Source organism: Haliotis cracherodii, unplaced genomic scaffold (genome assembly GCF_022045235.1).
Source record: "Haliotis cracherodii isolate W230 unplaced genomic scaffold, xgHalCrac1.p SCAF_33, whole genome shotgun sequence".
NCBI lineage: Eukaryota > Metazoa > Mollusca > Gastropoda > Lepetellida > Haliotidae > Haliotis > Haliotis cracherodii.
The window spans coordinates 3,118,321-3,180,678 of NW_027266290.1; the positions used below are offsets into that span (position 1 = coordinate 3,118,321).

General features: G+C 39.8%; 3 protein-coding genes across 3 annotated transcripts; all 3 read left to right on the top strand.

The window, feature by feature from the left end:
- The first annotated feature begins 1,788 nt into the window (after positions 1–1,788).
- Positions 1,789–5,782, top strand: LOC139477307 (uncharacterized). The gene is made up of 5 exons (XM_071259862.1): positions 1,789–1,860; positions 2,631–2,837; positions 3,389–3,604; positions 5,225–5,356; positions 5,511–5,782. The coding sequence occupies exons 1-5, from the start codon at positions 1,800–1,802 to the stop codon at positions 5,780–5,782; spliced, it is 888 nt and encodes a 295-aa protein (XP_071115963.1). The 5' UTR covers positions 1,789–1,799.
- Positions 5,783–12,868: 7,086 nt separating this feature from the next.
- LOC139477353 (uncharacterized) lies at positions 12,869–30,771 on the top strand. The gene is made up of 23 exons (XM_071259905.1): positions 12,869–13,029; positions 14,047–14,123; positions 14,921–15,036; positions 16,690–16,779; positions 16,951–17,091; positions 17,353–17,465; positions 18,101–18,201; positions 19,405–19,493; positions 19,739–19,854; positions 20,230–20,354; positions 20,949–21,041; positions 21,219–21,391; positions 21,863–21,958; positions 23,296–23,424; positions 24,367–24,516; positions 26,515–26,599; positions 26,890–27,002; positions 27,417–27,573; positions 27,811–27,948; positions 28,135–28,320; positions 28,751–28,963; positions 30,152–30,265; positions 30,617–30,771. Exons 1-23 carry the CDS (start codon positions 12,923–12,925, stop codon positions 30,766–30,768), a joined length of 2,874 nt encoding a protein of 957 aa, XP_071116006.1. The 5' UTR covers positions 12,869–12,922; the 3' UTR covers positions 30,769–30,771.
- A 9,240-nt stretch (positions 30,772–40,011) lies between these two features.
- Positions 40,012–44,455, top strand: LOC139477347 (uncharacterized). The gene is made up of 5 exons (XM_071259900.1): positions 40,012–40,072; positions 41,190–41,396; positions 42,380–42,595; positions 43,910–44,041; positions 44,184–44,455. Exons 1-5 carry the CDS (start codon positions 40,012–40,014, stop codon positions 44,453–44,455), a joined length of 888 nt encoding a protein of 295 aa, XP_071116001.1.
- Positions 44,456–62,358: the final 17,903 nt, after the last annotated feature.

Consider the following 62,358-nt stretch of genomic DNA (forward strand, 5'->3'; position numbering starts at 1 on the left):
AGTGTTTGGCGTTTAGGTTTATGGTAAAAATTATTAGCACAAGGTATCGATGGGAAACTTATTCGTATTATTGTTAATGCGTACGATAGCATTAAATCATATGTGTGTACAAAAGGTGAATATTCAGAACAATTCCCTTGTCTAGTTGGTATCCATCAAAGAGAAATTGTGTCTCCAATGTTGTTTTCATTGATGCTAAATGATCTGGAACCATTTCTATATTCTCAAAACTACCCTTGTGTTTTTATTTAATCTAAGTCACCTAATGGTATTTTAGATCTCACCGTTGTTTTGTTAGCATTACTTTATGCAGATGATACTGTTTGTAATCATCCAAATTCATACAAAACATGATTGATATATTTTCACTGTAAAAATGGAGGTTGTATATCGTCACTAGTAAAACAAATATTTTATACTCAACAACATAAGTTCCCGTGACACTAATATTTTAGTGTATTTTTCAAACAAGTTAGGTTTGGTTTTCAATATTGTAGCACATGTATGGAATCAAGTAAAAAACGCAACTGCAACCTAAAAGCATGCATTCCATGCAAAGGTTTTATGCAAACCCCATGCATTTCACTCCCCAAGAATGGGTATGAAAACATGTGCGTTAACGTGATTACATATGCATTGTTTGGCAACGTGCTGACAACAACCACTCCGAAAAATAACAAAATTACGCAATCATTCAACATTACGAAATGCCACGCCTGTCCGAAAATGAGCGTCTGAGTGGGGTATTCATGTTAAACTGCGGCATGGTATCTTAGTGAGCTAGCACTATAAATCGGCATCAGTCCGGACTAGTTCAAGCACGCGCGCACGCACGCACGCACGCACGCACGCACACGTGCATGCACGTTGCTATATAAAATGAATAATCTTGGACGCGACGTTAAACCCAATTGCACCTCACCTCACCTTTCATTTATTGGACTTTTTTGCCCAATACATTGGTGTGTATTTTCTTTTAGTATTGGGCATAGTTGTCTAACGTTATGCGTGTTAATCATATCTTGTTCAGTGTCTGCATATTACATTGTTTATGGCTTTGATGATTGGCGTACCATTCAACAACAAGGCGTCCCTGGGCTGTTTCAGTTCACGTGGTGATCAATTATAATTATTCAATGTTGCTTTTAGAAATGTATGTAATCAGTTTTAGTATAAAGAGTTTGCCCAAGAGCAATAATTATAAACGATAATATGCACTTGTCACGATGTGACCCTCGCCAGCACTATTGTGCCAGGTATAATGATATAGCTATCAATATATATCGTAGTCCTTAAGAGCATGTTGTTCAAATCATCAATTTGAGTCATCAGAAACATCTCGCCTCTGATCAATATGACATTATCTCTTACTGGTTACCAAGCCTTGTTGGCATGGCACTTAAACCAGTTTTAACCTCATACATTGCTTATGTATCCATAAGATTATGTTGTGTTAATATTTGATCTTAAGAATCAATCTTTTCGTGTCGAAAAAGCTTTGAATACATTATCTTGATAGAAGTAAAACGATACGGGACTTTGCAATAATATTCTGCTTATACTGTTACCTGACCAAGCCATCAATAGGTATGTATACAGTGACTATTTATGTCCTTCTTTATAGACCAGGTCGTGATCAACAGCGAGAGGACAAGGCCGGCGTCTCTCCAACACGTTCGTTGGCATAGGGAACTTCTGACAACTGTTCAAAACTGAAATATAGCTCATTCCTTTTTCAGTACATTAAAGCACAGATCCGACAATAATATACGTCAAATACTGGTTGACTACTGACAGGAATGATGTTAAATGAAGTCATCACAATTATGTCTTGGATTGTTTATCGGGAGTTTGCAGAAGGTGAGTTGAATAACAGGAACGACATTCAGTCATACCACCGCTGTGAAGTAGTTTACACAAGTCTATATATTGATTAAGCCCCGTAGCTACACTCGCCTGCAACGGTATGTTGCACACAAACCATGGTTGATAAATGGGACGAATAAGGATCCACGGACCATGTCATGTATAAGGGACATAACCTATGGTTGTTAGTTTCACTAAAAGGATAAGAGCCTACCACCTGTTTTATCCTTTTTCCACACATCAGCTGTCACGCGATGACATAACTTAAATGACGTTCAAAACATCTTTGAACACAACTTACTTAATCAGTTTGCCACCTTGGCCACCTGTTCCTTTTAGTGAAAACAAAGAGGTGCGAAGGCAAAAGTATACAAATGGTGCATATGCGTAGAAACGACCGGGATGGGCAGTGTATTCGTAATAAGCTTAGCTTTAACGGTAGGAAAGTATATAAAGATTATTACTATAACAACATCGGAAATACCATGGCCCATCAGAGAAGATGTTCAAATAGATTTGTGAGATTACTGTTCAGTTATATACGGACTGGAGGAAGGATGCCGTATTGATATAAAATACACCTTGCATCGAAGGAAACGATGGAGAATATGTAAAAAGCTTAATAACACTGAATGTCAAAAAGTATTTATATCACGTATGACCATGTGTCTCTTTCTACAAGAAGAATGCTCACTACGATGCCAACAACAGAAAAGTAACATGTACATAACCATTTATGTTTTCGTGTTACCTTTTCTGTTCAGGATATATAGTTGGATCGACAGGAAAGCAAGCTCGTGCCAGCACCTTCTATCCTGACAAGAGGCCAGAGATGGCTGTTGATGGGAACACCAACGCCGTCTGGCCAAACCTGTTTCACGCATTTGAAAATGATTCGTCTCCCTGGTGGCAGGTTGACTTGGCTGAGGAGGTATTCTCACCTGAAGTGACGGTCTACTTTCGCTCAGACTGTGAGTGACAAAAAGTCATGAATATTATATTTATTCTGTATTTTCCCATTCGTATCAAACCTGAAAGCGGTAGTGTCTTTCAGGCAGACTGAAAGTAGCTCTGACAGAGAGTGCTTTTTCTCTCGACGAAGTTTACATGTTGTTCACTCGGGTGTGACATCAATTGTATTTTCATATAAACAGTATCAAACAGTTCAATTCTGTTCAAAGCGGCGTTAAATCAGACTCACTCACTGAATATGTTGAATTATGTGAACTAAACGCAGACATGCAGCAAACCTAGATATGTACATACTAGTATTCAATAAGCAGTATTACATTGCTGATTTAGATGCAGTCGCTGAGTGGTGACTCTCGTAAGCACTTTTGTACATTCATCGTTTTATTATAAACTGGATTTGTATTGATTTTGAGCGTAGAAATTCAGAAATCGCATTCTTTAATTAATTTCAATGTCCATTGGATGTTATGCTGCATTCCACCCATTATGCATATTATTTTGGGTCATGGTACACATCTTCCTGGGTCTTATGTCTCCTTGAATCCGACAGATACTCTTCGCCGTAATGGAGTGAAGATATCACTTTCACCATCTAATTCGACAAGCGCTGCTGTATGCCACACTGTAACGGGGCAGGCTGATGGATCTGACATCCCAACTGTCTACACCATCCGCTGTTACGACAGGGGGCGCTACTTGACTTTGTCAACCCACACTGATAATGGAGATGGTATAGTCCTCGACTTTGGCGAGGTCGAGGTTCATGGTAGGATATAATAACAATATAATCTTGTTTTCATTGGCTGATATGTTGACATGGTTACAACGTCAATCTACTACATAATCTCAGCTAGGCGGCCATACAGATACGTCAATCAATAGTAAATTTAAAGGTGTTGCTATTCCTCTTAATCCTACAAATTGGGCATATAGAGATTCTGATCAAGATAAGTTCGGTTTTCTTCACTCAGCAATTATCAGGTTATTGCTGGGTTTGCCTTGTATTAGTCAATACATCTCTGACGAGATTTACTGATTTACACAAACTACTTATCCAACCATATCGAAATCCTTATTCACACACAGTTCTTTAACCTTGAAGCCCAATAATGTTTTCCTATTTGCTAACCCATATTGAACTAAATACATATAGTTCGAAATAACATTCTCGTCTTCACTAATTAACCACTGCCAATACTTAATCATTCGAACATATTGGGTTACGTTTGATATGAATATATCTAATTCACTTCTTGCTGCAATGTTGTGAACATTTCTTGACAAGGGTATGTCTATATAAAACCTTGAGTGTTAATAATAACACATGATATATGAAAATTCCAAATATCAGTGACATATATCAAAATAGTTCACACCTTGACATCAAATATATGCATTATTATTACATTGATGGACAGATTGTTAAAACTAAATATCTGTGCTTTAATTATATTTATATACTTTCAATGCTTGAAGTGATTTTGTATTTTATTTTCCACAAAAATTCAATTTCCATTATATTCTGAATATGTTGATTTTACTTTTTTGAGTTGCCATTTAGCACAGTATTCCTCATGTGTATACCTTAGAAGTGGAGTCAAATAGAATAATGGCATACATATTATATGTATAAACATATTCAAAAAAGTTAATTTGAATTCAACGCTGACATCTGCACTAATATCTAATAACACAGATACAAAATAAAAAAAAGGAAGGGAGACAACTGACAGCCCTGTCTAACTCCAAACATATATTCGAAGAAAGGGGTACATCCACCTGACAGTGCTATGCAATATAATACCTGTTTTTACATACTATTAATTATCTTTACATTACATGTCCAAAGTTTATAACCGTTCTCAATAATGACTCAAATGCTGCTTCATGGTCAATGAAGGCACAGAACCAACGACCTTCATGTAAAGATAAATATTTAGTATCAATACATGATTCCTGCCAGGAGTCGATCAATTCCTTGATTCCAGGTAGCAGTTGGTCAAGTCCGTGATTCATGGCAGATGTTGATAAGTTATGATTCCTGGCAGGAGTTGAACATTCTCTTCGTGCCTGTTGATGAGTCAGAAGTTGATGACAATGCAGGTGTAGCATGGTGAAGTCTCCTCAAAACGATGAAAAGTGGCGTTTAATTATGAACCCCCAACTTCCGAAGATTACTTATAGTGGCAATGCGATTGGGTTGGATCTGTGGCCTTTTATCAAAGTACTTTCTCCTTTTAATACATAACAAAACGAGCGACATTTGGTTGGTTTCTCATAAACATTTACCAGGTTCAAATACAATATGCCATGTAAAGGTTTTTATGTGAAAGAATTCAGGTCGGAAAAAATGTTTGCTTTTGAGTGTATGTTTCTATGTACCTAGGATGTTCTGCTATGACGTACGGGTCTGGATGCAACATTGACTGTCACTGTAATGGCACAACTTGTGGTCCTGTAACGGGTGCGTGTCCTTCAGGATGCCAGGCGGGGTGGACAACAGAGTCGTGTGGACAACGTAAGTTATTGCATCCTTGCGAATTGCTTTACCAGTCTGGTTTTTAATAAAGTGAAGTTCCCTCCCTGATGATGATTTAGAAATGGCTAACACGGTATTTTAATATAAGCCAGTTGAACTGTATAATAAACTATCTGTTATATTGTCATTGCAGTGGAGAAGGCAAAAGACGTCAGCGTCTACACAAAGAACATTTCCTCATGTCCAATCAAGACAACTTTTCACAAAACCACCGTTGCTATGGCGACCTTGAGGGAAATGGAAGTGGTGCGCCTCTTATCGAGAATTGACTGCATGCATGCCTGTTATGCGCTGACTCTGTGCACACATTTTGGTTATGACTTTGGCAACTGTTCGCTGTGGAGGTTGGGGTCCGCTGTTGGTGTTGATGTGGAAATTCGAGAACTGTTGAAGAAGGAGAACTGAAAGTTCATGTGAGAACACACAGAATGAAACTTTTACCTTGTCTTTTAGGACTCCGAATATAACCGATTTCTTGTTACCAGAACGCTACTAACATTGTTGGTTTAAAGCACAGCTAATACTACATTTAATTTTGACATTGAACATTATACAGTTTGTGTACCTTTCAAGATGGTGTAGTTTGATAATCCTTTAAATCTTCTTATTCTATAATCATAGAGACGAGACCTGTGTATTTATTGCCTCTCTTTTCAATTTCTCTCTCAACCACATGTTCTGGTGAACTTGTTAAGCAGTTAATATACCAATGATGAACGGATATATATTTTAATCTTATGTTCTTGGAACTTTATTGTAACCAGTGTGAAATATTTGCCACAAACAGAGTTGGCCGTCTCCAGCCTGTTCTTATTGTTGTGATATCAGTGATAAGGTACGTTGTGAGTGTGTGAATGAGGTTTAATCCGTATGCATTGGACAATGGAATCACGTTAAACCGTTAAAGGCCATGAGCCAGATGTTGAAATTTCGCATTTTGGCACCATTTGGAGGGACCAAGTGATATATTGATATTAGTTGCTATACGTATATGCATTTAAAAAAGTGATGAACTTGTCGGAGTGGTAGCTTAGTCTTAGAACGATGCTCAATCCAAGATCTGTACCAAAAATCTATACAGTTAACAACGTTTATAACAATTACGCTTATAACGAACTGACGGATATAACAAACCTATTTTTGCTTCCAGTCATTTGCTTTATATATGCTGCATATATGCTTGTGTCGAACTACGGATATATCGAACTAAAATCGGTGGTCCCTTGGAGTTCGTTATAACCATTGTTCACTGTATTCTTACAAAATAATTATAATGCTGTATATGTCATGTTGTTCAATGCATGGGTTTTCTTGAAGTAAAGTTCTTCACAATCTCTGTGAATTGTGGTCATCATCAGAAATCATCGTCACTCTCTTCCATTTTGGAGTCCTCGTATAAATAGTCTGCAGGTAACACGTGTACATGCATTCTATTCCATTGGCAACGCACTGACAACTGGTCAACGTGCAGTGTCTAGGGCAAGAGGCTCAGTCATCCATTTTCTTCACACCACCTATGACCATCAGTTGGACTCGGGATCCTTTCTTTGCAACGAACAGCAGGAACCGCAGCCTTCACAAATTGTTGACTGAAGTGGGCGTGTGAAGGTTTGAATAATGTCTCTTAAAGTTGAAGATACGGACCACTCCTCCCTCATTTAATTTCATGTTCTAAATTGAGGCTTTTGTTAATCCTGCGCAAGATATTTCACGTGATTGCTTTCTGGGGAAGGTCCTGATCTCACCATGAGTTTTCTCTTCAAGACTCATTCCGTCAATGGATGGCTGAGTAATTGTCTCTCCCGAGGAAACAGTTTTTCTTGAGATGCCTTGCCAATACACATTGTACCATGAAATTGCCAAGTGACCAGGGCCAAGGGCCAAGGGGCAGAGCCAATACCTTTCGCATGGCCAACTTCTTGCTTTGTGCAATGAGCAAAATGTGACCAAGCAGCTTTCAGTACTGTCGCTATATTTGATCTTTTTCTGCTTATTTCTACGGGTGAACGTCTCCAAGTCATGTTTTTGAAGAGGTAAGCTGGAATTGTATCGAACTTCTTTGTCCGTTTTTCAATCCTGTCCACTCAAAGGTGTTGCTGTTTGGCTTGAAGAAGAGGAGCAACAAAAGCTGTGGAAATGCTGATACATTCGGATGGGTTTCTAATAAATGGATTGATCCACTCGTTTGCCATCACTTTTGTAATAGAATTAACATTTGTGTCATCCTATTGAATGCGAGTTGGCTCAAGATCATGGTGGAAGATTCCAAGTGATTGAGTCCTATGAGGTGTTGCAGACACACGCTTCTATATTCTGCAGATATTACTCCAAGTCATACATGTACATACCACGTGTAACACACACAAAACGTTTATATACCGTGTCTCTATGGCATATTTCAACGTTCAAAACATATACTTTTCATTGGGCCTGGTCCCTACGCAACAGATATATGTGGTCTGTGGACAAGTTGTCTAAACCATACACACCAGGCCACGTCCTCCGAATAAGTAGTGCCTATGGACCAATACTGTACCTCGTACATCTCCTTTACATACCACGTGTACCTACTGTCCTTGATATGAATACATATCACGTGCATCACCTGACCTTGGAAGGCACAATTAACATCCCCTGTCCTTGGAGTGAGTGTGAATACATGTAAATAATAATTAATAATAACTAAAAAGATAATTAGCAAAGGTTTTGTTTCAGGTATGTATACGCAACAATGAGAAGTTATGGAATTGATATCTTGTAATAACATTTAATATATATTTAAAAGCAATCTGACGCCTTCATATAACTGGAATAATGCTGAGTGCGGCATTTTACAACAAACAAACACACCAAGGGATGCTTACAATCAATGCAATCACATGATGGGTTTGAATGACTGAAATTTATTGATGTAAGCAGACTTAGTTTAATACGGCGTTGTTGAAGGGAAGTGTCCTCATATTCCATGCAGACCATCAACAAGTTCGTGGCCTTTGGCCTTATTGATGTATTCAGTGTATTTATCCACGCTGCTCTTGAAAGCTCCAGTTTTGTGGCTAATAGTTATCTGCACAGGCAAATAAGGCACAAAAGCACGGGAACATACATGTATAGTACGAGTCAAAATAGTGAATAGCATCAAACATCATGTTTGTGATTAACGCATCAAATTTGGAAATGTCCTTTTTTTAAAGCTTTACAAACGCCTTGAATGAAACCAGTGATTAATTATCATTTATTTATCTTACGACCGGCATTGGTAGCTCAGTATGTATGTGTGTGTGTGTGCGTGTCTGTTGGTAGGTGTGTGTGCACGCGTATGCATGTCTTGTGTGTGCGACGTGTGCTTTCGTGGTGCATGCGTCTGTGTGTATGTGTTGGTGTATATGTGAGTGTGTGTTGGTGTGTGTGTGCGTTGCTCCGTATGTGAGAGTATGCGCGTGTATGTTGGTGCGTGAGTGTGTGTGTATGCGTGTGTATGTGTAACCTGATAAGGATTATGATGATCAGACAGGGTTGAACCAACGCGAACGTGCAATTGGATTTATAAAACTTTGATATAAATTGAGAGAAAAATAGAATCCAAAGTTATGGAAATCATGTAAACGACCATGTTTCCATGTAGTGTCATATGAATTGTCGAGCCCCTTGGCTTCCGTAAAGTTTCTTCTTGATAATGAATGAACATCGGTAGGAGTTTTCAGAATTATTTAAAAATGGTCCCTTTCAGTGGTCTCTTTCGTCATGTTCATTCAGCAGATCTGGGTCTGCAAGAGAGCAGTCGACCGTGTACATGTACAAAATGTGAATATATGTTTCAATTATTGTTGAATATACATCAATAATTGTTAAAAGAGCTTCCTGTCACTGCTTGCATGTGTTCTAAAGTACTGTCAGAAATGTTCACAATCTGCCGTCGTGCTGAACTATACCCGTCGGGATATTATCTTGCGTTAAGTGGCAGACAGTGAATTCATCCAATATCACTGCCATCACGGGATATCCCTAATGAACTCGAGTGATTTGTAGCATATATTACCTGTCAATTCCCAAATTGAAACAATATGTAAACACAGAGATCTGTACGTAAAAGAACTTAGTTTCAAACTAACAAATGTATTACAAGATTCACTGAAGTACTGTCGGAAATGCGAGAAAACTGCTTCTTGCCTGTTAAAAAAGGAGATAATTTTTTCACAGACTGTTGTTATTGAAATATCGTGTAACTACCGATCGTCCTACCAGTGGTTTGAAGTATTTCAGTCACAAGGAGTCATATCGACAAGTTTACAGGAGACAAATTCGAACAAAAACTGGAAGTTTACATTTATTCTAAGTCCAATGATGGCAGTCTGAAAAGACTATAGAAATATGCGCACGTGGCTCCGTTATAATGATAATAATGTAGTCTTCATAAAACATCTAATCCACACACAAAAATCATTTTGAGAAAATTCTAGATACGCATCTTCTAAAATGACAAAATGACGCTGCGTTTGTTTTGTTAACATTGCTACCATGATGCATGTTACATTACACTTGCATAGCCATAACCATGATACACGATATGGAATCTGTATTGGGAAATGTATACAAGTTCTATACACTTAAGAGAGATAGAGGGAAAACATTTATTAATTTAGATAGGTTGAATTACCGAACTGCCCAGGCTGTATGGTTTTCAATTCATACCATCAAGTCTACAGTATGATAAATAAAACAAAACAGGTATAGGGGTGGTCTCAAAAACAAAACTGGGACGTAAAAGGATATTAGACAGCTTTGATACAGGGTGATTAGGCGTATAGTGTACAAGCTTACTGAGCAGAAGGTAACCCTGACATGTAGTAGAGTTTGGGGGGAATTAAAGATACAATTAATGTTAACTGCACTAACTATTGCCCTCCAAGAGATGGGATTTCGATACACTGCTTGTGGCAATGACCGAGCAATTTTCAGAGGAAAATATTCCATCCTGTCTATGAGGTCACATTATCTCCGATCCATTCATAACTATCACAGTCAGGGCGTCCAGATAATTTACCTTGATGAATCATTCTACTGACTACATGTGGCTATCGGCAAAAATCACCCATGGTACCATCAGGTAAAGGTGATCGTGTCATTGTTGTGCAAGCTGCAACCCATGATATGGGGCTTATTGGTGGATGTGTGCTAGTTTTCTAGGCGAAAAAGAAAACTGGGGATTTTCATAAGGAAATTATAGGAGGTGCCATTGTCATAGATAACGCCAGCTTATATAACGTCAGGGAATCAGATACTCTCGCCCAAACCATGAGTAGTCTGAAGGCGACATATAGGAATATATGACATCGTCGACTTCAGACCATATATATGAAACGAACGTTCAACTCACGGAGAAAATTCGGCTGAATAAGAACCCTGTAAAGTACAGGATATATGTGCTGGCGGCACAACACGGTCACGTTGTCTTACGTACGCCAGTCAAACATTGTGAGCTCAACCATGTTGTTCCCATCTTGGCTAAGTGTAAATGTTTCGTGGCAAGACATAACACAACATTTAAAAGTAAAGATTCATATACGTCATCAGCAGAGATAAATACTACCTCTAGAAATCATCTGAGAACAACGAATACTTTTGGATTCCATAACCGCAACCTTCCAATACTTATCCCGTTTCATAGCTCTTAACTATTCTGTCATGTTTCCAAGCAAATATAATGCAGTACATATCCTTTATTTCTACGCCATCAATGCACATGTCAATTAAGTAAAATAACAGCAATATTTTGAGACTCCCCCCAACTCGGTGACATTTGAATCTGTGAGAATGCACTGGGTTGTGTGAGGTCATCACCCCGGCACAGGTGTTAGGTAATTACCTCAGGTTACAGCCAGTTCCATACATGCATGACAACAAAGGAAAATTTTCTAAGTTGATCATCATTTTACCTGTAAAAGTACATTTTAAGGGTAACCACAGTGTCAGTTAGGACAGGATAGATTAGGGCACTTTGCGCTATTTTGATATATGCTCTTTTTATAGTCCTATGACTCGTATCTATAAAATGAAGCCAGAAAAGCAGTTTTCTAGCATTTCCGACAGTACTTTAGTGGATTATGCCTAACGAATCGTCCATTGACACACGACTTGACGAACTGGTATTTCTGGTAACCGAATTACCTTTGCACGTGCTACCACAGTGACATTCTCAGTGTTTGTTTTGTTTGTTTGTTGTTTAACGCCGCACTCAGCAGTATTCCAGTTATATGACGGCGGTATGTAAATAATCGAATCTGGATTAGACAATCTCGTGATTGACCTCATGAGCATCGATTCGAGCAATTGGGATACGATGGCATGCATCAAACAAGTCAGCGAGCCTTGCCAGTCGATCCCGTTAGTCGCCTCTTACGATAAGCATAGTCGCTTTATACGACAAGAATGGGTTGCTGAAGGGTTTAGGGAATTGAACTCGAATCCTCAACGTCTGTCAACTTTATCAACTGCGCTAAACAAATACCATCATTATTAATCAAACAATGTACATGTTACAGATTGAGCAATACACAAAACAATATACAATATTCTTATCTCCTCCTTCAACACGACTCTGGTTCAAATCCCTTTCTCAACAATATTCATTTTTAAATAATGTGTTTTTTAAAGAAAGAAAGGTATGGGTTTGGTTTTAAATATATAATTGTAATGCTTAACAAAAAACCCGTGCGTAATATACCTGACTAAATCAAATCATAATGTTAATGCAGAATATGCATTTATGTATTTATATAACAACATTCTGCGATGGTAAGAATCAATTGTATTTGTATATTTGTTAACATTGCTTCAATCGCCCCAGGTTTAAGGGATTCATTCTGAAATGAAATGTCCTATTCTTCGAGAGGAAATTGCATAGATACCAGCATTGCATCCACCTACTAACTTTACACATGTTCAGTGTTTAGCATATGTCACAATGTACCGAGAACCGAACTGTTTTAAGGGAACACATGCTTCCGAGAGATCGGCACATTCATGTGCAATTCACGAGTCAGAAACACCTCCACCCCCATCAAAGAAAGCCTATCATATCATAACTAAAATAAGAAATGTCAGACTGTTTCGGCTAAGGACATATTAATAATCACTATTTCAACAGATTGCCCAAGGTAGCATCGCCTTCAGAGAGACTTTTAAGTATTATAGGCAAATTATATAATACTCAACAGAAATTCAAAAACACTCTATTCTTTCACATTACCGTAGTTAATCTGTCATGCCATGTTAATCTTATCGGCAAGCGTTTATGTGTTATAAATAACCTATTCGAGTCACAATAAGACTGAAATACTGCTGACGTGACTTTAAGTTTTTCATTACTTATTTATTAATGTAAAATTATGTATGATAGCTTATCATGAATATAGACCTTTTGACTGGAGATAACAGTACAACATATATACATGTACATTAACATCTGTCAATCTCCCGTCTAGACTATGAGCTGGCAACACATGACCTTATTCTGTTCAGTCTGGTATTAACTGACCTAGGACCATGTTTGGGTTCGTAGTGTTCATCATCGCTTTGACGTTTCTGACATCATCGTTGGGGAAGACGGTGGAATTGTATGTATCCCCCAACGGCTCCGACTCCAATACTGGGTACGTATGTTTCTACAACATGCTTACAAGACCGATATCCTCCGACAGAAACATGGAATCCTATTGAACGTACATGTAACATGTATTGCAGCCACGGTAATCTAAACGAGTCTTCATCCATTCTTACGAGCAGGTATCACAGGAATTCAAATATTACCTCTAGTGACTTTAGGAATCTTGTAATAGGCCATGAAATCTTCTGCCTCACCCAGTGGGAATTCTATGATGGAAAAGGGACTAGGGGCAAGCCCAGTGGTTAAAGCGTTCGCTCGTCACGCCGAAGACACAGGTTTGATTCCCAACATGGGTACAATGTGTGAAGCCCATTTCTGGTGTCGTTACTGGAATATTGCTTAAATTGGTGTAGAGCCATACTCACTCACTCCATGATGGAATACGTCCCCGGGAACCTCTGCCGGTCGTAAGAGGCGACTGAATGGACCGATTGTTCAGGTTTGGTGACTTGTTTGATTGTATATCATCTTACCTGCCGGCGTGGGACCGGATTGTCTTTCTCGATTATTTCCAGTCCGCCGTCATAAAGCTGGAATACTGCAGAGTGCAGCGTTACACAACAATCAAACACATTGGACGGTCTCTTCAGTGTATTATAAAGCAAGACTAGGTCATACCTACTTTGTCAGTCAAGGTATAAGGTCATATTGCTACAATGTCTATTGGTCACAGTCAGTGTACTCATGAATATTTCTCAATGACCAACCTCCTATTTGTATTTCTGGGGAATTTGACTCAATCCCAATGTGCTCGAATATGTGAACCACAAACTTATAAAGAAGTAAATGTTTGACCTTTTACCCATTGAAGACGTCATTTTATTTTACAATATCTTGCAGAATTTGTTCTGTATGAGAAATTGTGAAAATTTGTATAAATTGTATTCGTTTAATGTTCATGTAGTTCATTCATTTTGGCTAATTCCTCTAGATATTTTTCACCATGACTTAGATATTGCCGATGCGATCACTCACACTCAATCATTAACATACATGTACGCAGGCTTGATGTACACCATCCAGTCAAGACTCTCCATAGAGTGCTTCAACTGTTGGAAACACCCAACATAAAGGGAAACAGTAAGCAGTTATGTCTTTATTATGCTTCTAAGTAAGATTGACCAATCACAGAGCAGAACTACTGACCCAATATGAGCCCGTATACCGTCAGTATAAAACCAACATAGCTGTTACTGACCTAATGTGAGACCGCATACCGTCAGTAACAGACTTGGATTTTCCAATACCCCACATCACATATTTCACATGCAAATTCTGGTACAGAAATTCGTTATTCGACACTATTTCGTGTTGTAAATTATTAATCGGGATGTGCAAAGACATTAATCTTTATAAATCACGTTCGTGTCTTTATTAATTAAAATTTTAGAGTAGCCTATGAAGGAGGACAGTTGAACAGTTGGTTACTGCAAATGATAATGCACTGAAAAATAACGTTACCGTTATTATAGCTAACATGGATAGAATGTGTAGCTAATCCCGTGTTTAGTTGCCGTGTACGATGTCATATTAGGTCAGCAGAAAACTATTTTGACATCGTACACGGCAACTTAAGACACAATGACTAATAATATATCTATATAGCTGTAATAGTCAGCAGTATATGTCTATATCTCTATGTAGTTGTAACAGTACGCAGTATATGGTTATATCGCATAGTTGAAACAGTAAATAGTGTATTTCTCTATATCTATATTAGTTGTACCAGTAAGCAGTTCGTGGCTATAGTCGGCACAGTAAAATGTACCTCTGACGTGCAGGAGCTCTCCACTGTGTATGTAGCCACTTGACCATCCTCTGTTTGTAACCATAAGACATCCGCTATCACAAGCCATGTTTCATACCCACTTTGACAGCCATTAACGTGGAGCTGATGACGGGGTACTTTGACCTCCCGGCAACTCTTCACTTTACACGCGCCTACCAGTATCCAGTCACCTTCAGAGCCTACCAAGGACAGGAGGTGCACGTGGTATGTATGCCTACCAAAGTCACGAGATATACGTGGTATGTAAACAACAGAGAAATGTTTCAGACCGATGATCTGGACACATACATGTGTATATACCTTGGTACATCGTCCACAGGCTGACTATATGTGGAGGGTGTTATATGTCTGTCCAAGACACATGGTCCCTTGACCACGGGGCACATGATAAGAGGAATATATGTGTTGCATGTGTTATACCGTGGTAACATCGTCCAAATGCCCAGCATATGCGGGACTGTATGTTTTTGTCGGCTATGTTCTATATAAGCAAAAGGGGTCTGATTTGAAGGCCGACAGTATGGATCACGACGAAAATATACAATAGACACATTTTCAACAGACCGTCTGCATAAAGGGCACACACTTTTGGTTCAATGGATGACACTTGATGTCAATTTGTATCATTCAAGGGAGTGCCTGTGTTGTTTCATATTTCTTGTCTTTTAATATCCCTATCCATAAGCATAAGAAATCTCTGCTGAAGCGGTCCACTGTACAATTCCGACTAGAACATGAATACCTGTTTATGAATCGAAAAGGCGTCACAACCCTGTTCATGTACCTTGCCCGACGGGTAGCACCCGCCACAAACACAGGCAAAGTCAAGTCAGTTGTTCACCTGGAAATATACGGGGGCATATATATATATAGTATGTCAAAACATAATTTGTGTCACTAATGCTTCAAATTTCCACATGTTTACCATAAAGGTTTTTGAAAGCATTACATAGGCCTGGAAGGTTGTAACCCTGATCAAACAACTTTTCAGCAAGAATCGTATGACGCTCTTTGAAATCTTTGAAGAAAAATATACTTACACTGCTAGAGAATAATCAGTCTCGATATTATCTGCCGAAACATACCATAAAACATAAAAGGCAAACTAGCGGTGAATAATTATATAAATGGATCAGTGAAACACCGTGTTCGCAAAATAGTAAGCATGTCCGGATCATGCCTCACCTGTGGTATGATCGATTGTACCTCACATGTTGTGAAAGGAAGACACCAAAGGCTGGAGCAGCTGAAATACTGCTGGACATGGAGGCCTCTTGTCATACGGTCATACGGAGTGTTTCGTCACTCTGAATATTTTTGTATAGATCTAAATATATAACAGATGAGGCGATTTCATTGGTCTCTTTTATTTCTAGTTGAGGTGGGTAAATCAGTGGGAGAGAATTGGCTGTTTGACAATTATTGAACGGTATCAGATCATCGAAGCTTAAGTTAAACTTTATGTCAAAACTCCCTTGTTTTGATATCGCCAATCCGAGCAGAAATTCTGACATAAAGAATTGTCTCATAAAGTCTGGAAATGCATGCGTAAAGATCGGCAACGAGAGAGCACAATTGCCAACGTCTTGCCTAATTGTCCTATCCCCAAAACGTCAAATAGATGTTTACACTGAGGAAGTCCAGCATCTCACGTGTTGTTTTCTCAGAAATGTTCAGACGAGATATGCTTTCAATTAAGGGATGTAACTATATGTATAGTCATCACGTTCAGTGGCAAGTGCCCCATGAATTAATGAATCAAGGAATTGAGTTTTTCAAGGAGTTAAGTTGAAAAGACCTTGTTCAGCTCTTCCTTTACTGATTGATGATAGTATCAAACTGATTTTGTTGATTTAGACAGGAGGACGTCGCCTACCCGTCAATCATTTTAAGGGCGTCACAGACCCAGCGCGTTTACGTTTGTGGGGCAAAGAAGCTCAGAGACACGTGAGTAGGTAGCAGTTTGAGAACAGCTTGAACCCTGCCAAAAATGATTAAATAATCACTATAGTTATTTTTTCTAACTTTGAAATAGTTAATTAAAGTGTTGTTAAGGAGTCAAATAGTGGCATGAATGATGCCAACCTCTTCGTTATGACATATAAATATTCCACTCAGATCAAGCAGATTCACCTGCCCTCTGTGGGAATCTCGGACTTCGGCAATTTGTCCTCATATGGTTGGTACGTCTACAGACAGGCCCCCTTGGAGCTGTTTATCAATGGGCAACCCCTCACCCTGGCCAAGTGGCCGAATCACGTAAGACATGTACACCAGTCGCTCTATCTAAACACAATCAATCAGAGGTAAAATTCAGTGACCCCTTTGTACGTGTCAACGGCAATATTGCAATTACTGCGCGTGTCACAAAAGCAAACGCGGTCATTTAATTGGGTTGCAATGTATAATCACATCCACACATTATGAAAATGAAATGCTAGGTAAAACAAAGTCAAAGGTATGTTTAAATTACGCAATATAATGCACTATAATAATTGTATTTTGATTCATGTGCTGCAGGATTTTATAGATATCACGGCTGTGCAAAGTCAGTATGGATACCAGTTCTCGTACAATACGAATCGTGATTCGAGGTGGGCAAATGAAAAAGAACCATGGGCATATGGATTCTGGTAAGTCCTTCCCACATTGCCATGTAAAGTGACTATTTAATGTTTCCGCTGCTTTTGTAGGTTTATTCACTCACGGAAATGAGCGGCTATCACAATGGAAACCCTTAAAAAGGATATTAGATATATGTATGTAATGCGTCGTGTCCAAGCGGCTTTCAGAACAGCCATTCCTTGGGGAAAGCTGTATATATGTGGTATAGCATTAGTAATAGCAACCTATGTCGGTCGTGAGAGGCGAGTGAATGGACTGACTGGCCAGGCTCGGTGACTCGGTTGTTTGTGTGTCCTCATGGCCCAGCGGCTTTGGACGTTGCACATAATGTCACTCACTGGACTGTGTGGTCCCGACTCGACTATTTACAGAAGGCCCTCATCTAGCTGGAATGTTGAGTGCGGCGTTAAATATCAAATAAACAAGTGCGAAATAATATATTTCATGCATATAATTCATATTATAGCTGATCCAACTTCGTATGTGCATAAACGTTTTTAGAATAACCTCGCACTATAAGTCATGCTATTCTGGATGTGAACATGTTCGGGGACTGACAATTGTTTCCTAACACCAGTACGACATACGTTTGTGAGTATCAATGCATGTGTCAAACATACATTGCAAATGGCTCTATCATCAGGTACTGGAGCTGGGCTGACCTTTCGTTGAAGATACGTAAAATAGATACTGTGAACCACACCATCACTCTGGCTGCTAAAGACCGCCATGGCATACGAGCAGGTTAGTTTCAACGACAGAGATAACACAACCATTGTTAGTATAACTACTGTCAGTCGTGATGGATAAACAAAGTATGAAATGTCCTGCTGATTATTCAGCTGCTGCGCTTTGAGCAAACGTGAAACTGTTCTGATGGGTGTCTGGCCTCAATGTGCAATGATTGTATAAAGATTGATAGAGTGTAGATCTTCGCTGTTGCATCATGTTTGGCTCTAAATCGATTACGGTTAAACTGATGTGAAATACTGCTAACGTTCGATTTCAAAACCATAGACAACCCAGTCGAAACCGTCCTCACCAAGGTATAACCCAAGCTAACCTTGGTTAACCATGCTAACTGATGTACGTCACACTTCGGTTGACCTAAGTTCCTCCTACCTAATGCTTCCCTGAGGTGCGGTACTCTGGTTAGCAGCCTACAAGGGACGTCATCGTCAAAGCTAATTAGTTTCATTTATTTGCATAATTACCTAGGTATTGATAGCCTTTATGTGTTCTGATATATGTCAGGGAAACTATCGATTTTTGTATATAGATACTTTAAAATCAGTAATGCAACTTCGATGATGTTTCTTCGTGTTGTTTTTAAGTTTTTACAGGCATAAAATAATAAATGTACAATGGCAATTTTGTCTTAGTAACTTCTCATACATGTGTCTTATAGTAATAAACATGGCTGCTGTGTTTCTCCTTTTCGTGGCAGCTATTTTGTGCGTCACATTTCGGGTTCTGCTGAGTCATCCTTTGTTTACACTGGTTACGTCAAGTGGAATCCAGCTCGTCAACCCTCCTTGCTAGAGAGGGCAAAGGTGGCCAATTCGGCTGAAGCGCCGTAATTCACTATGCAAAGTTTCGTCCCTAGGGCACGCCAGAAGCCTTTGATCATGGCTCCGAATCCCGGTTCACCCCGATTATGTTTCCACGTTTGTCAGCACCATCCATACCCGTGCTCCTGTTTTCCACCAAAGTGGTAAACGTCTAAGACTTAGATCGCTTCAGGCTTTCCTCCCACAAAAGGCTGACGAGCTATGGGGTAACTGGAATATGTTGTTCAAAGCGGCATTATACTCCATTCACTCACCACTTGCCAGAAATATGGAAATATTAATAATCAAAGGCACGCACTGACTATGGAGTAAACATCCATTCATCAGTACTTTTTCTATGAGTGTATGCAGAATAATGTTAATACAATCCTGGCAGGTGTCTACAACCACGGCAACTTGACGGGAATTACCAATCAAGGCGGCTACTTCAGGGTGATGAACATGCTCTCGGAACTTGACGAGCCCGTGAGTGTCACACTGGACATTGTACTTAAATATGGAATATTCTTTGTGTCCATTTCTAGTCCAGGACCGACCTGCACACACTGATCTTAGACTATTGTAACTCCTATACTTTAACATAGATTCACACTAGTTCTAGAACTACGATGGCTTTGTGCGTGCGGGCCCATGAGCAAACATAAAAGAGATTAAAATGACAGAATTAAGGGACAGATGATCTGACGTCATCAGATGTTGTGTACTTGCAGGGGGAGTACTACATAGACAGAAGTACGGGGATATTGTACGTGTGGCCCAATACACCGACTGGTGCACTGACGTCATCAGATGTTGTGTATGCGTCAATGGTAGATGACTGCATCAAGTAGGTCTGACTATGACATAATTATATCCCTATGTATTCATGTCATGCACTTTTCTCCAACCTTGAAGTTTATTCACTCAATCTGGACTTTACTCCACTGCAACGAACACGCATAAGATATGTCGTAAATGCACGTTTTGTTCTGTCTCACCTTTAGTATGAATACATGACAGTTTTTAATAGAAAGCCACTTCTTTTATTCTTTCGTTTTAGAGATACTTGCAGCTCCTTCAATATTTTTACCTGAGGAAGAAGTAGCTCTGAAACGTCGCGACAAAGAATAAAAGAAGTTGCTATCCATAAATAGTGTCATGTGTGTATGGTCTTCTAACTTCTAAATCCCTATCAAAGACCTTACCTGAAATATCCTCCCAGATTAGACCCCGGCGTGTCCAACCTAAGATTTGAGGACTTTACCCTGGAAGCATGTCGAAAGTTCGGCATCAACGCCCAAAACGTGTCCAATCTAGAACTGCGGCAACTTGAGCTGAAGAATACAGGTAACACATTGCCAATCAGTTCAGTCCTGGACAACAGACTTTGAATGACTGAGCATGATATTTTCGCCTGCGTGTCGTTTGCCAGCTGTATCAAGGTGGGATTACAAACACCAATAATTGGTTTCAAACACTATCAACAATGTGTGGAATCGGAACGTATTCAACCATAATGCTACCTCACAACCACACCTGCAGCTGTCTTTAAATATTTTAGGTCTGACTGTTGTTGTTGACATATTTGTATGTAGGTGAAAAGTGCAAAAAGACAAAATCTAAAATCAATTCCAAAGGGAAGGCACACCTTAGATTGCACTATGACGTCATACTAAATATATATATATCCATTTCGTTTTGGGACATTTCATACGTGAAGGTGTGGGCTTCTTTTGGAATTGAGTATATATTTAATCGAACATATTCAGTTATAAAGTTTATGTAGTCTTCGCGACATTATCTTCAAAACTGAGGATGAGGCCTTCCTGCCTTTACTTCTTCATCACAACTTAACTTGTTCCTACAAGTACGCCATGGTCCCTTCAGTTCGTTCCCCCTTGACACTTTTTTCTCTCCTCAACTCAATTTGTCATTTACCAGGTTCCTACGTATTCCACTGTGGAGGAGACTGTCGGTCCGTCACCGTGTCGAGGTGTGAAATACACGATGGAGATGGAGGCATAGATCTATTTGGTAAGGATTGTACCAATTCAAGTATTTTCTCACCTACATGCATATTTATCGGGAGTTGGAGGTGTATTATCTATTGATTTGAAATATAAATCATAAAAGCACATATTTAATTTGAATCATGCAATGTGATTTCCCGCACAAAAACCATATACTGTCAACAGTAATATACGTATGCAGGTGGCGACCGCGTCAACCTCATCGCCTCCGGTAACGTGGTTGAAGACAACCATATCTGGAGGTACAGTCGAGAGGGGGCAGTTGGACAGAACGCAATACACAGTGTTGGTGTCAACAACCTCATACGGTACAACCACATCCACGACGGACAGTATGCTGCCATCAAGTTCGATGTATGTACTTCGTGAGGTTCTGTTCCTGGGAGAAAAAGATTTGTGAAAGATTTGTGAAAGATGTAGTGAAAGATGTCAACACCATATCTGATATGAATATCGGGCGAATTAATTTAGTCTCGCCGAGCAATTCAATACACATTTTACACTGAATTGCTAACCACGTCTATTATTCCATTGGTTAATTGTGAACCTACTTCGTCGAAAAGAAGTAACGATTACGTCATCTACTGTTCATAAAGTCACTGACGACTTTTGTGGCGTTGTTCAATAAATATAATGACTGAGCTGATGACAATGAGATGAACAAGCCCATACTTCTAAAGTTTCTTAGAAAATGTAATTTATAGAAAAAAACACAATTCAGAATTATCTATCTCTTATGAAAGACACAATGTTGAAAGTAATATATGTGAATGCCGTAATTCCTACTTATTTTTTAACCAAATCCGATTTTGTCTTTCTCTCCAGGGTAACGACCACGTGATGGAGTATAATCACGTCCACCATAACTGCGTTAATGCCAGTGACTGTGGTGCTTTCCATGCAACAAGGAGTTGGTCTTTTGTAAGTTCTCACCCTCAGTATTATCACTGTTATGTTTTCTTAGTCCCGATACAATTACACAATAGTGAGTTTAGGTTTAACGCTGGATTACTTTGGGTGCGGAGTGTTAACTAAATGTAAGATGAAAGCCCAACGAATCGTAAGGCGTAGCGATCTACTACTAACCGAAACACGCGCACGGGAATGATGATGAAAGATGAAAGATCACAATTGTCACGAATCTGCAATTCAAACCAACGATCATCATGCCTAGTATGGTAGAGGGAAACTCTTCACACCGAACTGCGACGCCTTAGAGCCTCACAATAGTGTTAGTAAATGTTCTGTATCAGTACAGAGTAAAGGTGATTGTCAGTAGCAATAAATTACTGAAGCGCAGGTAAAATGTCGAGCGCATATGGCACAATCGGTGGCCATATGTCAAGTCGCAATCTGTGGCAGCGAGTGAGGGGAATTTAGAGTTACCTGCTTTAGCTGTTGATGATTGTTCGATCGCGAGAAAGTTCGGGATGTGGCAGTTTTTAAATGTCCGGCTGTACCTGTATGAAAGCCACTCAAGGCCTTTTTTACATGACTTGATCTTATATACTCGCCAAGTGCGGATTGGATATGTCGTTGTAAACAGTGAATTCCTGCCAGCTTCTGACACCATTCCGGATTCAAGAACAGGGACAGGCATATTTCAAGTCATACAAGTGATAACTATAAGAAATAATACAATAAGACATGTCTACTGAAGAGAGAATCCACTGTACGATTCCCACAATATCATGATCATGTGTTACGAATCGCTTTCAAACTGTGATGTAACCAGGTGTTCGCGAAGGTTAGCGTATCCTGCCCCACTGATGACATTCGAGAGGGACAAAATACTGGACTCTCGTGCAGTAACATATTATAGGGCCTATGACTTATTGACTTGTTTGATCCATCTCATTGCCTGTTTTGATTGTGAATCTATAGCTCTGTGTTTCAATAATATTTATTGATTATTCAATCGTGGGTGTTTTTTTTCTCTTTTCACAATTTAGTTCTGTACCTAACCGATTTCTTAATTAACCTTTGCGTTTCAATTTGGAAATCACCACAAATTATACAAATATTGGCAGTTCCATTGGTTGAATCAAAGAGTAAAAGACACAGTGTCTATATACACCCAATGGAATCTGTTCGGCCGACATTCGAGAGAGAGAGAGATTTTTCTCTGGCGTCGACGATTTAAAGTTACTCCCATGCATCTTGTTTCAGATTTGTATGTGCCCCTAAATGTTTTCTTCTGACTAGGAAATAATAATTATGTAAAGGACATTTTCATACCTCATGTGTACTACTGGTAGAGAGGCAACAAGGTCCGCTACAACCATATCCACGATACAATCAGGCTGATGCCAGGATCAGGTGTCAGGGGCGTCATGCTTGACGACCAGTACTCCAGCGTCACCATTGAACACAACGTCTTCTACCGGGTGAGTCTTTCGTACTTTAATAATATCTACACAGTCAGCGTCTAAGCATAGTAAAATACAACGTAAATTGCAAGACCCAGGCCTGCTCGTATGTCGATCAGATAAAAATAACATTGCGAACAAAATCGAAGCAGCAAAGGACAAAAGTTGTGGCACACGGGACCTACAGGTCAAAAGGCTAGAAATTGCTATCATTTCAACATATGCTTGCATTTGACCAGTAACAACTCTTAATGTATGGGGAAATAATTGTGTAAAACAAGGTGAAGTCAGACGTTTTTAGGAAGTGTTTCCGAGTATTTGTAGTTGAATGTCCAAAGTCCAAAAATGGCAAGTGTATGTAAGAAAACGACTTGACATAAGCCATTTGAACATATCTGAAGAGTACAATACACTGTGCAAATATTTGAAAGTGATCCGTGAATTGTCAAGTGTGCCCCTTTCACGCACCTCGTCCGTTATAAAGGACTCAAAAGTCATAATGAAATGATGACCCGATTCGGAGGAGGGGACCGTGTGTTCGTTAGTGACCTGCACTACTGCTACCGCTTGTGTGAAGGTCACAGTTGGTCATGCAAATAGTTTTCGATCTACCAAGTACAGAATATTTGGGAATCAGATGTGGCAAGGCATAAGGTTTAATTTCCAGGTTTATCATTGGGCCATGGAGAAACACGAAATATTACTTAAAGACAAGCGGTACCTCGTACATGAACACAGTGCAACCATCACCACACACACCATCCAACCTCCATCCCATCCCATCACTTTCTACCTTATGAAGTACTGATGACATTGCATCCAACGATATTTCAGGGTAGAGTATTCAAACTCCAAAAGGCTCAATGGTATTTCACCAACAGAATATCCTTGCTTCATTCAAAGTAATCTGATCTTTCATTGGCATGTTTATCTTATGTAATTTAGATTTTTCTCTTGTAGAATGACATTCATGCAAACATTGGTGGCGGCCGTGACAACATCATCCGCTACAACGTCATGTACGACAGTGACTCGGAGAGTATACAAGTAGACGCCAGAGGGTCATCGCCACATTTTGACGTCCATAGAACACTTGACCAAGATCTCGCTGTAAGAAATGAGCTGCCTCTATTGTATTGTTTTCAGATCGACGTGACTACAACCAGACCTTGCCGTGAAACATCTACGTGTAAATTGTGTTATAACGATTGTTATGTCTCGGTGTTTGACCGAGGTGTTTTAAGGGGTGTACAATGCACGCATCCACTTTAGGTCGTTCCGACTGTAGTGACATTATCTGTTTTGTAACGTTTTCATTTTACGAGATAGAATGATGATTCATGTATGAGTACACCTGGATAAGAGATAAGTGCCTCCTCAAATTTTCGGCCATGATATCTGAAAATTGCACTTGTCTCAAATCTAAACATTTGCTATATCCAGAAAGAGTAATTCTCTGGACAACAATCATGATATAATAATGGTATTCTTAATATTGGTGTACATTTAATTGACTGTATAATAAGCAAACTTGGAACGTGGTTCAATGTAGGTGTTGCAGGGTGCCCTGGGCAGTTGTACCGTGCTAAAACTGACCATCATGGCCCATACACAGTTTCCTGTGACAAGACTATCTACAGTGCGTAAAGTTTACGTACCCAGATAAGCGCTTCAAACCTCATCCTCACTCCTCAAAAGTGAAGCCTCATGCACTCCTGAGGTAGATTTGGCATGTTTCGATGCCATGATTGTTCAAGCTTCTATAGATTTGCGACCAGTGGGTCCACCTGTTGTATCTGACACCTGGACCGCCAAGGAATAGTAGTTATTGTGTTTTGCTGGAGTAACTCTGAGACTTGTTGTGAACGGTGTGGTCTCGCGTTGTCGTCCATTTTGACTTGTCTGGTAGCCAGGGGGTGGTTACCAAAATATGGTATAACGATGGGATCCAGGATCTTAGGCCTGTGCCAGTCACTCGCGAGATTCCCCTGCACTTAGCCCATGGCATGGCAAAGGAAGCGAGAAATGGTGCTGAGTAGTTTTGACACCAGAACCGAATACGCCCGTCTGCAAAAATAATGTGCTCTCATAAGACCTGTGGATCTTCTTTCATGCCTCTGGTTCCACCCACGTATCGCCAAACACCATGACAAACTATCCCTGCGATGGCGATCTGACAGCATTGGATTCTGATCAACCTCCTGGACCTCCAAACCAGCCGATTTGAGTCGATTTCTAAATGTACGTGATAACAGTTGTTTCTGGGGCATCGCCTTCAGACAGGTGCTTGCAGGAAACGTTTGTTGTGTGACCAAGTGGAGCAAGTCGCGATCTTCCCGTGATGGCGTTAAACCTTGGACGTTCCTTTACCTATATACATGTTTCTGTGACTGTCTGCTTATAACTGATTGGTGGTAACCAAGCTGACCATTTGTAGGACATTCCTTCATTAATCATGCATATTATTCACCACCTTTCGATGTCAGATAATCTCTTAGGAGCCACGTTGGGATAAGAATAAAGACTACAGAATATTTTCAAATCGTGCTTTGATTATGGGGTGACTGTGGGTCGAGTGGATTCCTTTACATGTCAGAACCGCTAGCAAACATGCACATTTTACAAACGTATAACTGTTTGCATTATTACTGTTATGATTTTACGAATAACATTAACCTTACAGTGATTAACCTATTTAAGAGGCGATTTCCTTTTCCCCAGGTGTATATTATTATTCATCTATACCACATGCACACTTTCCGATAACTTTTGAATGCCAGTTCAGTCCTTATAAGCTCATCTTTGTCATGATAGGCCACTAAATTAGGAGTCGGATTGTCAGGCTGAAAGGGTGCCATCGTACTCAATGCCGTGAAACATTGCTGATGCTTTCCGTCCGTTACTGGCCTCTGACTCATTTACGGGCCGTATTATTAGCTGGAATATGACAGTAGCTCACTCACTCATGCACAAAAGGAAACCCACAACTGGATTGTAAATGTACTGATACTGGCATCATGCTGGAAGATAAATATGTTTTATTTAAACATGTATTAGTAACTGGACATTTAAAGTATGAAAATATAATAACATTCGGTTCTATTTCAGTCTGTTCCATACCAAAATGATCTGTGGAGGTCAAAATACCCTGAAATGAGTACGTTACAGACTGGAACGCGGCTCTACCCTGAAGGTAACCCGTGTAATATATGTACAGTTAGTACAGTTAGGAAGCTATTTCTCCCAATGTGTGTGTAGTGGAGGGAATTCGTGTATCTCTCCCGAGGCCAGCAAATTCGTCCTTCTTTCCCTATGTTATGCAGGTATCCCTGCATGCCTTTCCATAGGTATGTGCGTCGATCGCACCTCGCATATGGGTGCAGGTAGATATTTAATCCGGCAGATTTGTCTTTCTCAACCTACTTGTTTGCAGTTAGACACGAACCGACCAATGACTGCATAACTCCCCACTCGTATCCACAGGTAACCAGATCTACAAGAACATCTTCTGGAACAAAGGAAATCAAAAGGGGATCATTTACTTTCAGCCAAATTTTGCCTACAAGAGGTATTTCGATGTCAGTGATAACCATATGGTGAGCAATCATTTATACACATGTAAATACGGACCGACCATTTGATACTCTGGGTCAGAGGGGGGCTTGAGCTGGAATTATTGGAAAAATAGATTGTCCCAGATAATGCTTGAAAATAATAATTTTGCTATATACTGTATATAATAACTTGCACAGCAGAAGATATACACTGTTACACTGACGGGTGTTTTTTAATATGATTTAGGCCCCCTCCCCATGAAGATGCACAAATGAAATCATTGTCCGTGTAACATTTTCTCTTTAAAATGTGCCTCGCACATAAATTAACATAATAACATATACAAATGAGTGTATTATGTGTTAAACGGGTTTCCTTTTTCAAAAAGTTATCTGTATGATTACTTGGTAACATGTATTCACGATACGCGTCTGACGCACATCTCTGGTTTCTAGGAACTTCAAAAATCGAATTTTTACGCCCCAGATGATAGCGATTTCCGACTTCGTTGTGGTGCCAAACAATGGGCGAATGGTGTAAACTTTGAAGAACCAATATCTCTGAAAGATGTTGGCCCGCGTCAAAGTACAGGTCCAACGTATATGAAGACAGGTTAGGTTAACCACGTCATTTCCGCTCACCATAGTGTTAAAATATATTTGTTTGTCTTGAATCGAAATAACACGTTTTAGTTATTAAATCGACCATGGTCACAATTATTTAACTCAACTTTTAACTTTGCATATTTCTTCCTTCAATAAGTTGTGTTGCAGAACACAAAATAACGGTATCTGAACTATTTCATTAACAAAATATAACGACTAATTGCCGTTATATATCCTATCACAGCGTTGCCGATAATCCGACCACTTCCGACTCCACAGCCATGTGATCAGTCTACTGTTGCCCCGGAAACAAAGATACCTGCAACTCCATATATATCTGACGGATCTGGACCGAATGCTTTATACCCAAACATTACAGATGGTTAGCTAAAAAACTGGCTCCTCTATTTGTACATTTTGTAAACAGTGATGGGGAAATATTTAATCATCCTGGGGATTCAACATCACTGCGCACAACTTACACCACTAAACTACCCAACCCCACTCCTTAATAGAGCACCCACTCCTCATCCCATTGCCATGTAAATGTTGGATTGGTCACTTTCAGGGTGCTGGTTCATCACTGACCAGTGTCCGAGACATCCTCGATCCCTGATGTTCAGGGATACAGGGGAACAGAAGAACGCCCCCATGTGGACGAGGGAGGCAAGGTGTCTCAGTCGGGCTGTTGACGAGTGGAAATACTGTGGCTCCAGTAGCTCTCATCACGTCACTGCTGTGTTCGGGCCAACAGGTAGGTACCATGCAGGAAGGTGTGTGGGATCGGTCGAAGCAGGATATGGGCTAAACTAAATCTGATGTCAATAAAACGCTGATGCAGCCGTGTCCATTGAGACTCCTGAGAAAGATCTTCTTGAGTCGCTCAAGTCAAAACAAACTGTCCTCAAAGGCAAAAGGAACTCAACTCCACTCAATGTATACCGTGGCTCCACAACTTGGCCACATTCATAAAACAGATCATGTATCAAATTGGACCAGATGATGGTTAAATGCATATTGCGGTCGACGAGAAAGTCAAGGTATCTCTTAACCATACATTACATCATAATTTCTGCCAAAAAAAAACACTACTAAGCAGAAATTAACTTACAAAATGTTGTGTGTTTTACATAGAGGTCTATCAGATTATGGAGTACTGATCTAGAATATGAAATTTGTTTCAGGTGCTATGACCATTGCCGGGAGTGGTTGCTACAGTGCCTTTGAACAATGCCCTAAACATTTCGCCCCTCCGGGTCTTCATCACGATGTTTATGCAGAACAAGCACAGAATGCAAGTACTGATGTCGAGGGATGTTTATCCCGAGCAAGGGCTCAGTGGGCGTACTGCGGATCGTACCGCCAGTATCCCGTCACGAGCATATTCCTGCCAACCGGTTGGTGCCCTCACTTTCTGTGTACCTCACTGATATTATCAGAATCAGGTATTCGGATATGAATATGCTGTGTGGATGATTAAAAACATGCCGTATAAAAGACCTTTTTCAGGGCCATAAAACGTTTGTCGATTTGTTTAATTAACATAGTAAATCTAGCTTTCGAATAGTTTTTGTCTAAACGTCCGAATTTTAACAGATGACTTATCTTTCCTTAACTCAAATTATGTCGCCATTGTTGCCAACGTGATGTCTGCATCTGAAGAAAATTGATAAAAACCAATGCTTTAGATATAACGGCACAATTTTCCACAATGTATTCATACAATTCGTCATTCAAACTTGTCAGCATTTTGTTTAACCAATTTTGTAGTCGTATGTGTTGCATATTCAAGACACACGCATTCTATATAATGCAGGTAATTCTATTTACTGGTATTTTCAAGCCAGCCACATAATATCACCTTATTACCATCCTTCACTTCTATGGAGCTTTCTGGAGACAAAATATATACTCACGACCGACTGTTCGTCATAAAGTTCGATTAACAAGGAGAACGTTGGCGGGAACCTTGCACAGTCTGTTTACATGCCTGTCCCAAATAGCGGGAATATGTCAGGTCATTTCGCGTGATGTCAACGTTGCAATTGTGTTTCATAACATACTAACTACAATCTTAGCTGTAAAGAGGTTATGTTATGTTCTGCACATGTGTCAATTGTTCATGACCTTATCTTTTTGAAGTACCTATACATACATTCTTCATAATGTCTACATACATGAACTCGGGAAAGTGGCGCTGTCCTGTATTACAGGAGCCAGGTGTTAGTGACCTGTATAACAGGAACTGGATGTTGATATCCTGTATACAGGTGCCGGACGTTGATGTCCCTTTTGACAGATGCCCGATGTTTATGTCATGTATGACAGGTGCCGGATGTTGGTGTCCTGTATATGTGTTACAGGTGTCGATGTCCTGCATTACAGGTGGCCAAAGTCTATGTCCTGTATACAGGTCCCGGAGGTATATGAACACGAGGACGTGCCTATTTTTGATGACGTGTATGACAGGAGCCGTTTGTTGGTGGCCGAAACAATTGGAGCCAATTGTTGATGACCTTTAGTAAAGGGGACAGATGCCGATGTCCTGTATGACAGCTGTTAGATGACCGATTTACATATTGCAGGTACTGTTCGAAATGCAGGTGGTGGATGTTGGATCAAGATATCTTCCTGCCCAGCTGACAAGCAGCTGAAACCATTTTTCTATGACGCATGGGGGGCCACCAACATAGGCTCAGGTGAAACTTTCAATCTTGTCAGTAAAAGAAAAGATAACATTAATACATGTATCTTGTTAAATTTTTTGACAGTTTTGGTTCGATGTTTGATTGATCAATTCTCATAAATATATCATTTTGTTGTGAGTGACAGTGGTTTTCTACCTGTGAAATTTCTCAAATGTCTACAACATTTGAGAAAATAGAAGGTAAAATTAGACCATTGCCCCCACATTGACAGTGTAATTCTGGATTTTATCAACAAAGAGACCAGGACATTTTTGCAGGTCCTCACAGAAATTAGAGGAGGCTGACACCTTTGTCTAATCATGACTCCTGAAGCTGATCAAAATTAAATAATTTTATTCCCAGATGATCTTGATGATAATTGTTTTGAGAGGGCGACCTACTTCTGGCAACACTGTGGCTCTCACCGGAACCTTCCTGTCACTGCCTACTTCCGGCCGCAAGCTACTCAAAGAACTGTACCTGCAAGCATTGAAAGGTCAACAGACATTAAATAAAAACGAAACTATGTTCTCGGTTTTTGAATATTTTATGAACATAATGGACCTTCTTATAGCAGGGTCACGTCAGATTGCACTGAAAGTGACACCAGATTCACCAAGGCATTCAGCCAAATAGGTGACTGAAATAATTAGTATCAATCAACGCCATCAGTGACGTGTCACTTTCCACTGGATTGTTAGACCTGTTTCACGATGGACTACATTTTTAGAGCTGTCTCAGGTTTAACTACACTGTTAGAAATGTGTCTTGTGGGACTACAATGTTAAATATGTGTTATGTTGGAATGCATGTTGGGGAGGGGGTAGTTTATCCAAGAGAACATATTGTCCCAGAACACGCTTGAAAAAAATGTCATCATGCTTCAGACGTAACAAAAAAGAAACTGTCTGTCGCATAATAAAATACATTGGTGCAAGATGTTTTGAAAATAATTGTTATGCACATAGTTTTAATTACGTCTTCATAATGTAGGCATCATCACACCTCTTCCGTTACAGATTTTATGTTCTCACACGTAATACACCAAAGTCCAAGCTTCGCATCTTATGTGAACACACACGCGTGTCCTCCCAATATTACGTTGCAACAGTCACGTTGTCTGTCGTACAACACCAAGGTCTTCATGGCGAAGACATGCTTCATATCTACAACATGAACAGCATACCATGTGATATCGAAATGGTAACTGACATTCAATCTTAACTTGACAAGAAGATCAGCCAACACTGCATCTGGGACCTCGACAATAACAACTACTATGACAGCAGTGTCGACAGGGAGAACTGTCGCGTCATCATCTTTAAAGAGTCAATCTAAATAAAAGTATGGCCGTGGCTCCATTCAAATTAATACATCTTTCAGTAATTAATTGTCTTATATTAACAACTTTTTTTGTATGGAGCATACACGGACTAAAGTCTAAAAGAAGTAAGTACGTAGTTTGAAATATGTTGTGGAATAGGAAATGTAGGTAGAAAATTATTTTCTGATCATAAATGGTTTCCATATAACAATATTCAACCCGCGGCGTGAACTCGGGAGAATTAATAATGTGTATCAAACAGATACTGTTGTGTCTTCTTCTGATGAATCTGTACTCAATGTAGAATCGTGGCCAAGATTTCTGGTTGTCGAAGGAGTTGATGATGAGCCACTCAAGATCAACCCATTCGTGGTTTCAAAATCTATCCAAGGGATATGTTGTACTGTTAAAAACGTTGAAAGGTCCGGTTCACTGCTTGTGGAATGTGCCAAGAGATAACAATCTCTCAATCTTCTACAAGCACATCATTTTGCAAATACTGAGATTGTTGTCTCGGCACATAAAACTCTGAATTCATTTAGAGGCATTGTACGTGAGCGTGCAAAGTGCCTCTCAGACATGTCTGAAAAGGAGATTGCAGCAGAACTGAAGCCTCATGGTGTTATCTGTCAAACGGTTCAATAGAAAGATGATGAAACTTTTGTGGAGACCAACACTTACCTTTTTACTTTTGTCCTTTCAAAGATCCCTTCATCAATCAAGGCCGAATATTCCAACATTGAAGTGGATGTGTATATACTAAATCCACTCCATTGTTTTAAAGGTCAGCAGTTCGGGCATGGAACTATATCCTGTCACAACTCAGCAGGTTTCTCCCGCTGCAGTAAGAAACATGACTGTACAGATCAAATGTTCAAACTGCAGTGGTGACCACATGTCATCATCTAAATCATGCCCCTCCTTTGTGACTCAGACAAAAATACTCAAATTAAAATATACTAATGATATCTCATTCTCAGATGCTAAGAAACTGATTACAATCGAATCAACCTCTTCCACCCATTCACTGACCTACTCTGCTTCAGTTTCCTCTGCTGCTGCTGCCTCCTCTTCTGTCAAAGTTGATAATGGATGCCAATTAGCTATTAGCTGGGTGTCAAATGCACAAACCACATTATTTCAAACTGAAACTGAAGACACCTCCATTTCATCCCGATCTACTTCAACACCTTCACAGACAGAACCTCTGCCGGAAAATGAAACTCACTCACTCACTCACTCAATCTCAACCTGAACCACCCCCGCCCCCCGAACCTGTAAATGAAATACAAAGTGATGTACCCCTAGCCAGAAAAGAAAGAAAGCAACAAAGGAAAAGAATCTAAAGCCCTTAAACATATTAAGGTGCCAACAACATTGACAGTCCCTGTGGAGGTTTATAGCACTTTTGAACGTCTAGATATGGAGGTCACTCCATCGCTGCCATTACAGTGTAAAGTGTAGACTTCCCCCCACTCACGATCTCCAATTGAGCCCCCATGAGTTGCTCTCGCAATTTAATCCAATGGAATTGTAGAGGGCTTCGGAACAATTTTCATGACCTTCAGCTCATAATTCAAGATTTTAAACCATCGGCATCGGCACGTATGATATTTATTTACAGATGGATCCAAGGATGGTGACGCTGTTGCCAGCGCCACCATCATTCGATCCAGAACTATCTCAACAAGATTAACACATAAATGTTCTATTTTCACTGTGGAAGCAAATGCTATTTTAACGGCTCTAAAATACATCCACTACCAAACTAAACATTAACACTTCATTATTTTTTTAGACTCTCTTTCTTGCCTTCAAGCTATTAAAAACAAATTAAAAACGAAATTGTTGAATTGTTTAATGATCTTGCTACTTGCCAATATGACATCGTTTTCTGTTGGTTACCCAGCCATGTTGGAATCACTGGTAAAAGCAGCACTCAACAGATCTGTGACACCACTTCTGATCCCATACAGCGATATCAAACCTGTTATTAGATGTTACATCAAAGATCTAATGCAACAGAAGTGGGACACCCAAGTTCTTATTAATACATTGCAGGAAATTAAACCAAATATCGGTTTCACCTACTTTGTTTGTGAGTCCAGCTTTTAATAGGTCATTTTACGACCATGTCGTATTGGCCATAGTAGATATATTCGCGAATATTTATTAAAAAGTGAGGATCTTCCATTTTGTATTCCTTGAGATGAGAGAATCACAGGCTAGCTTGTCCTGCTTGACTGTATTGATTTTGCCATCGCAAAGGATAAATATTTTAAATTATCTTCTCTAAAGAATATTTGAGAGGATATTTTAAGTCTATGTCATTTAAAGAATAGTTCTGCCTACTACTCTTTTCAACATAGTATATTTGTATTTTTAATTGTGCCTAACTTTGCGAACAATCGCTAGTTACTGAAGGGATGATGTAAATCCTGCTGGGTTCGATGCAGGAAGCTAAAGTACTGTAAGTCCCCATGGTACCTAGTATGGTGATCTACCTTCAGTTTCTGGGGATCTACAGCCCGTTTTTATAATGTGATGTTATGTTTAGTGCTATCGATTTTATGATTACATTCTAGTTTTAAATATATTTCTGTCATAAATCTAGTTATTTTACCGTCCTTCGATGGCAGGTTTTTATTTCAGTTTCAATATATGTATTATGTTTAACTCCTGATCGTCACGATATGCCAGAAATATTGCCGATGTGACTTAACATTTTAACTCACTCACTCACTCGGTATATGATTTCATTATGAACACTCTGGCACGCAGCTAATTAGTGCTTATGGAAAGGGTTTTGTCGCTTTATTTTTATCTATTTTCCTTGTTTACTTCTTTCTTTATTATATATATCATTTATAATATTGCCATTCAAGTGTCACCTGTCAGCTGGGTAGGGTGGCCGGCAGTAATCAACAACTTTCTGATGTCGAGGTCTCATGTTGCAGATGAATAAATACGTTTTTAACGAAACTCCATCTTGTTTGGAACAACTGGAATCCTGATCACCCCCCCCCCCCCCCCCACCCCCCACCCCCGCCACACACACACACAAAGGAACACAACACAAGGTTTACAGTCACACACTTTTACTGACACTTCAGTCCATCACTCAAAATACAACTTCGAAACAAGACAGGGCAGGTTTGTCAGAGAGTGAAAAAAGGGACTGTAGCTCGTTCAGCTGAAATGCCCGAACTACTCTGCAAAGTGTTGCCGGTATGATTTTCAGGTGATTGAGTCTTGACCTTTCTTTGTCAAATGTGACCATGAACTCATGTGTGTCGTAATCGGAAAAAATACCTGAGCACACGTCAGCGATTGAGTATCTCTCTATTGATTTTCTGAAGCACTCTGTTTAGTTTTTCATGATGAAAGTGTTCTCTCTCTGCTAATTAATTGGAATAGCACCGACAGCATGGAACAATCATGCCAATAATGTTTGATTCTCTTCATTTTAAATTTTCCCTTCCAGCCTATCTGGCGCCAATACTTTTATTCAATCGATGAAGTTATTGTGATGGTAAACTTCATTTAATGGGTTCAATTTGTAACATAATAATACTGTTTTTGTTCAGTAAAATATTAGCACTCGGTGCTCATCAGCATTTATCAAATCATCAGAGTGTTTAACCACTTAGGAAAGCTGGTACATGCGTATCATCAGAAGCTAATAGGTAAACAGAGTACACGAAATAATTAGTAAGCAAATGAGAACATGTAAGCTTCGACTGCCGAGAACATACCAAGTGCCCAGTGTTTCTATGTATAAATGTGATGTTCCAGAGAATGGTTTCATCCACTTGAAGACACTCGCCATCAGATGTGTCCTCAGATTGTTGTCTGCCAAATCGTTTAAAACATTACGACAGACAAGCAACATACGTCAGCCCAGTAACAGGTATGTCATGAAACTTGTCTATATATTTTTGTTTTTGCCAAGCAGATTATATCAAATTTTAGGGTAATCATTCAAGTTATGATAGATGCATCAAAAGTGGCATGGGTACTACTGTTTGACATTTTGGTAGTATTAGAGATGGATATCAGAGTGACTTCCCTTTGCTTTACACTAGCAGAGAATGGGTTTTTTGTTAACCTTTTAAGCATGTTTTAAAGTAAAGATTGGCGGTTATGAAAAAAAGGAGTAAAGGAGCGGCGCATCTGTAAACCAAGTAATTAAAAAAGTGTCGCCTAACTTATTCAAACACACATGGCAGCCTGTGCTCCATTGTGACTATGTTAAAGATTATTTTTTTCATTGACCTGTTACAGCTTAAAGTGTCAGATATTTGCAACTCAAGCTGCATTGCTCTGGTGGGACTAGGCGATAAATCACTGTCAGACGTTAGCTGTTTGGAAAATATAGTTTCATAAGTTGTATACAACACACACGATGTTTATTTTAAAGGACGGTCTCCGCTGATTTGTGTTTTCACGTACCAGTGCAGATACCAGTGCCAAGCGACTCATGGTAAATTTGCTCACGTGAGGCACTTTCTTCATCAGCTGATGAACGTCAACAAAATACAACTTCCATCCTTATATTGACAGAAGTAAATCATAACAAAGCAACCCATTAAACATCAAACTTTAATTATTCAAAGCGAATTATATCTCCGCGGAGAGTCTTCAACAATGTCATTCACTTGAAATAAAAGCTGCACCCAGTAAAGTTAGAGTTGGAAAGAAATCCAGACCCGGCTGATGCTGAAAAAGGATTGATATTTACGTTCTGTGAGCTTTGGGTGTGTGTTTGAATCATACCACGGCTGCTGATGACGGGGATTACCGCTTGAGGCGGTGCGGTTGGATTTCCCGAAGCAATACACGACAGTGTGGAGCTCAGTGATTTCTTTTGGTGAGTCGAGCATTCTCTGTTATGCATGTAGCTTCGAATGGGTGCTTCATTTCGGTGACCCGACATATACATAATCTGTCTGACTTCAAAGCCTGCATCCGTCATAGCCTGAATCGATGCTGCTCCCAGACAGTGGGCTGTGTACCGTTTTGATCATTTTGAATATTTGGAAACATCAGCCATGAAACCTTTGAAACTAGTTTTACCTAATGATTTACAAGTACACCATTTTTCGTGACTGAACGGTTGCGAAATGGCATCCTTAACACACTGGTTAAATGGAGAGGTAGCTTGAGTGTCGGTTCTACTTATCGATAAAGCTTTTCAGCATTTGAACTGGACAGTTTGGCTCACCAGTTGAGTACATCCATTTGTCAGCCATTGCCTCTTCATCTTTTAGCCCCCAACCCTCCACCCCCACACACACCAGAAAGTTTTGTTGCTGTGTATCGTGTGTTAAGCAAGCATATTCAACACATTTTTCGTCACTTTTAAATTCAAATGATGACGTTGTAAGCTGGTGGTGGAACTCTTAACCCCTAGATACAAAATGAATTGCAATATTGTACCAAACAGCTTTACGGAGTTTGGTAGGTGAACTTTCGGCATCACTGAAATAAACAGCAATTTTTATAGATCCGCCATTTCAATAACTTCTTTGTGCTGAGTTGGTCACGAGACACCATTGTGCTTCCTGTGCTTCAGCAAACCATCTGTCTACCAGGATCCGATATATGACGATTGATGGCAGCACGAATATTTTTCAGTGTGTTTTGGGGATATTCTTCAGATTGTGATGACCTTTTCTCGGAACCTTTAGGTTTAGCCTCACAATAAAACTTGGCCATCAACAGCTTTCATGTTGAGCACCTCGTTAAAGGTTTCCAGGTGCCAATCTGAAAAAAATGTAATATTTTCATGTTTCGTTTTGTCTGATACTTCCATTTCATAAATAGAGCTGTAAATGTAATGCACGCCAAGAATTTGATAAACTTAGATAAGTTGGATTTAGGCTCATTTAGGAAAACATTTAAAAATATTCTCATACCTTGAAGAATTCTCAGTCCCCACTTTGTGTTTTTCTTCGTTGATTCAGACTGATGTAATGACTCGTATTGCATTAGCTCGTCCTCAGTAGCCACTTTCAAACGCTTCGGAACTTTGTTTGACTGAGACGGAATTTCTGGGGCTGGTAAACCTTTGAAGTCAGAAAGTGATTATCATTTCTCTCGTTTTGCTTTTTCCGATGATGCCGAGATAGTTTCGTTAAAAATGTGTGCGATAGCATCAGGAAGGGCCATATCAAAATCGCAAAAATACATCACTTGATCAAAATCCACGTCCTGACCAGCGTTCGCCATGGTTCTGGTATTGGTGATTCTGGTATTGGTGGGGTTCGCTCAACGCACGCGGTGCGTTCGATACCAGCAAACAGATGTGTGTGACAACATTTATATTATAAAAAGATCAAAATTCTTTCTTTATATAAAAACGTAGATTGTGGCATTAGTTTTGGTTCAATGTGCATATTCTAAAAGAAATTGTCATATGATTGTACCGTCCCTATTTGGCGTTTGAAGAATTCCCCTAAAGTAGTTCTGTATGTCTCCGCGCAAATTGACAATGTAATCACGTGACATACTGATGTTCATCGGGAAAGGAACGACTGTCAGCTTGGTAGTGTTCATCTATGCGAGGTCACCCGCTACTGTCAATATACATGTTTGTACAGCAGTATAGTGAGTGAGTGAGTTGGGTATTAACGCCGCTTTTAACAGTATTCCAGTTATATCACGGCGTGTCAGCTTCTTGTGGGAGGAAAGCCCGAAGTGATGCAGGTCTCAGACGTTTACCACTTCGGTGAAACCCACGATCACGGGATCACGATGTCTTATTGTCCGGCCAAGAATATCCCACAGATGCTCAATCGGATTAAGATCCGGACTACAGGACGGCCAAGGAAGAGTAGCAATAGCTTCTTAACGCAAATAAGCCAACACTGCTCGAGATCTGTGTGGTCTAGCATTGTCGTCCATGTAAACATGTCTTGTCTGAAGAGGATGGTTGTCAAAATGAGGGACTACCACTGGACGAAGAACGGCATCTTGGTATTGTTGGCCATTCAGGTTTCCACGAATTGTCACCAGCGGAAGTTTGCAGCCGAAGGAAACACAACCCCATATCATGACAGACCCCCGCTACATGCTAAGGTCTTCTGGATGTTCCTTGGTGCAAAACGAGTGTTACGTTGCCTTCAAACACGTATTCGACCATCAACAGTTCGTAGCAGCATTCGACACTCGTCAGACCAATGGATCCTGCTCCAGTTGGCCAAGTTCCATCGACTACGGGCACGACACCATATCAGACGATTCCGCATGTGCCTCTCAGTCAGTTGAGGGCGTTTTACTGGTCTTCTGGCGTTATAACCAGCCGCTCTGAGGCGACGCCTTACGGTCATCGTCGAGAGTCTCTGATGGGTAATCAACTGCAGTCTTAAATCTGTTGAAGTGGCAAATGGATTTCGTCTGACTATCCAGAAAAGACGTCTATCCTCTCTGATAGAGGTCTTTCTTGGCCTACCAGACCTATGCCTGTCATTGACATCATTGGTTTGACCATGTTTGACAATCAAAAGAGTGATAACACTGTGATGAAGACCCATTTGTCTTGCAATGGCCCTGCATGACATGCCAGCATTTTTCATGCCTATCACTTGCCATCTTTCAGCGTCCGTTAACTTTCTCCTCACCATGGCTGATTTTCAACCTCTATTGGATGGGGAATGTCACACAGGAGCAAAATGCAACCATGTGTCTGAAACTTGAATTTTACTATTTATAGGGTAGGGGAACTGCAGCAACACGTAAAGAACGCTTTCCTTGTGGTATCTGGACAAATTTGGGTTCATGAAACTATGGAAGCCTAATTCAGTCATACATCATCATATTTCGTATTTCCGATTCCCACACTTGAAATCAAGAGACTATGAATATGGTGACGCTTAACTTTTGTGCATGTGCATATATATTGTACTCGGTTTTTTGCAAGTCCTTCAGGTCATGTTGTTCAAATCATCAATCTGAGTCATCAGAAACATCTCGCCTCTGATCAATATGACATTATCTTTTACTGGTTACAAAGCCTTGTTGGCATGGCTCTTAAACCCGTTTTTACATTGCTTATGTATTTATGGGATTATGTTTTGTTCTCTGATCTTAAGAACCGATCTTTTCGTGTCGTAAAAACTTTGTGAACATTCCCTTGATGGAAGTAAAACGATACGGGAAGTTGCATTAATATTCTGCTTAAACTGTAACCTTACCAAGCCATCAACGAGTATGTATACAGTGACTATTGATGTCCTTCTTTATAGACCAGGTCGTGATCAACAGCGAGAGGACAAGGCCGGAGTCTGTCATACACGTTTATTCTGTTTGGCGTCCGGCGTGGGCGACTTCTGACTACTGTTCAAAACTGAAAGATATCTCATTCTTTTCTCAGTACATTAGAGCACCGAACCGACAATAATCTACGTCAGAAACTTGTTGATTGCTGACAGGAATGTTGTTACAGGAAGTCATCACAATTATGTCTTGGATTGTTTATCGGGAGTTTGCAGAAGGTGAGTTGAATAACAGGAACGACATTCAGGCATAGCACCGCTGTGAAGCAGGTTACACAAGTCTATATATTCATTGAGCACCGTAGCTATACTCGCGTACAACGGCATAGGGCACACAAGCCATTATTGATAAATGTGACGAATAAGGATCCAGTGATCCTGTCATTTATCAGGGACATAACCCATGGTTGTTGGTTTCACTAAAAGGATAAAAGCCCACCACATGTTTTATCTTTCTTAATCAGTTTGCCACCTTGGCCACCCGTGCCTTTAAGTGAAAATTTAGGGCTGATAGGTTAAAAGTGAAGGTAAAAAGTATACGGATGGTGCATATGCGTAGAACGACCGGGATGGGCAGTGAATTCGTAATAAACAAAGCATTAACGGTGAACATCTTCTCTGATGGGCCATGTATTTACGATGTTGTTATACTAAGTACATCTTCAGATACTTTTCTACAGTTGGTTGGTTGGTTGGTTGTTTGACGCTGCACTCGGCAATATTCCAGCTATATGACGGTGGTCTGTGAATAATAGAGTCTGGACCAGACAATCCAGTGATTGATATCATGAGCATCAATCCACGCAATTGAGATCGATGACATGCTTCAACCAAGTTAGTGAGCCGGATCAGAAAGTATCTGAAGATGTACTTGTTACTATAACAAGATGTACTTATTACTATAACAACATCGTAAATACATGGCCCATTAGAGAAGGTGCTCAAATAGATCTGTGAGATTATTGTTCAGTTATATACGGACTGGGGGAAGGATGCAGGATTTATAGATTTTTTAGTTTGCAAAAGAAGAAAAGATGTTGTGTACGATATAACAATACTGACAGCAGTTGGTAAGTGAGTGAATGAGCTAAGACTAAAAGTCACTATTTCAATTATGTTGTGACTGGATCCAAATGTGTATTTATAATATATACACCTTTTCAGAAGGAAACGATGGAGTAAAAATAAAAAGCTTAATAACTCTGAATGTCAAAGAGTATTAATACCACATATGACCATATGACTTTTTACAAGAAGAATGTACTCTACAATGCCAACAACAGAAAAGTAACATGTACATAACCATGTCTGTTTTCGTGTTACCTGTTTTGTTCAGGGTATATAGTTGGATCGACTGGAAAGCAAGCTCGTGCAAGCACCATTTTTCGTGACCTGGGCCCAGAGATGGCTGTTGATGGGAACACCAGCGCCGTCTGGCCAAACCTGTTTCACACACATCCTGATGATCCGTCTCCCTGGTGGCAGGTTGACTTGGCTGAGGAAGTATTCTCACCTGAAGTGACGGTCTACTTTCGCTCAGACTGTGAGCGACAATACGTCATTAATATTATATTTATTCTGTATTTTCCCATTGGTATCAAACCTGAAAACGGTAGTGTCTTTCAGGCAGACTGAACGTAGCTCTGACAGAAAGTGTTGTTTTTCTCGAAGAAGTTTACATGTTATTCACTCGTGTGAGATATCAACTGTATTTTCGGATAATCAATATCATTGCAAAGCACATACTAAACGTGAAAAAAAGTTATATCAGGCTTTGGTTTATTAGATATTATTCTTCCTGTATCGTCATAGATGAGCAGTCAATTCTGTTATTCTTGTCAGTAAGATAATATGTTTTTCTGCCATGGAGGATGCGCGTGGCATCTCTCAGTGTCATGAATCCTTCACATACTCCGTGCAAACGGCATGGTCATACCGAAAACAAAAATGCAGGTAATAATGTAATTTGGTCAGGTGTCTACATCAAGGGTTAGAGTTCATAACAAATGCGAGATGGTCTTTTTCGCATTTATTTGACATTTTCTCAGTAATATTATTTATGAGAATGTTGCAGAAAGTGTGAAAAGATATATTCAACTTTTAGGTTTTTATGTTATCATGTGCGGTGATATAAGTACCACATTTAACACATACATTTAATGATATGTATTATGTGCCATGCTGCATCACTTCGGGCTTTCCTCCAATAGTTAGCTGACATGTCCTGATATAAAAAATATTCTGTTCAAAGTGGCGTTAAAACAAACTCACTCACATAATATGTTGACTTATGTGCACTGAACGCAGACATGGAGCAAACCCAGATATGTACATATTCAATGATCAGTGTTACATTTCTCGTTTTCTCCATATTTTAAACTGGATTTGTATTGATTTTAAGCGTAGTCGCATTCTTTAATTAATTTCAATGTCCATTGTATGTTATGCTGCATTCTACCAATTATGTATATTACTTTTGGTCATGATATACAACTCCTGGGTCTAATGTCTCCTTGAATCCGACAGATGCTCGTCGCCAAAATGGAGTGAAGATATCACTTTCACGATCTAATTCGACAAGCGCTGCTGTATGCCACACTGTAACGGGGCAGGCTGATGGATCTGACATCCCAACAGTCTACACCATCCGATGTTACGATAGGGGGCGCTACTTGACTTTGTCAACCCACACTGATAATGGAGATGGCATAGTCCTCGACTTCGGCGAGGTCGAGGTTCATGGTAGGATATAATAACAATATAATCTTGTTTTCATTGACTTGGTTACATCAATCTACTATAAAATATCAGGTAGGCGGCCATACAGATACGTCAATCAGTAGTAAATATAGATGTGTTGCTATTTCTCTTAATCCTTCGAATGAGTGATTTCCTGCAAATGATTAATAAATATAGGGCATGGAATGTTTCTGATCTAGATAAGTTCAGTTTTCTTCACTCAAAAATTATCAGGTTATTGCTGGGTTTGCTGTATGTTTGTCAATACACCTCTGACGAGATTTCTTGATAAATAATAACGGTGTATCCACAAACTACCTATCCCAACCATATCGAAATGCATATTTACACACAGTTCTTTAACTTTAAAGCCCAATAGTGCTTTCCTATTTGCTAACCCGTTTTGACATAAATATATAAGTTTCAAAATTACATTCTATTCTTGATTCCTGGTAGGAGTTGATCAGTCATGATTCAAGGTAGGAGTTGATCAGTCCATGATTCCTGGTAGGAGTTGATCAGTCATGATTCCTGGTAGTAGTTGATCAGTCATGATTCGTGGTAGGAGTTGACCAGTCATGATTCCAGGTAGGAGTTGATCAGTCATGATTCAAGGTAGGAGTTGATCAGTCATGATTCCTGGTAGTAGTTGATCAGTCATGATTCCAGGTAGGTGTTGATCAGTCATGATTCCAGGTAGGAGTTGATCAGTCATGATTCCAGGTAGGTGTTGATCAGTCATCATTCCTGGTTGGAGTTGATCAGTCATGATTCCAGGTAGGAGTCGATCAGTCATGATTCCAGGTAGGTGTTGATCAGTCATGATTCCTGGTAGGTGTTGATCAGTCATGATTCCTGGTAGGAGTTGATCAGTCCATGATCCCTGACAGGAGTTGATCACTCTTTTAAATCCTCACAGGAGTTTATCAGAACATAATTCGTGTCAAGCGTCGATCAGTCCCATGATTCCTGGCAGCAGTTGATCAGTCCATGATTCCTGGCAGATGTTGATAAGTTATGATTCCTAGGAGGAGACGATCAGTCTCTTCGTGCCTGTTGATCAGTCAGAAGTTGATGACAATGCAGGTGTAGAATGGTGAAATCTCATAAAAACGTGGTGCTTAATTCCCCAACTTTCAAAGGTTACTTATAGTAGCAATACGATTGGGTTGGATATGTGGCCTTTTATAGAAGCATTTTCTCCCGAATATTCACAAAACGAGCGACATTTTGTTGGTTTCCCATTTTCGATTTTTATGTGAAAGAATTCAGGTCAGACAAACGTTCGTTTTTGAGTGTATGTTTCTATGTGCCTAGGATGTTCTGCTATGACTTACGGGTCTGGATGTGACATTGACTGTCACTGTAATGGCACGACTTGTGATCCTGTGACGGGAGAGTGTCCTTCAGGATGCCAGGCTGGGTGGACAACAGCGTCGTGTGGCCAACGTAAGTTATTGCAAATTTACAAATCTGGTTTTCGATAAAGTAAAGTTCCCTCCAAGAAGATGTTTTTGAAATGGCTGACACGATATTTCAATATGTGCCAGTTGAACTGTAGATTTAAATATCGTTAATATTGTCCTTGCAGTGGAGAAGGCTAAAGACGTCAGCCTGTACACAAAGTACATTTCCTCATGTCCAATCAAGACAACTTTTCACAAAACCACTGTTGCTATTGCGACCTTGAGGGAAATGGAAGTGGTGCTCCTCTTATCGAGAATTGACTGCATGCATGCCTGTGATGCACTGACTCTGTGCACACATTTTGGTTATGACATTGGCAACTGTTCGCTGTGGAGGTTGGGGTCCGCTGTTGGTGTTGATGTGGAAACACGAGAACTGTGGAAGAAGGAGAACTGAAAGTTCATGTGAGATCACACAGAATGAAAACTTTGCCTTAACTATAAGGAATCCGAATATAACAGTTTTCTTACTACAAGGACCCTGTTTGTGTGCGATTTAAAAAAGCAACCACTATCGTTTACACATTGGTTTACACACTGTAAGTACCAGTACTAATATGTGAAATATATGCACATAACACAACATTGTTGGTTTAAAGCACTGTATATACTAAATCTTGTTTTAATTTTGAAACACTGCACATTATCCTTTCTGTGTATCTTACAAGAAGGTGTAGTTGGATGACTCTTTAAATCTTCTTATTCTATAAATATAGAGATTAGAACTTTGTATTTATTGTCTCTCTTTCACAATATGTCTCAACCACATGTTAGTGACCTTTACAACCACATCCATTTCGACTGCTGATCTTGTTAATCAGTCAATATACCCATTCTGTACGGATATATATATGTTAATCTTGTGCGATTTGAACTTTATTGTAAGCGGTTTGAAATTTAATATTTTACATAAAAAGAGTTTGCTGTCTCGAGCCTGTTCTGATTGTTGTGATGTCAGTGATTTGGTTTTGAGTGTGTGAGTGAGGTGTAGACCCTATGAGTTTACGATTTTGACTATATAATGAGCATATGTTTAAGAATCACTATCAAATAGTGATGGTATCAGGTGTTGGCGAAAAGGTGAGCATCAAAGCTTCTTTCCTTGATCCATGGGGCATTCGTCACTAAACATGGTGCCCATTGATATAGCTCCATTTCCCTCTTCAGATGTTTAGGACAATTTGTCAAGAATGAAAGCAAATGTCATCTGAAGTTTACTTAGAAACCTATATGTGACATGATTGGCGTGCTCGTTGATAACATCGATGTAAAGTTTGGGACGAACAGACGAACTTGTGCGGTTGACATGTAACATGTCTCTCATAGATTACAACTGATCAAAGTATCATATTGATCCCTAGTCGGAAAGCCGCGTGTAATTAATTACTGGAACAATATGCTAACTGACATGGAACACTCACAATATTAGCTATTCACTTAATGCTTTTAAAAGGATCGTACGATATGGCTGACATATTAAATATTAACTCGATAACTCACTAACTTTTAAAAGGTGCTTTGAGGGATAAAAGTTGCCATTGACACTTTACAGGGACCGGTTGACATTTTGAAATAATAGATGCTGCCTTGATTGTTTGCTTCACTGTGAACCTTTGATCCATGACTTACGAGTACAATTCAATTCAATTTTTTCAAAGTGTTGTTGACATCCTTGTTCAACTTCTCAGGTTCACATATGCCTATTAAGTCGGAGTCGTACAATCGACTCTGCTTTTAGGAGACATTTCTATTGAATATGGAACGGCTATTGACGCTTTTATTTCCTTTGGTTTGTCATGTAGGATAGTACCAATATGTGAAATATATACACATAACACAACATTGTTGGTTTAAAGCACTGCACATACTACATTTTGTAAAACAAATTAAACACTGCACATTATACGGTTTGTGTACCTTTCAAGATGGTGTAGTTTGATAATTCTTTATATCTTCTTATTCTATAATCATATAGACTAGACCTGTGTATCTATTGTCGCTCTTTCACAATCTCTCTCAACAGCATGTTAGTGACTTTTCAACCACATCCATTCGATCTGCTGATCTTTTTAAGCAGTCAATATACCCATTTTGTGCGGATAAATATATTTATCTTGTGCTATTTGAGCTTTATTGTAAGCGGTTTGAAATATTTTACATATTGCATGTTCTGATTGTTGTGATATCAGTGATATGATTGTGAGTGTGTGAGTGAGGTTTAACCGGGAATGCATTGGGCAATGGAACCACGTTAATTCGTTAAAGGCCGTGAGCCAGATGTTGAAATGTCACATATTGGTACAAACCTAAGGAAATAAAAGCGACATTCATCAGATTCAATAGATTGTACGATTCCGACTATGAATCACCCTCAAGTGTGAGTGAGTTGGGTTTAACGCCGCTTTTTACATTATTCCAGTTATATAACGGCGTGTCAGCTTAATGTGGGATGAAAGCCCAAAGTGATGCAGGTCTTAGACGTTTACCACTTTGATGAAACCCACGAGCACGGGTATGGTGCTGACAAACCTAGAAACATAATCGGGGCGAACCGGGATTCGAACCCACAATCATAGGTTGAATCACAATCAAATAGTGATGATAACAGGTCTTGGTGAAAAGGTGAGCGTAAAAGCTTCTTTCCTTGATCCATGGGGCATTCGTCACTAAACATGGTGCCCATTGATATAGCTACATATCCATCTTTAGAGGTTCAGGACATTTTGTAAAAAATGAAAGCAAATGTTTTCTGTAGTCTACTGAGGAAACTATATGTGACATGATGGGCATGCTCACTGATAACAACTACATGTATGTAACATTTGCGACGAACAGACGAAATTGTGTGGTTGACGTTTCACATGACTCTCATAGATTACAACTAATCATAGTATCATCATGATCCCTCTCCAGTACTCGGAACAATGGAACGAATGGAACACTCACAATATTAACTATTCACGGAATGCTTTTAAAAGGCACTTTGAGTGATATAAGGTTGCATCAGAAAACCCAGTGGTGTATATTTTGCAACAATGTGTTAACTGACAAGGAACACTCACGATAGAAATGTATGATTTGCGTATTCTTAATGTCTGCATGCCGAATGTAACTTAAAGTGACATTAGATAACACAGACGTTTGTACTGGGTGCGTTGTTCTTTTATTTAATTACTTAGAATGCAATTCAATTCAAATGTTTTAAAGTGTTGTTCACGCCCTTGGTCCACTCTTTAGGGTCCTCAACATCAATATGACATAATATTAAGATGTATGCCATGTTCTATGCCATTGTCAGTTAGGTTCATACATTAACTGAAAAGTTTAGTTATTTTGCCTCGTATCTTAATTTCGTTAGATGAGTGCGCACTTATCAGCTGACGTGCAAAATAAACGTTACCAAACAATATAATAAAACTAAGAACAGGACCAATATCAAGAAAAAGTATGTAAAGGCAGTACAAAGGAATGAATAAACTACAAATTATGCCGTGAATGTGGACAGAAATGGAGGTGTTTTGTCCACAGTTTTAATACCCGTAAAGATCAGTGTTAGAATAGATTTTTAGGTTCAACTACACCAAATCAGAACCAGCCTTCAGTGCAGATCGAGAGATATCTGCAGGCTGTGATTGTGTCTTTTAAATGTACATCCATCCAGTTATTAAAACTGACCATGTTTTTCTATATTTAGAACTGTCTTTTTCAACATGATGACGTATGTTGAATGTGACCACAGACATTTTCAAGTAGGTGACATTTGGTGCGGAACTGGGGGTGGTGTGTATAGCTACCTGTACTCGGAAAAGGAGCTGGCTAAAGTGGTCATTTTTTTGTTTTTATTGCTGCTCTAAGGCCAAACTGTGCACATATATACAGGTTATAGCTGTTGAATCCTTAGTTATTTTTAAAAAAATATAACGTTACTATAGAAGTCTATGGAAAAAAACATTTGGTTGTGTGTAAACCTTTAGCCACCCATGCTTACCGTTAAATTACGCGAGTACACGAAATAATCGGTAAACAAATGAGAACATGTACGCTTCGACTGCCGATAACATACCAAGTGACCAGTGTTTGTATATATATATGAATGCGGTGTTGCAGAGAATGGTTTCTTCCACTTGAAGACACCCGCCATCAGAGGTGTCCACAGATTGCTGTCTGCCAAATCATTTCTTAACATTACGACTGACAAGCTACATACGTCAGCCCAGCAACAGGTATGTCATGAAACTTGTCTATATATTTTTGTTTTGAGAAAAGCAGATTATATCAAATTTCAGGATAATCATTCAAGTTATGAAAGAAGCATCAAAAGTGGCATGGGTACTACTGTTTGACATTTTCTTAGAACAAGCGTGTTAGCCACTCGTTAAAGACACTTTAAATTTCCAAGGTGGCTGACGTTTCAGAAAATATGAGACGTTTGCGATAACATTTGACTGGGTAGTCCGATTTGAATAACCATAGGTTCAAATACAACTGTTACCATCATGGAGAAGCTAAATTTGCAAAATCGAGACCTTCTCTGGAGCATCCTACTGTCAATTTGAAAAGAAAAAGAGTGAATGTGGAAGCACAACCAGCTGTGAAACTCAGCATGGGGTTCAGCTAAATAACCACTGTACATAGTGTAGTTTGATAAGTCTCCAAAATGCTATCTAACGCATGCGCATAATTTTTAATCTAGTTAGATGTAGTACCAGTTAGATAGCTACTCATGATTTAACAGGATATGCCAGCACAGGAGAGCTGAACAAAGATTAACATGGCTATAGTTATCCTGATGGTGTACTTTTGTCCATCTTCAAGCTCCCCACCTAAGATAACAAAGGTGTAAATCTAGAGTCAATTAAAATCAGAGAGACCAAAGTGAAAAGGGTTCCGAAACTTCATGACTTCTTCACTAAAACTCGTCCTACTTTCTCCACGATGCAGAGTCTTGTTCCTCCGAATTCGACAGACCAACTGACCAGATACAGATTTTTTACCGATTGCAACAGACACACGAGTATGATTGGCTAGGAAAGGTCCGCATGACTCACACATGTGATGTCAAAGCCAACATCACATGATCATCCATGAAAAGAGGTCCAGCATTTGAAGACAGCATTACATCAGTTTTACCTCTTCTTCGCGACAAAGCACAGTCAGATGCCATAATAGCACATGTGATGCATACAGTTGCTAATCCACGTCAAGTTCCCATCATCGCTGCTCAAAGCAGATTTTTTTAGGCCTACATATTGAGATGGCTGCAATGAAGTCCTTCGGAATTCTCCTCCGAGTCGGGAGCCCTTGCAGAGGCAGAACATTTATCTGCGTCCAGTAAAGCTATATCGTAGCACAAGGGCAAAGGAACAATCGGCATTTGTTAAATTCGAAAATTCGAAGACAATTTCACAATTTCAGTTCCAGAATCTAAGTGTTGTCAATGGAATTGATAATGTTCTTTGGTCCCAGAACCATACTTTTCCCTTTAACCCAGCTCTTTCTGTAATGCACCAATAAAGAATGAAGCAAGTCTCGATTTTCCTCAGGTTCATGTTATCATCTTCAAGAAAACTTTAGGGGTCGGGTTACTGAGTAAATATATCAAACTGCACTGGTGGACTGGGCCATCATCTTCGCCAGTGGTCAGGAATCTTTTCTAATTTTTGCATCTGTCAACTCGTAATTAGCAAGCACACAGTGCGACGAGAAGTTAGAGATGCTGGGACCTAGTCCTGCCCCATGTTTTTAAAAAATATGCATGAGGTCTTTTACGCAGGAAAAAGTAGTTCCATGAATTTTATGCAACACACACGATGTCTATTTCAAAGGACGGTCTCCGCTCATTTTCGTTTTCACGTACCATTTGTCACTACACCAGTGCAGTTTTTACACAAGTTTGTACAATACTCTCTCAGTATAGGAATAGTCAGAAAATCTCCGAGACAGGGGCCGGTCTTTTCACTTTATTTGAAAAGTTTTCCTCTCTGAAAAAGGTTTATGTATATCTTCTCCACATATTAGATACAAATATATACTTTTGAAAGGAAGAATAGCTACACACAACAACAACAACAATAACAACTGCCGTAATAAGAAGTATGACACTAGTACTCAAAAGAGGTGAGGTGAAATGGGGTTTAATCGCGTCCAAGATTATTGCACTTGTATAGTGAAGTGTGTGTGCGTGCGTGCGTGCGTGCGTGCGTGCGTAAATGCGTGAATGCATGAATGCGTGCGTGTGTGTGGCTGCTTGAACTAGTCCGGACTGATGCCGACGTATAGTTATAGCCCACTAAGATACCATTCCGCAGTTTAACATGAATACCCCACTCAGACACAGTATACTGACTCCGAGCCGACCAGTCCTTGTTTTACCCAGACAGGGAAACAACCAAGTACCATCTTTGGCTATGACACAGCCGGCGATCGAACCCCGGACCTTCAGCTCTCCAGGCGGACGCTCTACCACTAGACCATGGAGGCGCTCAGTACTCACAATAACAACCGTACCATTAACAACAATCCCTATAACATTACTGAACTGTATATAAAATGTTTTAATGTACACTCTTCAAAAAAAGAAACACACATGTAGTATGTGAGTGAGTGAGTGAGTTGAGTATTAACGCCGCTTTTAACAGTATTCCGGTTATACCGTGGCGTGTCAGCTTCATATGGGAGGAAAGCCCGAAGTGATGCAGGTCTCAGACGTTTACCACTTCGGTGAAACCAACGAGCACGGGCATGGTGCTGACAACCTAGAAACATAATCGGGGCGAACCGGGATTCGAACCCACTATCATAGGTGTCTGACGTGCCCAAGGGACGCAAATCTGCACAGCGAATCGCGGCGCCGTAGACGACTGGGCCACCAATGCCCCACACAGGTAGTATGGAGCCCATAGAACTTGACTATACAAAAAAATCCGGTATATAAATTGGATACATATTGGAAAATGATGGTGGGCTGATATTCGACAAGCAGTGCGTCAAAACGCAGCCATTGTCGATTTGCAATGTCTTAAACGGCATTGTTTTCACACTTGTTCAAAAAGGTCATGGAGGAAAACAGTAAAGCAAAATGCACGTGCAAGTTATGGCATTCGTAACTCGTGGTAGTGGCTATAAAAAGGCAAGCATAAGCCAATACTTACATTCAATTGTCAACATTTTTCAAGTTCGAAAATGCCGAGACTCAGCGCTGCCGATCGGAACATCGCCATAGGACGTAGCCAAAGAGGGGAATCGCAGTCTTCTGTTGAAGGCCACTTCAACGTCCGCCACAGCGCCGCCGCCTTTGTGACCGACACACACAGTTCAATTCCACTGCAGACCGTTCGAGAACTGGCCGACCAGGACGCATCCCTTGTTTAAGGAGGATATCTGACCAGACTGTCGGGAACCATCTTCACGAGGCTGGAATCCGACCCAGAAGACCAGTTATGGTTTTGCAACAGATCAATCGACAGCGACGCTTGCGTTGGTGCCAAACCTTACAGCCTTGGAATTTGAAAAACTAGAGACGAGTATGGTTTAGCGATGAATCACGATTTCTTCTTCACACGCGAGATGGAAGACAACGTGTTTATCGTCGTCGAAATGAGCGTTTTGCCCTACATTGTGTATGTGAATTCGACAATTTCGGTGGCGGTAGTGTCATGGTGTGTGGGGCCATATCCTACACCACGAGATCTGACTTGGTTGTGGCTCGGGGAAATTTGACAGCAAATCGCTACACCTTCTTCCAATCATTGACCGCCAGAGGGAGCTGTTTCAATAAGACAACGCTCCAGAGCACACAGCTCGTGTAACGGTAGAATACCCTCAACGTCAGAACACGCCGCAGACAATCCCACAACTGGCCAACGCGTTACAAACAGAATGGTGCAGAATTCCGCAGGACAGAATTCGTGCACTTATCCAGTCAGTGCCGAGGAGATGCAGAGCCGTGATTTCTCCTCGGGCAGTCAAACGAGATACTGAGTTCAGCGCAACCTTGTGGCCTTATGTGACATGACAATGAACAGTTTTCAATGGCTTTGTACAACGACAACATGTGACTATCGAGCTCCAAAATTTCATATTTGTATCTATGATATTACATTAAATATATCGACTTCATTAGGTACAATAGATTTACTAAAAATCTAACTGTGCGTTTCTATTTTGGAAGTGTATGTGGACTTGCATCTAAATTGATCTCTGATTTTATTGATAATTTGATTATTTGGTCTCTTTGCAGAGACTAAACTTGATGACATTGATACTGCAAATCTGCCTTTGTTTGATGTGTACACCAAGAACAGGAGTGAGTGAGTGAGTATGGTTTTCCGCCGCTTTTAGCAATATTCCAGCAATATCACGGCGGGGGACACCAGAAATGGGCTTCACACATTGTACCCATGTCGGGAATCGAACCCGGGTCCAAGAACAGGAACTCATCCACAATATCAGAGGGTCTAAATGCTACTGACATATGTCTAACTTGGTCACAGAAATAAAGACTAATTGTGATTGTGTCCTATGGATAAAAGTTTCATACCAACTGGTTTATAGTGACAAAGATATATTGTTGGGATGTGTATGCATTCCCTCAGATGGATCTACTTATTATGATTACATCATGTTTGCTTGTTTCGGAGATGATATTTTAGAACATAGAGATAACTTTGATGTAGTTTTGGTTGGAGATTTTAATGCTAGAACCAAAGATCTGAATGAATTTATATTGAAAGTGTAATGTCAAAACACCTGGGTATACTAAATGATGTAATCGATGAAGTAAATGACATTGATTGCTTATCTGACCTAGGCATTTCAGATACAAAATGTTCTAGTGACTCTGGAAGAGTGAATTATCATGGACAAAAGTCATACAAATGTGTAAAAATAACTCACTGTGCCATGGCAGAGTTGATCAGGATAAGGGTGTTGGGAAAAATACTTGTAAAAAATTTAGTATCATTGATTATAATATCTCTTTAATGAAACTAAATATGTTTCTGATTTTGAGGTTGAATTTTTTTTATCCTATTTTATCTTATGCCCATTGCACTCTGGAATTGCTTTTAAAATTTGAACCAACAAATATAATCAATATCACGGGTCAAACACAAACAACAACAGACAACTGTCAATTAGACTTTAAAATTGACAACACTGACTCCACGTGCATTCCGAGACGCTTGGATAAGAGGCACGCTCATGACTGTTCGGCCTAGAGTCATTATGCTGTGTCTGAGTGGGGGTATTCATGTCAAACTGCGGCATGGCATCTCAGTGAGCTAGCACTATAAATCGGCATCAATCCGGAATAGTACAAGCCGCCTCACACACACACACACATATATATCGTACTCGGTTTTTGTCCTTAAGATCATCAATTTGAGTCATCAGAACCATCTCGCCTCTGATCAGTATGGCATTATCTTTAACTGGTTACCAAGCCTTGTTGGCATGACACTTAAACATGTTTTTAACCTCATACATTGCTCATGAATCTTTTTTGTTAACATCTGATCTTAGGAATCGATCTTTTTGTGTCGAACAAGCTTTGTAAACATTCCCTTGATAGAAGTAAAACGATACGGGAAGTTGCAGTTATATTCTGCTTATACTGTAACCTAACCAAGCCATCAATGAGTATGTATACAATGACTATTGATGTCCTTCTTTATAGACCAGGTCGTGATCAACAGCGAGAGGACAAGGCCGGAGTCTGTCATACACGTTTATTCTGCTTGAGACCCGTGGAGATTCCGGGGTTGAATAGGTCTTCAGGAACCCATGCTTGCTGTAAAAGGTGACTCTGCTAACGGCATCGGGGGGTCAGGCTCACTGACTTGGTTGATGCATGTCATCGATCCCAATTGCGTGGATCGATGCTCATGATATTATTCACTGGGTTGTCTGGTCAAGACTCGATTATTTACAGATCGCCGTCATATAGGTGGAATATTACTCAGAGTTGTAAACATCAAACAAACAAATCATTCTGCTTGGCGTCCGACATAGGGGACTTCTGACTATTCTTCAACACTGACAGATATCTCATTCCTTTGTCAGTACATTAGAGCACAGGTCAGACAATGATATGCGTCAAATACTGGTTGATTGCTGACAGGAATGATGTTATGGGAAGTCATCAGAATTATGTCTTGGATTGTTTATCGGGAGTTTGCAGAAGGTGAATTGAATACCAGGAACCACATTCAGTCACATCACCACTGTGAAGCAGGTTACTTGCTTGATAACTCTTTCTACAATACGAATGTACACTACGATGCCAACCACAGAAAAGTAACATGTACATAACCATGTAGATTTTTGTGTTAACTTTTCTGTTCAGGATATATCGTTGGATCGGGAAGCAAGGTTATTTTGACAGATGTAATGAAATATCAATTACAATTGCTTACAATTTAATATCGAAAGGGTTTTGTCGCATGTATTTGACATTTCCTCGGTTATATTACTTATGAGAATGTTGCAGAAAGTGTGAAAAGATATATTCATCTTTTAGGTTTTTATGCTATCATGTGCTTTGATACAATTACCATGCGTTTTACGCATACGTTTAATGATATGTATTATGAGCTATGCTGCATCACTTCGAGCTTTCCTCCCACAGTTAACTGACACGCTGTGATATAAAAAGAAATCCTATTCAAAACTCAATCAGTCAGTATGTTGACTCACATCAACGATTCCAGAGATATGCAGCAAACCTAGATATAAACACATTCGATGATCAGTGTTACATTGCAGCAAAGATTCAAATGCAGTAGCTATGCTGTGACCCTCGTCTGCACGTTTGTGCCAGCATTGTTTCTACTTAATCTAAACTTGATTTGTATTGAATTTAAGCGTAGAAATTCAGAAATCGTATTCTTTGATTAATTTCAATGTCCATTGTATGTTATGCTGTATAATACGCACTCGTGTGTAGTATGTGCCCTCAATTGTTGGCAATTAAATTCTGGAAAATATTTCTGTCGTGTATAATACGCACAGACATTTCTTTTGTATCATTTCAGGCTGTCAGCATAACCTACGAAGTTTATGATCTTTCAACAGTAAAAAGTGCCCCTTATTTCTCATTTGGAGAGCGCCCTGGCCGCTTACTACGTCGAATACGGTAATTTCAATGCCCATTGTATGTTATGCTGCATTCAACCAATTATGCATATTATTTTGGGTCATGATACACAACTCCTGGGTCTAATGTCTCCTTGAATCCGACAGATGCTTTTCGCCATATCGCTTTCACTATCTAATCTTATATCAACTAAACGAAAGACATGCAGCAAACCTAGATATGTGAATATTCAATTATCAGTGTTACAGTGCTGATTGAAATGCAATAGGTAAGTGGTGACACTCGTAAGCTCTTTCATGCATTCATCGTTTTCTACCTATTCTAAACTGGATTTGTATTGATTTTGAGCGTAGAAATTCAGAAATCACATTCTCGAATTAATGTCAATGTCCATTGTATGTTATGCTGCATTCTACCAATTATGCATATTACTTTTGGTCATGATATACAACTCCTGGGTCTAATGTCTCCTCGACAGATGCCCGTCGCCGTAATGGAGTGAAGATATCACTTTCACCATCTAATTCGACAAGCGCTGCTGTATGCCACACTGTAACGGGGACGGCTGATGGATATGACATCCCAACAGTCTACACAATCCGCTGTTACGAAAGGGGGCGCTACTTGACTTTGTCAACCTACACTGATAATGGAGATGACATAGTCCTCGAATTTGGCGAGGTCAAGGTTCATGGTAGGATATAACAAAGATATCATCTTGTTTTCACTGGCTGATTGGCGGCCATCCAGATATGTCAACAAGTGGTGTCAAATAGAATAATGACCTACACATTAAACGTATAAACATATTAAAAAAAAACCATTTAATTATCATTATTCAGTAAAGGAAGAGCTGAACAAGGTGATCTGATATCGTTCAATAATTTCAAACAGCCAATTCCCTCCCACTGATTAACTCACCTCAACTAGAAATAAAAGAGATCTGTTATATATGTAGATCTTTACAAAAAAAATGTAAAAACATTTCGAGTGACGAAAAACTCTCCACATGAACGTATGGCAAGAGGGGCTTCAACTGCCCCTATTCCAGCTGCTCCAGCCTTTGGTGTCTTCATTTCACAGCATGTGAGGTACAATCGACCATACCACAGGTTAGGCAAGATCCGGACATGCTTACTTTTTCGCGAACACGGTGTTTCACTGATCCATTTATGTAATTATTCACCTCCAATATGCCTTTTATGTCCAATGGTATTGTTTCGGCAGATAATATCGAGACCGATTATTCTCTAGTCGTGTAAGTATATTTTTCTTCAAAGATTTCAAAGAGCGTCATACGATTCTTGCTGAAAAGTTGTTTGAACAGGGTTACAACCTTCTAGGCCTAAGTAATGCTTTCAAAAACCTTTATGGTAAACATGTGGAAATTTAAAGCATTAGTGACACAAACGATGTTTTGACGTACTACATGTTCCCGTATATTTCCAGGTGAACAATTGACTTGACTTTGCCTGTGTTTGTGACGGGTGCGACCCGTCAGGCAGGGTGCATGAACAGGGTTGTGACGCCTTTTCGATTTATAAACAGGTATTCATGATATAGTCGGAATTATACAGTGGACTGAGACAGAGATTTCTTATGATTATGATTGGGGATGATACAAATTGACATTAAGTGACACCCGATAACAAAAAGTGCGTGCCCTTAATACAGATAGTTAGCTCACAATGTGTCTATTGCATATTTTCTTCTTGTTCCATACTGTCGGCCTTCAAATTAGACCCCTGTTGCTTCTATAGAACGTAGCCGACAAAAGCATACGGTTCTGCATATGCTGGGCATTTGGACGATGTTACCTCCGTATAACACATGCAACACATATATTCCTCTTATCATATGATTCATATATATGAGGTCTATGGCACCAGGTATCTCCCTCGAAAATATAGGGCCATGGACCATGTGTCTTGGACAGACATATAACACCCTCCACATATAGTCAGCCTGTGGACGATGTACCAAGGTATGTAAGTGTCCAGATCATCGGTCGGAAACATTCCTCTGTGGTTTACACACTGCGTATATCTCGTGACTTTGGTAGGCATACATACCACGTGCACCTCCTGTCCTTGGTAAGCCCTGAAGGTGACTGGAGACTGGTAGGCGCGTGTAAAGTGAAGAGTTGCCGGGATGTCAAAGTACCGCGTCATCAGCTCAACGTTAATGGCTGCAAGGTGGGTATGAAACATGGCGGTTGAAATATGTTTCGAGTACATAGCGGATGTCTTATGGTTACAAACAGTGAATGGTCTAATGGCTACATACACAGTGGAGAGCTCATGCACGTCAGAATTATTTTCTATTGTGAAGACTATAGCCACGAACTGCTTACTGGTACAGCTAATGTAGATATAGGGATATATACTTTTTACTGTTTCAACTATGCGATATAACCATATACTGCGTACTGTTACAACTACATAGAGACATAGACATGTACTGCTGACTATTACAGCTATATAGATATACTATTAGTCATTGTGTCTTTAGTTGTCGTGTACAGTGTCAAAATAGTATTCTGATAACCTAATATGACATCGTATAACGGTAACGTTATTTTTCAGTGCATTATCATTTGCAGAAGCCCTCCCTGTTCAACTGCCCTCCTTCGTCGGCTACGCTATAAGTTTAATTAATAAAGACAGGAACGTGATTAATGTCTTTACACATCCCAATTAATGATATAAAACACAAAATAGTGTCGAAGAACGAATTTCTGCACTAGAATTTGCATGTGCAATATGTGATGTGGGGTATTCGAAAATCCAAGATGTATGTTACTGACGGTGTTCGATCTCAAATTAGGGCAGTAACAACCATCTTGGATTTATACTGAAGGTATACGGGCTCATATTTGGTCAGTAGTTCTGCTCTCTGATTAGTCAATCTCACTGAGCCATAATAAAGTAACACGAACAGCGGACCCTGACCTCCACAGTGAACAGTTGCCAAAGCCATAACCAAAATGTGATTCACAGAGTCAGTGCATCACAGGCGTGCATGCAGTCCATTCTCGATAAGAGGAGCACCACTTTCATTTCCCTCAAGGTCGCCATAGCAACGGTGGTTTTGTGAAAAGTTGTCTTGATTGGACATGAGGAAATGTACTTTGTGTACACACTGATGTCTGTTGTCTTCTCCACTGTAACGACAACATTACTGATATTTTATTCTACAGTTCAACTAGCCCTTATTACAATATCGTGTTAGCCATTTCAAAAACATCTTCTTGGAGGGAACTTTACTTTATTGAAAACCAGATTTGTAATTCGCAAGGATACGATATCTTACGTTGGCCGCACGACACTGTTGTCCACCCAGCCTGGCATCCTGACGGACACTCTCCTGTCACAGGATCAGAAGTCAAGCGATCACAGTGATGGTCCATTTCACATCCAGACCCGTACGTCATAGCAGAACATCCTACGCACATAGAAACATATACTCAAAGGCAAACGTTTGTCTGACCTGAATTCTTTTACATACACACCTTTATATGGCATTTTGTATTTGAACCAGCATATATGTTTACGAATAATGTTGAAAAAGGAAAAACAACCAAATGTCCTTAAGTTTTATATCTTTTGCGAATATTCGGGACAAAAATGCTTCAATTATTTTCGTAAAAGGCCATATATCCAACCCAATTACACTCCCACTATAAGCAATCTTCGGAAGTTGAGGGTTCAGAATTAAAACCTCTTTTGATTGATTTGATTAGACTTCACTATGCTACACCTACATTGTCATCAACCCTTGACTGATCAACAGGAATGAAGAGACTCCTTCTAGGAACCATGACTGGTAAACTCCTGCCAGGAATTATGACTCAACAACTGCTGCTCGGGATCATGACTGATCGTCTCCTGCCAGGAATCACGGGACTTATCGACATCAGCCAGGAATCATCGATTGATCAATTCCTGCCAGGAATCATGGTTTGATCAGCTCTTGCCAGAATCACGACTGATTAACTCCAGCCAGGAATTACGCACACTCAAATCCAACTAAGTACCATAGACTGATCGAATCGTGCCAGGGATCATTACTGATCAACTCCTGCCAGGGATCATGACTGATCAACTCCTGTCAGGAATCATGACTTATCAACTCTTGCCGGGAATCATGACTGATCAACCCCTGACAGGAATGATGGACTGATCAACTCCGGCCAGGAACCATGAGCTGATCAGCCTTGTCGGGAATCATGACTGAATAACTCCTGCCAGCAATCACGAACTGATCACCTCCCGCCAGAAATCACGAAATGATCACCTCATGCCAGGAATCATGAGCGGATCAGCTTTGCAAGGAATCATGAATGATAAACTCTTGCCATGATTCACGGACTGATCAACTTTTCCCATTAATCATGAGTTGATCAACTTTGCCAGGAATCACGAACTGATCAACTCCTGCCAGGAATCATGGACTGGTTAACTCCTCCCAGTAATCACGGACTGATAAACTTTGCCAGGATTCATGTACTGATCAACTCTTGCCTGGAATCATGACTTATGAACTCTTGCTAGGAATCATGGACTTATTAACTACTGCCAGGAATCATGAACTCCTGCCATAAATATAATATTCACATAAATGTATCGTTTTGTTGTGAGTGACAGCGGTTTTCTACCTTCCATGAAATTTCTCAAATGTACATTTTGCAACATTTGAGAAAATAGAAGGTACAAATAGACCCTTGCCTGTCACATATTCTACCCACATTGACAGTGTGTATCTGGATTTTATCAACAAAGAGACCAGTACATTTTTGCAGGTCTCACAGAAATTAGAGGAGGCTGACATCTCTGTCTAATCATGACTCGTGATCAAAATTATTAGTATCAATCCACGCCATCTGTGACGTGTCACTTTCCACTGGATTGTTAGACCCGTTTCACGATGGACTACAATGTTAGAGCTGTGTCAGGTTGAACTACATTGTCAGAAATGTGTCTTGTGGGACTACAATGTTAAACATGTGTCATTTTAAAATACATGTGGGGGAGGGCTTAGTTTATCCAAGAGAACATATTGTCCCAGAACACGCTTGAAAAAATGTCATCATGCTTCAGACTGTACGAAAAAGAAACTGTCTGTCGCATAATAAAATCCATTTGTGCAAGATGTTTTGTAAATAATTGTTATATACATAGTTTTGATTACGTCCTCATAATGAAGCCATCATCACACCTGTTCCGTTACATATTTTATGTTCCCGCCCGTAATACACCAAAGTCCAAGCTTCACATCTTATGTGAACACACACGCATGTTCTCCCAATATTACGCTGCAACAGTCACGTTTGTCTGTTGTAAAATACCAAGGTCTTCATTGTGAAGACATATCTACAACATGAATAGTATACCATGTGATATCGAAAAGGTTACTGTAAAGGTAACAACATCCATGTGATGTCTGCGATACTAACTATGGAAGATCTTCAATCGCTAAATGTAAAACATTTGGAATTCGTATCCTAAATGGACAACCACTTGGATAACATCCAAACTCGCAACCAATCAGCCAAGACCACAGCAAGAATACTATTCGATATTACACAATGGATTCCCAGCTGACCAACTTCTGAAGAAGACTGTACTGCTTGGGACTGAAGCAAGATCACGATATTTTGTTTCAGGTGCCCAATATGACATTCGCATGTCAGGCAATGGTCACACTTCCAATCATCCTCTTGAGAGCACAGTACCTACAGTATTGCCTTGGATTCCAAATCTCTTTTTCTTCTGTGTCATATGGATCCCCAGAGGACCATCATACCCACCTAAAGATATAAGAGTCAGCTCCACTGCAAGATCCAGTTTCTGTTCCAGATAATTTGACATTCCATTCATATACTAGTGTTCCTGAAGAACCTGTAGATGATGCAGCCTCTTCAATTTACAATGTTGGATCTCCTACAGCTCTGGCCCAAACTGAGTGTCCAAGGTCGGGGAGTCCTACCCGACATGTCCTGGCTGGATGAGGAATGAAGAGTGGGTTACCAACTTCGTTATTACTGTGAACAAGCCAGCCACAACGGACGAAGTCTTTGTACAGCATGATTTGTACTATCAGAGGTTTCAGTCTGCATGTGTTGTTGAAGTTCATGTATGCATGTGTTTTCTTTGAATGATATCAGCATCATTGAGACCTATGTTGTTTATTATGTGAGTTAGTGAGCATCCGATGACCTAAATGTTAGAGACAACTTTTCTAGAAGGAGGAAACATGTCGCCGTCAGTCTTCTAAGTTTTATTCCCTTCAAGACTGATTCTCCAGTGTGTAAATATAACAAGTTGTAGGTGCTACCTATATTTGGCACAACAACAATTCACGAGCTTACTGCCTGTGACGACATGACAATATACATTCAATTGTCAGCTAGGAGGATTGCTAGCTGTAATCAACACCTTTTTAATGCTTACGTTTCATGTTACCGTAAAGTACTTCCCTTACATATTCATTCTCACCCGTGAAGAATCCGGGGTAGAATAGGTCTTCAGCAACCCATGCTTACCGTAAAAGGTGACTATGCTTGTCTTAAAAGGCGACTGACGGGATCGGGTGGTCAGGCTCGCTGACTTGGTTGATGCATGTCATCGATTCCAATTGCGTGGATCGATGCTCATGATATTAATCACTGGATTGTCTGGTCCAGACTCGATTATTTACAGACTGCCGTCATATAGCTGGAATATTGCTGAGTGCGGCGTTAAACAACAAACCAACAACAACAACAACATTCTACAACTATATCTAATTGCTAGTGTATCAATCATATCTAATATATTACTTCATAACCAATCAAGGAATATAAATTCAATTTAGTAAAGAATCGATCACATATAATGTCAGTACCAGGCTAATCGCCATGACTAACATAAGCACAGCGCTTACAGTTTTTTTTAAGCGTGTTCATGCATATCATCAGTGGCATCTAAGATCAAAGAGTACACAGAATAATCAATAAACAAATGAGAATGTACCAAGTGACCAGTGTTTGTATATAAATGCGACCTTCCAGTGTATGGTTTCTCTTACTTGAAAACACTCTCCATCAGATGTGTCCACCGATTGTTGAGTGTGCAACCATTTTTGGTCAGCTGGTTAATGCATATCACCAATGACAACTAGGAACACAGAGTACACGAATTGATCAATAAAATCAATAAAAACAA

What these genes read in the sequence shown, in the direction of transcription:
- LOC139477307 (XM_071259862.1), top strand. Translation starts at nt 1,800, where the DNA reads ATGATGTTAAATGAAGTCATCACAATTATGTCTTGGATTGTTTATCGG. An exon ending in TTATCGGGAGTTTGCAGAAG is followed by an intron (nt 1,861 to 2,630) that starts GTGAGTTGAATA and finishes TTTTCTGTTCAG; the next exon opens with GATATATAGTTGGATCGACA. An exon ending in TGGCGAGGTCGAGGTTCATG is followed by an intron (nt 3,605 to 5,224) that starts GTAGGATATAAT and finishes CTATGTACCTAG; the next exon opens with GATGTTCTGCTATGACGTAC.
- LOC139477353 (XM_071259905.1), top strand. Translation starts at nt 12,923, where the DNA reads ATGTTTGGGTTCGTAGTGTTCATCATCGCTTTGACGTTTCTGACATCA. An exon ending in AACGCGGCTCTACCCTGAAG is followed by an intron (nt 26,600 to 26,889) that starts GTAACCCGTGTA and finishes TCGTATCCACAG; the next exon opens with GTAACCAGATCTACAAGAAC. An exon ending in TGCTGTGTTCGGGCCAACAG is followed by an intron (nt 28,321 to 28,750) that starts GTAGGTACCATG and finishes AATTTGTTTCAG; the next exon opens with GTGCTATGACCATTGCCGGG.
- LOC139477347 (XM_071259900.1), top strand. Translation starts at nt 40,012, where the DNA reads ATGTTGTTACAGGAAGTCATCACAATTATGTCTTGGATTGTTTATCGG. An exon ending in TTATCGGGAGTTTGCAGAAG is followed by an intron (nt 40,073 to 41,189) that starts GTGAGTTGAATA and finishes TGTTTTGTTCAG; the next exon opens with GGTATATAGTTGGATCGACT. An exon ending in GGTCTACTTTCGCTCAGACT is followed by an intron (nt 41,397 to 42,379) that starts GTGAGCGACAAT and finishes TGAATCCGACAG; the next exon opens with ATGCTCGTCGCCAAAATGGA.